General features: G+C 43.1%; 4 protein-coding genes across 5 annotated transcripts in view; 2 read left to right on the plus strand and 2 right to left on the minus strand.

Annotated features, from left to right (window-relative positions):
• The window catches only part of FAM161A (FAM161 centrosomal protein A), an 18,845-nt gene extending 13,422 nt beyond the window's left edge, over positions 1-5,423 (minus strand). The window contains exon 1 of the mRNA XM_065401928.1: positions 5,295-5,423. Within this exon, the coding sequence (XP_065258000.1) occupies positions 5,295-5,423 (129 nt within the window). The remainder of the gene's footprint in view (positions 1-5,294) is intronic.
• Positions 5,424-10,076: 4,653 nt separating this feature from the next.
• Positions 10,077-26,099, minus strand: CCT4 (chaperonin containing TCP1 subunit 4). The gene is made up of 14 exons (XM_065400388.1): positions 25,839-26,099; positions 23,623-23,675; positions 22,363-22,452; positions 21,488-21,596; positions 18,747-18,889; positions 16,498-16,619; positions 16,255-16,387; positions 15,115-15,254; positions 14,653-14,749; positions 14,131-14,241; positions 13,527-13,657; positions 13,161-13,395; positions 10,628-10,741; positions 10,077-10,253 (listed from the first exon to the last, which is right to left on the minus strand). The coding sequence occupies exons 1-14, from the start codon at positions 25,957-25,959 to the stop codon at positions 10,239-10,241; spliced, it is 1,614 nt and encodes a 537-aa protein (XP_065256460.1). The 5' UTR covers positions 25,960-26,099; the 3' UTR covers positions 10,077-10,238.
• Positions 26,100-30,327: 4,228 nt separating this feature from the next.
• On the plus strand, positions 30,328-52,839 carry SNRPB2 (small nuclear ribonucleoprotein polypeptide B2). 2 transcript variants are annotated; one of them, XM_065400930.1, is made up of 7 exons: positions 30,328-30,402; positions 31,150-31,237; positions 37,096-37,268; positions 41,456-41,596; positions 48,774-48,827; positions 50,416-50,504; positions 52,456-52,839. In XM_065400930.1, the coding sequence occupies exons 2-7, from the start codon at positions 31,174-31,176 to the stop codon at positions 52,613-52,615; spliced, it is 681 nt and encodes a 226-aa protein (XP_065257002.1). In that variant the 5' UTR covers positions 30,328-30,402; positions 31,150-31,173; the 3' UTR covers positions 52,616-52,839. The 2 variants fall into 2 exon arrangements, with proteins under 2 accessions (XP_065257002.1, XP_065257003.1); XM_065400931.1 differs by having other exon boundaries at positions 30,400-30,481.
• Positions 52,840-56,577: 3,738 nt separating this feature from the next.
• Positions 56,578-60,620, plus strand: OTOR (otoraplin). Its single transcript, XM_065400351.1, has 4 exons — positions 56,578-56,701; positions 57,148-57,287; positions 57,983-58,093; positions 60,597-60,620. The coding sequence occupies exons 1-4, from the start codon at positions 56,578-56,580 to the stop codon at positions 60,618-60,620; spliced, it is 399 nt and encodes a 132-aa protein (XP_065256423.1).
• The last annotated feature ends 10,514 nt before the right edge of the window (positions 60,621-71,134 follow it).

The following is a 71,134-nucleotide window of genomic DNA, read 5'->3' on the forward strand; positions in this document are numbered from 1 at the left end:
TATTCATAACACTTTTAAGGTTGCAGGAAGTTGGAGAAAGATGTACAGTAAAAACAAGTTAGTGTATATATTTTTAAAATGTTTCCTGCAATTATTTTCAATGATCCATTTTAAAGTTACAGGACCCATTTGTTTCTTCATCTATGAAATGGGGATCACATTTACTCTGCTTTGTAAAGCACTTTAGAGTTCTATCCACAAGTCCTAAGTTTGGGTGGGATTTTTTTGTTTGTTTGTTTTTTTGGTTTTTATAGAATCTTAAATTCTAACTGAAAATTCTTGTTTGACTATATTTTTAGTTAAGTTTTCATCCCAACATCCTATTTCAAGTTTCATACAGTACAGACGACTTGACACAGACTAATTATCACAAGGAAGTGAAGCTGCAAAGTGTCCAGATAGAGATTGCCCATGAAAGACCAAGCATAAATACTGCTTAATATTCTACTACTTGCTGGTATCTTTGTTTCTTTTGACCTTGTGTATACAAACGATGGTGATCTCAGCTTTGGATCCATGGAAAAATACTAAATTATTTTCCACTGAGTTGCACATCAACTCCTAAATCCTCTCTTCAGACACTTCTACGTAAAAAAAAAAAAGCTCATTAAGAGATTTGTGTGGGCACAAGTGATGCAGTACTGCCATCTGGCAACTGTTATTCTAAATTAGGAGATACCACATTGTGTGCTTACTACGCTGTCAATAACAGATTTTTAGAAAACCTTGCTTCAAAGTCTGTATTTATTGTAAATATAAAGGACAAGTTAATCAGCCACTATGGCAATGCACACAACTTGGCTATTAAAATTAACTCTACATGAACCTATCCTTTTGCAAGGGAACTCTGGATGATTTTTGGCATTTGGCTTGCCTGATTTTAATCAGTGATGAATGAACCATTGTACAATGTTGCTGCCTCAACAGAGCATCTTTTGGAGCTTCGGGTACAAGGCTGTCACTTGATGGGCCTACCACTGAGGTGGTTTGTTTGTTCAAGACAGCTGGGCACAGTAGACAAGGTTTGCTAAGCTGCCTGCTATGGTAACAGCTGAGGCATTTGGGGGGGAAGGAAGGGGCTGTGAGTGGCACAGCATGTTTGTCCAAGGTTCCCTGCTGAACTACGTCTTTTTATTTTTTTTTATTTACACTTCATTTCTCCACAGTTCACATGGTTGCCTTTTTTTGTGATTCAGTGAATGTGTGCTGTTAGGGAGAGTCACAGGCACAATACACTGCTCGACCAGAAGAGTGAGCTATAAGGATTTCTTAAGAAGAAACAGCCAAATGCAAATTGTAAGAGTTCATAATCTGCATCAATACAAAAAAGGACAAACATTTTTCTTTGAATTAACAGAGAAATCACTATCAGCCTGGAAACAGCTTAGCTGTGCTCTCTTAATGCCTGCCATGAATCAACGACAACTCGTTCTACTTCCTAGCAACTTGTCCTAAAAATCTCTGTCCGAATTCCCTGTTTCTGACCACTCCAATACCACACATTCAGATGCTTCCTTGTTTTATCTTTCATGCTTTCTCTGATCTTCAGGAAACTTGTCTGACTTCTCTGTTACTCTTGGCCCTCTCTTTTCTTCTGCCTCCACACTCCCTGCAGCTCCGTCAACTCCTCTACTCTTGATTCCTTTGATCTTCTTTCACCATCCTGTTTATCTCTCTCATTCTCAAACTTGGCTGTCTATCTGCATTTACTATTTCTGCACTTGCTCCTGTAATGCCTATGCCATTGGGAAAAAAATCTGAGGAGTTGGACTACACCAGCATCCTCCACTAAGTCGATTCTCTTCCTTCTTTCTAAAGCTTTTCTCCTCCTCCATGGTCAACTCTTGTCAATTCCTTTCCATCTTCGGTCCTTGAATTTATTTCCCATTTTCCCTCCTCTTCTGCATTCTTCTCTACTAGGAACTTGCATTCTTCCTCTTTTAATCTATCCAGAACATTTCAGCTGAAGTCACTCAGTTCATCAGTCACAGAAGCATGGAAATGTAGGGCTGGAAGGGACCTCAAGAGGCCATCTAGTCCAGTCCCCTGCACTGAGGCAGGACCAAGTCAACCTAGACCATCCCTCACAAGAGTTTGTCCAACCTGTTCTTAAAAACCTCCAATGACAAGGGCTCTACAACCTCCCGTGGAGCATATTCCAGTGCCTAACTATCCTTGTAGTTAGAAAGTTTTTCTTAATATCTAACCTAAAGCTCTCTTGCTGCAATTAAGCCCTTTAATTCTTGTCCCACTTACAGCAGACATGGAAAACAATTGAACACAGTCCTCTTTATAACAGCCATTAACATATCTGAAGATTTATCAAGTCCCCCCTAGGTCTTCTTGCCTGGTGGTTTTTAATCTTTCCTCACAGGTCAGGTTTTCTAAACATTTTATCATTTTTGTGGCTCTCCCCTAGACTCGATCCAATTTAGCCACATCTTTCCTAAGGGTGGCACCCAGAACGACACAATACTCCAGATGAGGCCTCACCAGTGCTAAGTAGAGCAGGACAATGATCTCCTATTCTCCAGGGTCTTACATATGACATTCCTGTTAATACACCCCAGAATGATAGTAGCCTTCTTCGCAACTGCATCACATTGTTGACTTATATTCAATTTGTGATCCACTGTAACCCCAGATCCTTTTCAGCACTACTACTGCCTAGCCAGTTACTCCCCATTATGTATTTGTGCATTTGATTTTTCCTTCCTAAGTGTAGTACTTTGCACTTGTCTTCATTGAACTTTATGATGTTGCTTTCACACCAAGTCTCTAATTATCAAGATCATTTTGAATTCTAATCCTGTCCTCCAAAGTGCTTGCAAGCCCTCCCAGTTTGGTGTCATTCTCAGATTTCATAAACATACTCTCCATTCCATTATGCAAGTCATTAATGAAAATATTCAACAATATGGGACACAGGACAGACCCCTAGATACACTCTCTCCCAGTTTGAGAGCGAACCACTGATAACTACTCTTTGAGTATGGTCTTTCAACCAGTTATACACTCACCCTTATAGTAATTTAATCATATTTCCCTAATCTGCCTATAAGAATATCATGTTGGACAGTATAAAAAGCCTTACTAAAACCAAGATACATCACATCTACAGCTTCCCCCCTTCCAGTAACCCTGTCAAAGGAAAAAATTAGGTTGGTTTGGCATGATTTGCTTGACAAATCCATGTTTATCCATGCTATTATTTATTACCCCATTATCCTCTACATGCTTACAAATTGATGTTTAATAATTTGTTCCAGTATCTTTCCAGATATCAAAGTTAGGCTGACTGGTCTATAATTCCTCTTTGTTCCCCTTTTTTAAAGATATGGGATATGTGCCCTTCAGTCATCTGGGACTCACCAGTCCTCCATGATTTCTCAAAGATAATCATTAATGTTTTCGAGTCTGCTTCAGCTAGTTCCTTAAGCACCCTAAGATGAATTTCATCAGGCCATGCTGACTTGAATACATTTAACTTATCTAAATATTCTTTAACCTGTTCTTTCCCTATTTTTGCTTGTATTCCTTTCCCCTTGTTAATATTAATAAATTGTGTTATATATCTGGTTCATTAAGCTTTTTAGGGAAGATTGAAGCAAAATAGTCATTAAACATCTCAGCCTGCTTGCTATCATCCATTACTAGCTCTCTCCCCCGCCCCCCAAGAGCAAACCTACATTTTCCATTGTCTTTCTCTTGCTCCTAATGTATTTATAGAACCTCTTTTATGTCAATTGCTAGGTGTACCTCATTTTGTGCCTACGCCTTTCTGATTTTGTGCTACTTGTTCGTACTATTCTTTTGTACTCATCCTTAGTAATTTGTCTCCATTTTTGTAGGATTCCTTTTTACTCCATGTCCTTGAACCCCTTCCATTAGTGTCTAGTGTGTTAGTGCATCACATTCAAGGTCTTTGTTCGGACTGTCATGATGCTACATAATCTTACCCTCATCTACTCCTATTTCTACCTCTCAATATGCTAAACTCCACATCTCCTCTTGCTTTAAAGCTTTCCCTCCATTCTTGCCTTCATACAACATCCTTTCCCTAAACTTGGAACCATATCCCACTTCCTACCCATCTTTAAAACCCATTTCTTACAGGAGGAATCCTTCCTTTCCTCTTCTCATCAATAATCTCCTTATCATCTCTTACAGTTCTCATAGCATTTTGTTTTAAAAAAGTACATTGGGAACGTAGCTGTCATTATATAGAAGAAATTACTTCTCATACCAGATAGAAAAATACATTAAAACTAAGAGACAAAACTTACATTACTTTTGTTTTTAAAACCTCACTTGAATACAGTATTAAAAATACACCATTAATCCAGAGCTAATCTTCAAAAGATCATCTTGCCCTACTTAAAATATATATCCTTTCCCCTCCAGTGTTTTGTTCCTTAGTATTATTACAGTTGCCATAAGAGAATGTTAAAGCAACATATTGGGGGTCAAGTGATCAGACTGGCAGTGGCCTTGGGGAACTTTCACCTGCCTCTGCAGCGTGGGATGCAAGTTTCCTGCCAGGATCATGTGTACAGCTCTCAATCAATTTCCAGCCATTCCAGGGGCCTCGGGCATTGGTGCACCTTGGTTCCTCCTATTCTCTGCCTCGTCTGAAAGCTGAACTACCTTAGCCTAATTTTGGTTGTTGGGTTTAGCATGCAGGGTGGCATTGGTGGCCTGTGATACACTGGTGGTCAGATCAGATGATCTGGTGACCCTTTCTGGCCTTAAATTCTATGACAAAGAGCAGCCATCTCTACACTAAACTCTGGTCTTCCTAGCAGGTCTGTAGCCTCCACGGGAGTTGATGGAACATCATAAAGCACAGCATCAGAGCCATGAGTACCTGCTAGGTCTGAATGCCAGCACTTCCACGTTTCCTAATGCATCGCCTCCCTTACACAACAGATACGCCAAGATACAGGAAGTGTTAGTAGTGGCCAGATGCTCACAGGCGGTGCAGCTTTGCACCCCCAGGTTAGCTGCTGAGCCCCAGTGATATGCTCGGCGCTGTACAGAACTCATCCTACAGCGGGCCTCTGCCCTGGCGCGCTTCGCCCAGGGGCGCAGTAACTCGGGGCCCTTGTCATGCGAGAGCCCCCGACGGCCAGGAGCCCGCCAGCCCTCAGCTCAGGCAGGAGGGGGGAGGCTCCCCACACAAGGGAGAGGCGAGCGGGATCTCCCTGCCCCCACCCTAGGGACCAGCGGGAGGAGAGACAGCCAGTCCCGGCGCTGCCGAGCCGGCCCCCGGGCGGAGAGGGGCCCCGCAGTACCTGCTGCTCCACGGCGGCCGGCGGGCGCCTCTCCCGCTCGTACAGAGCCAGCGGCGCCCTGGTGCGCGGGTTCACGGGTGTCCTGAGGCAGGAGGCGGTGAGAAGCGCAGCTCGGTGCGCCGCGTCCATGGTCCCCGGGCAGGGGCAGGCTCGGCCGCCGCCGCCTCCTTCCCCCAGCGCCGAGCTTAGTTACCAGCTACACCGGTTACCGGGGACGCTACGGCGCCTCCATTGGGACAAACCTGCCCGGGTCGGAGTCCTAAACTGGAACTCCTCCCCCTGCACAGAACTCACCCGGGGCACGACGGGAAGCCCCTCCTTCCCTCCCTCCCCCCCCGAGCAGGCGGAGGGGGGAGCGGGAGCCCCGGAGAGTCCTGTCCTGCCCAGATGTTGCCAGGGGTGGCTGTCAAGTCCTGTCCCCTCTGAGAGCTGAGCATGCCTAGTAACCGCTGTTCCCAGGAAGGCTGTCTGCAGCCCCGGGAATGCCCAGGTGGTCTCCCATCCAAGTACTAGCATTCAGTGCAGTAGGGCTCCCGTAGATTCTGCTGAATCTGCATAGGTCATGCAGGCTGCAAACCCATCAGGCAGAGTGCATCTGGCCCATGGGCCACATGTTTGTCTTATGCATCCGAAGAAGTGGGCTGTAGCCCACGAAAGCTTATGCTCTAATAAATTTGTTAGTCTCTAAGGTGCCACAAGTACTCCTGTTCTTTTTATGTTTGTCTTAGAGGCCTAGTAGTACCTACTTGTGGCAGCTTTCAAACCTTTCATTCTAAGGAGCACATCTTTCTCCTTAGAACCCAATTCCAAAGCTCATATGTGTCTACATGTAATATTTTTGGAACCATAGATAACTGACCATTAAATGAAAGGAGTGATGTCAACCTGTTACAGTCAAAATAACCATCCTAAGGAAATAATATTAGTTAGGTGACTCACATGTTATTTAAAGTTGTACAAGGCCATGCAGAAATAAAGTGAATGGAAAAACCCTGCATTGTACAGGTTCTGACTCTCGCAAGGTGGGGATGATCGAAGGGTCCAGGTGAGGCTATAGAAGGTTGTGCAAAATAAATAAAGCGCACAAAAAATAGTACATTTTAAATTATTTTAACTCTTACATAAGAATGGCCATACTGGGTGAGACCAATGGTTCATCTAGCCCAGTATCCTGTCTTCTGACAGTGGCCACTGCCAGATGCTTCGAAGGGAATGAACAGAACAGGGCAGTCATCAAATGATCCATCCTGTCGCCCAGTCCCAGCACCTGGCAGTCAGAGGCTCAGGATTATCCAGATCATGGCATTGCATTTCTGACCATCTTGTCTAATAGCCATTGATGGACCAGTCCTCCATGAACTTAACTAATTCTTTTTTGGAATCCAGTTAGTTTTGGCCTTTTAAAAAACTTATTCCAAACGAGCCCCAGAATAGTATGGCCTTTTAAGGTTACCAGTGTTGTAAACCTGCAAAACACACCCAGTGCTTTAGTGCTAACTGGTATAGGATATAAGGATGTACAGCAGGCTGCTGATGCCTCTGCTAAGAAAATTATTAAATATAGACCTGTATGTAGCTGGATTTACCTTATAAAAAGTGTACAAGGCTCCTTTTGAAATTTGTATAGATCCAATGAAGTGGAAGTATGCATGCATAGAGACTGTAACAAAATGTTACTGGAGCACTAGATATCTTGAATGTAATTATTAAGGACCAAGGCAAAGGCACTGCTGAGCCTTAAAGGATGGCATGGTGGTGCAGTCCCCACTCCATATGCTTGTAATGTGATTGTGCCAGTGCTGTCAATCAAGTCTGATCAGTTGGGGAATGGGCACAGAGAAGGTGCTACCCTCTCCATTCCCACAGCTCCCTTGGTTAGAGAGCTAGCAAGAAAGTCTATTTCTGGCATCCTCCTGGCAGCTTTCATTTAATGGGAACATGGGAATGTCACTCCAGAGGAAGAGCTTGGCCCTACCCAATTGGGGAGTTAATTGGCCAAAGGCCACCTGAATAGCTCTTAAAGCTTCTTTGTGCTATATTGGCTACTATAACCATATTTGAGGAAGGGGAAATTTGTTTTAATGCACATCCATAATAGCAACAGGGCAGGAATATGCTGTGGAAGGTTCTAGTCGCACCTTTACCAGCCCCTAATTGCTGAGTTGGAATACCTCATTCTATTCTAAAAGTAGCAGCCTCTGGAGCAGTGATATTGTGAAGATTTTTTTAAAGTAAACTTTTTATACTTGATGCATGCAAGGATTTCAATTCAGCTCTGGAGGTAGAAGTGGTATACTAAAACTCCCTGCTCCTTTAAGTCCCTAGTGAACACTCACAAGGAAAAAACCTAATTAAGAATACCCTAAAAAGAACAAAAGTAGTGAATGGATTTGAATGTTGTTTAAAACTAACTGTTGGAAACACATACTCCTACGGGAATTCTGCACCACTGCACAATGCAGAATTTGGGCTGCAGAGCTTCTGGCCGCCACTAGGGGCTGCTAGACTCTGCAGAGCAGAGTGCCCAGCGTGGCAGTGATAGAGGCTGCACGCTCTGGCTACCCGACTTGATCCTCATTCTCCCGGAAACAGGAGAGGGCGCAGGAGACACCTCTGGCAAAGGGAGAGGAAGGGCAGGGCCGCACCACACCACGTCCCCCGGTGGGACAATAAAGAAGCTGGCAGGGGGTAAGTAAAGGCTCTGGGGAGTTGTGGGTGTCTGGGCTCACCCCACAGCTGGGGACTAGAGGTGCAGGTGTCTGGACTCTTGGGACCCCATGCAGCCCCCTCCCGCCCAACTGGAACTGGATTGTCATAGGGGTTTCTTTAACTCTACTCCTAGGGGAATCTTTTTTGTTGTGGTGTGTATTGTTGACAGGTATTTTGAAATAAATTATCAAAATAATTGAAACTGGAGTGATTATATTATTTTGACAAATTAAATATGCAGAATTTTAATATAGTGTGCACAGAATTTTTAATTTTTTGGCACAGAATTCCCCCAGGAGTAAACACAGCACTAGCAGTACATGAAACATTTTAGTCCATTTTTAATTAGCTACAAGAGGACACTCTCTAAGATGGTCATGCTTTTAATATCCTCCACAGCTAGGACCAGAGCCATCCCTAGGAGGGTGCAGAGCCTGGAACACAGGTACTGAGTTTCTAATCTGCCAGGGGGTGTTCCACCCCCATTCCTCCCCTCCCGCACAAGACCCCACCCCTCCCTCGAGCATGCTGTGCCCTCGCTCCTCTCCCCTCCACCCCAGCGCCTCCAGCGACCACAAAATATCCAATCCACAGCAGGCAGGAAGCACTGAGAGGGATAGAAAGACCAGTTGAATGATTAGTGAGGACTAAAATCCAGCTACATTATTGTTTTCTTAGAAGAGATGGTACACCAGTTAATACACTGCTGCTATTCCACAGGAGTCAGAAGCATCTTCCTATATCAGGGGTCGGCAACCTTTCAGAAGTGGTGTGCCGAGTCTTCATTTATTCACTCTAAATTAAGGTTTCATGTGCCAGTAATACATTTTAATGTTTGTAGAAGGTCTCTTTCTATAAGTCTATAATATATAACTAAACTATTGTTGTATGTAAAGTAAATAAGGTTTTAAAAATGTTTAAGAAGCTTTATTTAAAATTAAATTAAAATGCAGAGCCCCCCGGACCGGTGGCCAGGACCCGGGCAGTGTGAGTGCCACTGAAAATCAGCTCGTGTGCCGCCTTCGGCACGCGTGCCATAGGTTGCCTACCCCTGTCCTATATCATGCTGCACTATGATAATGTGGGTAATAGTCCATTTGTGTAACTAATTACTACCCCCGTCATTTAATAACTATCAAATATGGAAGCTGGCTTATTGATTTACATTATTTGCTGAATGGGGATATCAGAAACCAAGAATTGATGCTTGGTATATTTATCAACTGTTGAGCACCTACATCAAAAAAAGGTGTTTAATATTAAGAAGTCTAAGATTGAACAAAGTCCTGTATAGTCAGTATGGGATTGGTTTTGGCAGCATATTTCCATAAGGTCAAAACATGAAAAATTAGACAGAAAATATCTAAATTGGTATTTACAAGATTAGATCAGCTTTTCAATCCTGTATTAGGCTGTGTTTGGCAGGTTTATTACCAAGCTACCATGGCAACTAATGACCAGACACTAGAATATGGCCCTGAAATTTATTGTTAAAGAATCTCAACTAGTAAATATTTCCATTTGCAGTTAATGAAGGAAACTTTAGCAATTAAAAGCTAGAAGACATTGTCCCAGGTAGCTGAACTACAGTGAAGTTTATTGAAGGGCTGTGGACTGAAAGGAAATACACTTGTATATAGGCATTAATGGATGAAGAGACATTTGCAGAAAGAAATGTACATTTGAAATTATAGGGCACAGTACAATCCTATACTTGCCATACACCCTAGTGGCTGTAGCAACTGCCTGGGTAAGAGAGGATGGAGGTTAGTCGGGCTTTCTGGATAGGAAATACTACTCTATTTTGGACAACTTTTGGAGAAAATACATCTGAGGTAGTGCAGTTACTGCTAAGATTCCATAGTAAGAATTATTTCAAACTAGATATTACAGAAGCTAACAACTTGCACTGAAGATTTCTTACTTATCAAAACAGGATTAGTGTGAATGAATGTGCATGATTAATACAGAGCAAAAGTGGTAAAATTTTAATTTATTTTAGTACTACTCTGGTGAGAGTTTTTAATGCAAAGTTTCAGTTATAGAATACTGCACTTTCATTTACAAACAAAGTTTGCCTCTTGAAACCAGAGATTTTATTAAATTAAAGTTGATAAAAGTACATAAACTTAAGTGGGTTTTAGCAGAATGCGTGACATAGGGATTCTGTGAAGAAACCATACTCCAAACTATGCCGTGGTTCTCTCGCCGGTACTGCCATTTCCTTTAGTCACCTTATCGAGTGTTCACCTGCAAAGATAAGTTAACATGATCAGGCATGTGGATGGGAAACAATTATCAACATCCCTCACTTTAAAGATACCACTCCATATAGAATCCTTTTGTATTCTGTACTTTAAGCTGGCTGCTGTAATTACCATTACTTGGTTTTGGTTACTGTTTTCCCACAAGGATTGTTTAATTTTTCATAGTTTGTTATCAGAAGACTGCTGAATTACATGTAAATGGCATACAACTCCTAGGAATATAAGGGTATGAAATACAATAATGGTAAAATATTTACTTTAAATATAAATCCTTAACATAAGGGATAGATCTTATTCGCAGCACTGTAATATAACATTAAACAGAACATGAAAGTAACAATCAAAAATATTACTTACCACATCATCAATCTTAAGAATACTGCGGACAGTTTCTGTAGCTAGTGTCAGAGCACTGAGAGACACCAACAGAGGCTGGACCACCAACTCCTCCAGGATATTGGAAATTCCACCCTACAGAACCAGAATTGTATCCTCAGTTTGTATAAAGCAAATGCCACAAATCATCCCCAGTAGCCCCCCTGCCTACCACAGTTTAAAGAAAAAAATACTTTATTAGCAGATGGCCATATACAGTTCATTGGAACCCATTCAGTCCCCAGCAGGAATGCTGTGGTATAAAATTTATGTCGCAATACTCAGGAAATCCACTCAACACCAGATACTTGTGAAGCTATGCCCACCCAATGCATAGTTTCCAATGCTCAGGCAAGAAGCTAGACACTCCAAGCGACTAAGGAAGCAAAGGGGAGGGTGTCAAAAAATAGGCCAGCTCACAGCAGCGGACTGAGCAGATATTTTCCCTGGTGGCTACATCCTGTGCACATGCACCTAAAAATGTTTTTTTTTTTTTTTTTTTTTTTAAAGTGATACCTCTAGTTCTTATGGCCAAAACAAAACACACACACACACACACACACACAAAACCCGAACTACTGAAAGTAGCATTGCACTGGATGTCATGGCAGAATCTGGAACTCATCCTCTCTCCGAACGCACGTACACACACACACACACCAGGATTTTCTGAGTGCACCTGAGACTTTTAGCAGACAAATGCATTAATAACTAGCAAAGATGGCTAGAAAATACGATTTCTAACCCATGGAAAATTGATGTTTTTGGAACAAAATATTGTCCCATTTAGGACAAAAAGTAAAAACCTTGAAATTTCTCATGGGACAGAAATTCTGAAAAATTCCATTTCAGGAGAACACAGAATTTTTTGGCTTGTTGGCTGCCCATCTGGAAGATGACAAGAAGAGAGGCATCCAGGCTGCAGGGGAGGTGGAGAGCTGGGTTGCTTTGCCTCCCTGCAGATCCCAGGCAGCCTACTTAGAAATCATCATTTCAATTTTCCCAACAAAACTGAAAAATTTAATTTTTGCAAAAAGGGCATTTACCATCAAAAAACATTTCTGAAAAGACTTCTAACCAGTTTGTGACAGTGTACCCCATAAGGCTTTATGGGAGGAGGGGTGCTTATAAATGTATGTATGACATAACTGGAATATGTTTTGTGCTGCCTGTGCCATGTAACATATCTCTGTAAAGGTTATGGTCTACTGTATCTATTCATCCTATTTGTACATATATATCATTTTCTACTTGAGGTTAAGAATATGGGCTGTATGCTTGCTTGGTTTTTAAGTAAGCTTTGTGAGGCATTTGGTCAGCTTCTTTAGGAAGGAATTTGCACGGTTAAGTACCTGATCAGGAAACACTTGGGGAACAATGCATCTTGGAATGCTCCAATCCACATAAAAAGTCTTCCTGGAGACATACAAGATACCATGTGGACAATGGCTTCGGCCTGTAAAGACTGAGTCATGCAGCGACATGTGACTTGCCCAGGTGACTCCAGAACTCCATCTTGGAGCTGGACTTTGCATAGGAGTGGGGGGCGGGGAGAAGGGGGGGCCCCACCCACAAGAGAAAGTCTATTTAAACCCATGGGAGACCCCTCCATTTTGTCTTCAGCTGGCTAAGGAAGGAGCCTCTCCACCCCCCAAGGATACTGTTCTTTGTTCCAGTTTCCTTCAAGTAACTACAGGGGGTGTGAGTGATTGCTGGACCCAGGCTAAAAGATTAGCCTGTAAAAAGGGAGCATTCTGGAACTGGTGAGGAACTTATCTGTATTTAGTTTGATTAGACATAGATTTGTGCATTTTATTTTATTTTGCTTGGTGACTTACTTTGTTCTGTCTGTTACTACTTGGAACCACTTAAATCCTACTTTCTGTATTTAATAAAATCACTGTTTATTCATTAACAGAGTATGTATTAATACCTGGGGGAGCAAACAACTGTGCATCTCTATCAGTGTTAGAGGGCGAACAATTTATGAGTTTGCCCTGCATAAGCTTTATGCAGGGTAAAACGGATTTATTTGGGTTTAGACCCCATTGGGAGTTGGGCATCTGAGTGCTTAAGACGAGCACACTTTTGTGAGCTGTTTTCAGGTAAACTTGCAGCTTTGGGACAAGTGATTCACACCCTGGGTCTCTGTTGGAGCAGATGGGAGTGTCTGGCTCAGCAAGACAGGGTGCTGGAGTCCTGAGCTGGCAGGGAAAACAGGAATAAAAGTAGTCTTGGTACATTAGGTGGCAGCTGCCAAGGGGGTTTCTGTGATCCAACCCGTCACACATTAGTTCTTCTAATTAGTCAATTTTTAAAAGCACTGGTTATTTGGCGTCTCAGACCATGAAAATGCTCAATTGTTATGTTGCAATGATATGGGAGGTTGACGGAGGACAGTTTTGGGCTACAACTTGGGCAACCTTTAGCTGTCTTTATTCTCAAGTATTTTTCCTCAAAAAGAACTGAACATTTTAATTTACCATCACAGATGTATAATCCTTTTGTATATTACCTTTCTGATATTAATGCCTGCTGTTTTCTCTCCTTGTGCATGTCTGTTTCTCAGCTCTGTTACAGTAGAAATAGGGTTAAGCCCTGCATTTTCAGCCAGTGTAGATGGGATGACTTCCATTGCATCTCCATATGCACGGACACAGTATGAGTCCATACCACTCAAAGTGCGAGCATACTCATTCAAGCGCAGTGCTAATTCGATCTCTGGTGCTCCACCTCCCGCAATTAGAGCTCTGGGGAAAAAAAAAAAAGAAAGTAAAATTCAATTAAAAAAATACAAGCTGTGGCCTTTGACAAATGTTTAAGTGGTTACAGTTTACTATATTATTGGTATATGAAGCCACTACATAATAGAAAGCATTACCTTTTTTTTACTAAACAACGTATGACACACAGAGCATCATGAATTGAACGCTCAGCTTCTTCCATCACTAGTTTGTTGGATCCACGTACCACAATTGTAACAGTTTTTCCAGGGCTTGCACAGCCTGTAATCTAGAACATAAAAACATAGTTGGACCACACACAAAAAAAACAAAAACAAAAACAAAAAAAAACCTTAAGGAAACTTAAAATCTGGGACATTACCCATTAGCAGGGAATGAAAGTTATACTGGATTAAGGCCCGAGACTTGACATATTCAATTACCTAACAGAGATTGAGCTCTGGTAAACCACACTAAGTTTTCAAAGTCAATACCATCAAGTAAGCCTACTTGGCCAGGGACTGTCTTTTTGTTTTGCATTTGCGCAGCATCTAGCACAATGAGGGGTCCATGACTAGGGGGTCCTCTGTGCTACAGTAATACAAATGATAATAGAAGCAAATACTGTTGCATACTACAGAAAAAAATCTAAAAGTTACAGCTCATTCATTTCTAGAACAGGCAAGTTTTGAGGTACCACCCCTTAAAATTATATTATTATCTTATAATCAGCAAGGAACGATGTTTATTTCTGTTCCTTACCTTTATTAGCTTCCCAGAACCATTTAGGTTGACCTCCTCTGCCAATTCAGCAGATCCCAACGTATCAGCAATGAATTGATCAATGTGAGCAACTGGCTTGGTTCCAATTGTCTACAGGAACAAGTTAAACCACAAATTAAACAGGCAAAACATACAGCTTAGTGTACTTTTCTATACATTATAGTTGGTTCATAACTGCTTTAATATAGACGGCCTACCTCCCCCCACAGAGCCTGACCATTTGCTAATTTTCTTGGAGATAAAATGGAATGAGAGTATAGTTAAGTCAGTTAAGTCTTTTGGAGATATTTATCCTGTTTATTCATACGTCTTGAGAACACTTCCCCTCCTCCCCCCAACACACACACACACACACACAGGAAGAGGATGTGCATGTGTGTGTGTGGGGGGGAAGTGTTCACAAAACAATAAAACAAGGTGTTATGGTCCATTTAAGTTATATAGTAGTGACAGGGTATAGATATCCTTCAGCACAGCTATTTAAACAAAACACTTCCTTACCTTACATATAAATTCAATGTCTTCTCTTTCAATATCTTTAATCACCATGATCTTCATTTTGTTCAAGAAATGTAGCGCTAGATCACTAAGAGCATCCCTAAAATCAAAGACAGTTTAAAAAGTGAATGCACAACACTATAAAACCAATATTGCTAGCATGTGATTATTAGTTATAATTAGGATTTGTGTCATAGTAATAAAAATCCTCTGAAGAATTTCAGTATTGGCTTATAAAAAACGACATAAAAATTGTGAAGTGGGAGATATGTTAATTGTTCAGAGGGTGTGTGACAGAACTTGCATGCTCACTGAAAGTACAGGGGCTTCGGAAGCAACCAGTTTTTGACATTTCCCTTTGATGTTAGTGTTACAATTCAGCTTCAGCTTATGAAGAGTACTGATGCTTTACTCTAATAGTTACTTAGTAATCAGAAGTGTTATTTTTTCAGGCAGTTGGCATACCGTAGAATAGACTTCTGAATGAGCAGCACATTGCATCCAGCCTTTTTAATTTGTTTAACTAAGTTTAGAATGTAGGCTCTCTCTTCACGCAATACTCTGTCCATTTGAGCATAGTCAGAAACAACGATCTGGTTGTCCATCTATTAAAAGAGAAAAATATTTAATGTCTTCAAAAATTACTGAATTTAAGCTCAAATTTAAGTACATTTCTTGTTGTTCATGCTGTTTCTATAATTCAATGCAGTTGTGATATAAGGCAAACAAGACTGAATACACCATTGCATCTACACACATTTTAATGTTCCAATACAAGGACTTGTGGTTTTAAGTTACAACCTTTTACTACTACATGATAAGTTTAAGACTAATGGGGTTCTGATATAATTTGTGGAACAGGAAAGTTGTGTATGACCGATAACAGACTTAGGCTTGGTCTACACTAGAGTTAAGTTGACATAAGGCAGTTTACATTGACGTAATTATGTCAGCGTCTACACTAGAATGCTGCTTCCGCCAAAGTAAATGGCCTGCTAACTGACATCATAACTCCACCTCCACAAGAGACATAGCACTTATGTTCCTGTAGTTAGGGCAACGCAACTTACTTGGGCTGTGGCTGTCATTCTTGTCAGTTTCAGGGCTGCTGAGCTCACACGAAACTGACAAGAATGTTAATTTCACTGCTGGCAGGCTCAATGCTGGACTAAGCTGGCCCTCCCGCAGCTGTCAGCCGGGTGCCAGGCTCACAGCTGGAGCCCCCACACTGGGGTGACAGCCTGAGCTGTGAGCCCAGTGCGGGGCTGAGCCCTGACCTGCTGCTCTGAGCCAGACAGCGCCATGAAACTGATGCCAGGCTCACAGCTCAGACTGTCATCCTGCCGGTAGGTGGGGGGCTCCTGCTGTGAGCCCCACACGGCTGTCAGTGCCCCACTTCAGTCAGTGCAAGTGCTCCTGATGAGGATGCGCACCACCAGCAGAAAGAGGGTAGCGTGGACACCAAAAGCCGACTGAATTACTGCGATGGCTTCTTCAGTGATGACAAGCCCTTAAGGAGTATTTTTTTCCCTTCATTGTCTGAATTACATGTAAATCCCCATGCACAAAGATGATATTAAATCCAGCAGGATCAGGCTAACTCACATCAGTCTTTGGAGCAGACAAGCAAAACTGAATGAGACCAATCTTGGCTTTTTCCACTCTAGTTACACCAGTATTCGCCAGCTTCTGAGTGAGGACTAGTCCTTCAACCAGTTCACAATCATCAATTGTTCCACTGGAAACAAGAGTAGTAAAACATGAAATTAATGTTTTAGGGAAGCAATTTTTAAAAGTTGGACAAGTTACTTTAATTAACAGAATTGCTAGATATGGATTGCTACTTACCCAAGCTTTTTAACAATTTTAATGTCTCTCAGATCTACACCGCTAGCTGTAGTTGGATCAATCACCTTCATCACTGCATCCACACTCATTGGAGAAAGGAGACTAGAGTACTGAGATACAACCTAAAGGGATTTAATTAAGATAAATAAACTTAGTGTGAGGAAGAACACTTACAAAATTTTACCCAACTTTGAAAAATAATGCAACTTAGTGGCATAATCAAAATTAAGATAATACCAATTTCAAAATTACACTAGCAAGGCATTCATAATCTCATTGCTTTTCTTTTGTGTTTATAACCCTATACAGTTTGAAAATGAAATCTGATTTCTTCATTTTTTCCCTTCCAATAAGTAATTTATTACTGTAGTATTACTCGTACATGCTGGGTTACCAACAAAAGGTAGGACAATTGCTTCTGTGGTAAAAACTATGCTCAGGCCTAGCACAGTGGTTCTCAATTGGGGGGTAGGCACATCAAACTTTATAGAGGGTACAGCAAGCCTTCCCACTTACTCATGGGGTCGCAACACTGCTTGAATTTGGCTTGTCCACCCCACATCATGGTGGGGGTGGCAGGACCAAATTTGAGTGAGTGGTATTGCGACCTGGCATACAGACAGAACATTGAAGGGAACCTCAGAGCTCTGCCCCACATTTTTCTGTTGGAGGAAGACCCCTTCTTGTCTTCAGTCATCCCGAGGAGATGCCTTTAAAATGAATTCCCCAATGCACAGTGACTTGTAGAGAAAAGAAAGTACAGCCTGGGTCCGTATTATTCTTTTTTGCATAGACTCTACAGGACCCATGGGGGAAGTGACCCATGTATACATCTCCTCTGCTGCCCGATGTGGACCCTCCCAACCCCTTCCCCCTGTATAGATTCTGGTGTCAGAAAGCTCTCTGCAGGGTCCCAGGAAGGAGACGGATTGTGCCACAAAGGCAACCAACATCACTTCCACAATAGAAGGGTGAGATCTGTGCACACAGGCCCCTTCTCTGTGCTGATCAGGGGATGTCATGACCTCTGGCTCTCGCCTCCCCCATTAAAAAAGCAAATAAGAAAACATTTAACTTGACATAAAAGAATGGCCTGGATTTTGCAAACAGGATCAGAGAGCAGGTATGGTAGGTAAAGCTTGTAATCAACTGCAATATTATTCAGATATGGAGGAAACATTTTTAAAGTAAACTTTTGATTCAAAAGTGTAATAGAACTACATGAAAATTGTGTCTTCATAGTCTTTGCATTTAAAGGCATAGTAAACTTGAAATCTCATCTTTTTAGGGAATAGAAGTAAGCTGCTTTTGGGAGCTTTCCCTGACAATTTGGGGAGTTAGGCGCTTAAAATGACGGTTTAAAAAAAGTTTCTCCCCACTGCAGTGTGAAAAACCCACACGAACAGAGGAAATAGTGTAATGGACTACACACAAGATGACATTAAATGCCCAAAGTAAGCCAGCTGAAAGAGAGGACAATTTTTTTCACTCTTCTTTCAGTTTTAGTAATCTTAGGAGTTACCTAAATATAGTAGATAAAAATTTCAGACTGAAATGATTAAATTCAGTTAAATTTTTAGGTTGCAAGTTAATGCGAATCATAGAATATCAGGGTTGGAAGGGACCTCAGGAGGTCATCTGGTCCAACCCCCCGCTCAAAGCAGGACCAATTCCCAACTAAATCATCCCAGCCAGGGCTTTGTCAAGCCTGACCTTAAAAACCTCTAAGGAAGGAGAGTCCACCACCTCCCTAGGTAACCCATTCCAGTGCTTCACCACCCTCGTAGTGAAAAAGGTTTTCCTAATATCCAACCTAAACCTCCCCCACTGCAACTTGAGACTTTGTTCTGTCACCATCAATCAATTGCAGCATCATGAAAAGTCAGCATGCTCTAGACGACCAGGAACAATTACTGAAATTATCTATTGTCCCAATTAATCTGGTACATGAAACAATAATATAACCACACCAAAAAATTCAGTACAAAGAAAACAGTCTAGTTCAAAGAAGATCTGAATTCAGCGAATAAATGGATGAATTACTGGATTTAAAAGATCAGTATTTATTGTTTTTATTATGGTAGCACCTAGAGAATTCATTTTGCTAAACACTATAGAAATATAGAACAAAGGGACAAATGACATACAAAGAGTGGGAAAATGTGTAAAACAATACCCATGAACACACATTATAGTTAATTTACGTAGAATAACCCCCCATCCACCCCCACTAACTGGATAATTACTACCTTTGAATTCAGTGAAGTAGTTGCACTATTTAGCAAGGTTTCTCTGTCGCTTAGTTCAACTGGCTGTCCCATGTCGGTCAAGACTTCAGTACTCTTATCCAAAGCTTTCTGGAATGACTCCGAAATGATGGTGGGATGGATTCCTATTAGAAGTTTAAATTCAAGTTTTCAGACTAATTGTTCACTTAACTTTACCATTTGATTTTCTTAAAATTTTAGAAGCTGGTTCATTCCACTTACAATCTCATCCCAGCTTCAACTTTTGCCAGAAACTGGGAATGAGCGACAGGAGATGGATCACTTGATGATTACCTGTGCTGTTCATTCCCTCTGGGGCACCTGGCACTGGCCGCTGTCGGAAGACAGGATACTGGGCTAGATGGACCTTTGGTCTGACCCAGTAGGGCCATTCTTATGTTCGTACAATACCCTTTGATTTTTGAACGGATAGTGATAAATTATCTAAAACTAACATTTCAACAGAAACAGTTTTATTATTTGTAGTTTTCTCTACTTGAATAATGAAAGTGAACTAGTCTCAGTTTTACTTATTAATTCTCATTATCTCCCTGAAGTGTTTGAAGCCCAAATACTTACATCCCACAAAACTGTATTCATCAGCTTTAAGAGTGTCATGAAAACAAATATATTCACATTATGTTTGTAAAATTTTTACAAACAAAACGGGGTTCAGACCTAAGTAACCTTAACAGTTGTTCTTTATGGTGCCCCATCACCCCCAAAGGGGTTTTCCAGACGACTTTAGGACGCACCCAATATCCCTTTGCCTTGTCACAAAGAGCTGCTTTGGCTGCCAATACCAGCTGCACATCCCCTACTTCTGCTCTTGGTGTTACACACACGCTTTCTGTAAACCATACTTCTTGCTTCTATAGCAACAGACGGGCTGCAGATAGTATTGCTGGCTAGCACCAGCAGCGGGAGAAGGTTTAGAGAGAATGGGCAGCTGGCAGCAGCAAAGGGGGAAGAAGAGAGAGCAGAGCCTTTGGGAGGTGGGACAAGAAATGAGGCAGGATGAACAAAAATGAGAATGGAAAAATAGGAAGAGAAGAAGGGGGGGGGGGGGGAGAAGAGGATAGAAACTGGCAAGATAAGGCAATAACTGCAGGGGATGGTGTAAGTGTATATTGGTAATAAGTCCAGATGTCAAGCACAAAGGGGGAGTGGGTGGGTGTAAGACAAGGTTGGAAATCGCTGCTATAATTGCCCACTAACATGCAAACTCAATATTACCGAGCTTGAAAACAGATTTTGATTGGGATCCTTTTTACTGTTCTATGGTAATTTCTCCCCCGTTTCAAAGGTTTCAAGGTGATAACTATCTGGGTATTGCACACAAATTTATGTCAAAATTTTACAAAGAGAGATATCCAAGTATTACCTAGAGATACTACATTAATAAGGACCATTCTAGGCTAGGTTATATTTAATAGATTTATACAGAGTCATGTACTTTTGGTATATTTGATCTATTCAGATATTTATATGGCCTTCCCGTCAACACAGTATCCCCGTGCTTCATAGTCATTAGCGAATTTACCACTGAGGTAAGGAAGTACCAACATTCCCCAATTTATACATGTGGAACTGGTGCACAAAGAGATTCAAGTGACTTGCCCATGGTCACACAAAGTCATGGCAAAAACTGGGAACTGAACCCAGATCTCTCAAGTCCCAGTCCAATGTTTTAACTACATCCTTCCTCTCAGACGGTAATGCAGTTCGCTTCAGGTCTGACAGTTAGTTCTGCCTTAATATAGGTGACTACTTATAAGTATCCCCCTTTGATAATTCCAATGTGCTTATTTAATAAAGTGACTTGCCTTGCAGACCATTCCACTGTTCAGCACCAGTATAAGTGGACTACTTCTCATGTGCCTACTATACTTTTATGATAGTAGGGTTAAGAGCTGCCCTGTGAGTTGACCAGCATGAGCACTGTTGTGGCAAAGAGGCACTGCATGACTGCCTTGTATACAGAGGGAGAGATCAATCCCTACTTGAGGCAAGCTTTTTTCGATTTAAGTTTTTTTTGTTTGAAAAGCAAGCCTTTAAAAAAAAAAATAGGGAAATTTAAAATAAAAACAATCCGTTGAAGCAAGGAATATAAACTGTTCTGTTCAGCCCCTTCTGGCTTCTTCACACAGCATCTGGTTGCTGCTGGCATGCTGTTAGCCTCACTGATTGGTACAGCAAAACTGCTAGTGCTCACAAGAATTTATACTGCTTTACACATTCCAAGCCTTTTACAAACATCAATCCTCTCAATAGTCCTGTGAAATAAATATCCCTATTTTACAAAAAATAAAGACCAGGTGATCTGCTCAAAGCCCAGCAAGAGTTCCTAGCTCCAAATTGTGGGTTAATTTCTTCATACCACATTATTTCACCCAGTACGAACTATGAAATTTTTTTATAGATAATAACGTATCTCAGCATTTCAATAGCTATACTTGATCCTTAATACTGGAAGCAGATTCAATCTCAAAAACATGAAGCTAAATGATTTGAGATTGCCACCAGAAATAAGACATTAACAAGTACAGAAACAAAGCTCTTTTGAGTTAGTGGTAAAACACTGATTTGAAAAGTAAGAAGTTATACAATTAATGGACTTTCATTAACCAAAAACCAATCTTATTAAAATTCAGTTATATATAATTAACTCTTCCGGGCATCTTCCCTTTTCCCTTTTTATTAAAGCCACCAGTAAAACGTACCCTTCTGAAGAAGTCTGGAACAGGCATCCAAGAGAGCACCAGCAATGACAACGACAGATGTGGTGCCATCACCAGCCTCAATATCTTGTGCCTTGGACAGCTCTACCAACTAAATGAAGACAGTTTGAGAACGTGTGACATGATTTATTGGAACCAGTTACTTTTATGCACCACTGGTACTTAATTAAGAAGGAAAAATATTTAATATTCCAGTGGGGATTGCTTAAAGAGTGGTTTTACTTATTAACTTTAAATATACAGATTGGTTCTCCTTAATTTTGTGCATATATATATTTTCCCATGATTATAAAAGGTACAAATACATATTTTATCCCACTTATGTCCTGTATTGCTTATACACAGGTATAAACTGTCCTGTGAGGTCCATACAGCAGGAAATTCCTTGCTTCTTGACTGACCAGCAACACTGCTCATTTATACAGGCAATGTTACCAACATCTCCTTGTCCCAAGGTATAACTTTAACCCATGACATTATGACAGGGATTAGAGTAAAGATGCCCAGTTTACTGTCAGTTAATCAGAATCTAAGAATCCTCCCATAAACCACTGTTGTGCAGAGTACATAAAGCTTAATTATTGCATTACACCCAAATCATCATTTGAAGTTTGGATTTTTAGGCTGTCCCCACCCCCAACATCCATGTAAAGAGCATCAAGGCCAGAACTTCAGTGCATTGCAGACTTGCTGTGCTGCAACACCAGTGTTCTTTAGTGCCCTGCAGCTTTCTAGAACCACATTTATCCTCTCCTCAGCTCCATGAACACCCTGAATTAATCTGGTACCTCCTTAGATTTTTCTGCCAACCAGGTTGGGATATACTGGTTTACAGGCTGAAATTAAAAGTTATTTACCATTTTGGCTGCAGGATGTAGAACCTGCATTTGTTTCAGAATAGTTGCACCGTCATTTGTAATTGTCACATCTCCTTTACCATCTTGAATCTGAAAAAAAACCCACAACATATTTATAACTAAGGCTGACAGTTTGTCAAGGAGGTCACGGATTCCATGACTTCTGCAGTGGCCGGTGCACCTGGACAGGGAACTGCCTGAGCAGCTCGGGCAGCCCCTGGGCCAGTCGCACCAGACGCTGCTGGGGCAGTATCGGCCACCCTGCCCCCATCCCCCAGCAGAAGCAGGAGTTTGGGTGTGGGAGGGGTCAGGGGGTTGGGGCATGGGACAGGACGAGGCGGGCTCTGGGCAATGCTTACCTGGGGGGCTCCCCAGAAGCTGCGACATTCCCCTCCCTCAGCCCCTAGGCGGAAGCGTTGCCACAGGGCCGGCTCCAGGCACCAGCGCAGCAAGCAGGTGCTTGGGGCGGCCAATGGGAACGGGCGGCACGTCCGGCTCTTCGGCGGCGGGTCCCTCACTCCCTCTTGGAGGGAAGAACCTGCTGCCGAATTACCGCCGAAGAATGAAGCGGTGGTGGTAGAGCTGCCGCCGATTGCAGGTTTTGTTGTTTTGTTTTTTTTCTGCTTGGGGCGGCAAAAACGCTGGAGCCGGCCCTGCGTCGCCAGACAGCTCTGTGCACTGCTGCCACCGCCCCTACTGGCCGCAGTTCCCAGCCAATGGGATCTGCAGAGCCATTGCTTGGGGCAGAGGCAGCGTGCAGAGCTGCCTGGTCACCCCTCCACCTAGGAGCTGAGTGAAGCGGATGTTACCGCTTCTGGGGAGGCATGGAGCCGGGTAGGGAGCTTGCCCCAGCCCCCCAAGATTTAGTCAGGGGTATATAGTAGAAATCATGGACGGGTCACAGGCCATGAATTTTTGTTTACTGCCTGTGACCTGTCCATGACTTTTACTAAAAATACCCATGACTAAAACGTAGCCTTACTTATGACCTTAGATGCAGAAGACATTTTTTAACATTAAGATCCATAAAATATTTGATGTTCCCTTTAAACCAAAGGACTTCTTACTACTATTAAAGTTTCAATGTATTGCCTTTTCCAACAACAATCATCAATACATATTCATGTAACTAGAAGTTATCTTGATGATTAGCAAATACAAAAAACCAAAAGGAAACTATTCTTGTAAAAAAACTTTGAAGTTTGCTAAAGTATTTATAATTGGTTTTAAAAATAATTAGTCACTTGTCTCAAAGCTTACCATTTTATCCATTCCTTTTGGTCCAAGGCTTGTTCTAATAGCATCAGCAACCGCTGAAGAGGGAGTGAAAATGAGATGCTTTTATGCAACAGTCACTGACATTCAGCTTTAAATTAAAACTGGTAAATGCTAAGGAAATTTACAAAAACTATAACAGTCTGAATATAATCAGTTCTTCTGTCCAGAAAAGGACAAACTCTCACACGGAGCCATTTAGTTCCACTTTATTAAAAGTCTTACTGGTTTATTAAAAGTCTGAAAAACTTACTCATATAGCATAAATACACTTAGGAAAAAATAAAGTGTATGGCATTCATGGTTGATTCTAACACCTGGGCCTTGTCTACACTACAAAGTTTTGTCATCAAAAGCTGCCTTTTGCCTATAAAACAGGGGTGTACACACTACAAAGCTATTTTGGCGGCAAAACTCTGCTGTCTTGCCGACAAATTAAAGCCACCTCAACGAGAAGCATAAAGTTTTTTGCAGCAAAGTTAAAGCGACAAAGCATTAGTGTAGACACTGCTGTTTGTTTTGTCCACATAACTGGCTTCTGCCAGTATCCCAGGACAGCCTGCCCTGACCCCTCTGCTCATTGTTTTGATCTTTGCTGCCCTGCAGGCATGCACTCCTCCCCTTTCAAAGCTCTGGGAAGTATCTGACAGCTGAGCATGCTGCTGCATTTGGGGAACAAAGAGCAAATCATTAGCATGGAATGCTCCTGTTCTGCCCTGTACTAGGAACACAGAGTAGGCAGACTGCTGCTGCAGGGAGCAAGGGGGGGTGGGAATGGGGGGGGGGAGATGGGGCAGACTGCTGTGCTGCTTTGACATTCCTCAGCAGGGAGAGCTCACAGAGCTGCTCCTAGCAGCTGAGGAGGCTGTGGAAGAGCTCAGAGGGAATCAGAACGATAGGCGGGCAGAAGGAGCTGCTTCGGACAGCTGTGCAGAGCAGAGGTGGGGCTGATGCAGGGGGTCCCCGTCCCCCAGGGTAGGTCGGCCAGCCTGCTGTCTCCCCTGCCCCAGACACACCACTCTCCTCTCCCTACACACTTCCATTGAAAAAGCAGCTGACAATCCACTAGGACGCCCCTGGAACCATGGGATTGAGAAACAGGGATCATGTGAAGCTGTACCTGCCCCCAGAGGCATTGCAAACCCTTCCCAAAGCACCCTGCGACCAGTTGCACAGTGGGATAGCTACCACAGTGCACTGCTCTCTGTGTCGATGCCACAGCTGTTAGTATGACGCTCTGCCGACACAAGCAGCTAGTGTGGACATGCCACAGTGCTTTTAATTAAAGCAGCATAACTTTTGCTGACAGAACTTTGTAGCGTAGACCAGACCCTGGGATGTAATAAACACAATCAACAGCTGATGATTTGAATGAAGTATTTTAAAATCCAATGGGGGTACTAATGACATTACATGCCACACAGGCTTAAAAACGCTGAATGGTTTCACTGGTCTGATAGTGGGTTACGATGCCTTTTCTCCAGGTATTTTGACCAGGGCTTGTATCAATTGCCACCTACAGGCTTTTCCCCCCCACCAGCTTCTGGTCCAGGCACCATAACAGTTACATTTAAATAAAACAACACCACACTAGCAGAAAAAAAAAAAGGAACAAGTATAGCGGGGTGGGGAGAAGACTCTTCCCAACAGAAACGGCCCATGCTGTGTTCACTAAAGGGAAGAACTGGCCCAGCGGCTGTGCCTGAAGCGCTCAGGCCCACATGAACGGGAAAACCGTACCCAATGATAGAGCAAAACTGAACTGCGTTCAAACGCCTGGGGAGCGCTGAGCCAGCCTGACAGCGGAGGGCCCCGACTGCTCCAGAATTCGCTCGCAATGAAGGCGCCAGGCCCCGCCAGCGGGGGAGGGGCAGGGTCCGTGTGATGGAGCCCCCGCCCATGGGGCTGGGGGGGGGGATCAGCGACTTTCGGAAGAAGCTGCCGCGTCCTCCTATTCCCCGCACAGAGGCAGGAGAAGGAAAAGGACAGCGAGCGAGTCTGAGCGAGCCGCTGCCCAGAGACCCTCCCCCCCTCCGCCGTGAGCGGGGGGGGGGGAGATTTCCTCAGTCCCCTTCCTTCGCCTCGCCCCCCCTCCCCCGCAGGCCGAGCCGCTCCCTCCCCAGCTCCGGTACTGCCTCCCCCGACCCAGGCCGCTCTTCCCCTACCCCAGCCCCGCTACAGCCTCCCCGGGCGGGCCGCACCTTTGCCTGCGGAGATGTTGCTGAAGCGGATCTGCGCGGGCTTGTCCCGGTCCTGATAGGCGCTTCTTTTGCGGCCCCCGTTGCCGCCCGTGAAAGCTCTGGATCCCGCGTTCTCCGGCATGGTGACTCCTCCGCGCCCCGCTGCTTCTAAGCGCTGGATGGAGACGGATCGGCCTGGTCCACCCGCACTAACGATCCCCGCCGCGAAGCTTCCAGAACGCGCCGCCTCAGCCTCCCCGCACTTCAGGGCCGACAAGAGAAAGGGGGGAGGGGCCGGGCTGGAGCGGCGCGTGACGTCATTGGGAACCGCCTCTCCCGCGCGCGCTTGTCGGCCGGGGCCGAAGGCAATGTCTGCGCGAGGTGATGGGTGGGGCTGGCGCAGCCATCTTGCGAGGCGGGGCTTTCGCTGCTAGCAACGGAAACTCCAAGTCCGCTACGTTACAGCGAGCACAGTCAGCCGCCTGCCGGCCCTGCCCTCAGAAGGAGCGGCTCGTGCGGAGTGGGCGGGGCTGGAGGGGGATCTCTCAGGAGCGGCCCGAGACTGGTCCGTGCGGAGCGGGACTGGGAGGGAAGGTCTGTCAGGAGTCAGAAGCGGCCGAGCCTGGTCGGTGCTGGGCGGATCGGTCCGTTCCGAGGCTATCCCGGGGGGCGGGGCATGGACCCACGGGCACGGGGCAGCGCCTCTCCCGGAAGCTGCAGCTTGGGGTCCTCCTGCCCCCTCGGGTCGCCGAGCGGAGTGCTGCTCTCGCACTTGCCGTTGCAATGCTGAGCCCGCACCCTTCCCTGGCTGTGGCAGCCTCGCTCGGGCCGCAGAACTGGCGCTGCTTGCTGGCGGTGACCGTTAGTACTGGCGGGAACAAAGACCCGCTGCAGACCCCTGCCTCGAGGAGGTTACAGTCTTAGGCCCCAGTTCTGCACACACTCAACCACCGCAGTAAATTTTCCCAAACCCCACTGAATTCCCATACGCAATAGGTGGAGTGCAGCAACTGAGATTTATTTTTGTAGCACATCTACAGCAAAGACTGTGCATCACGGGTTCCCAGACTCTGGGCACCCTAGATGCCCTGTCTAAAATATACATTTAAGTAAAAATGTACCCTCAATTATCCACAGAGCACAATATCTCACTATATGCGGGGGATTATAACCAATCCACCAGCCAGGAAAGGTGGAATCCCCTTCCATACAACAATGCAGCTCCACTCAGGACTTCCCTTAACGAAGATGCAAAGCAACCCATAACAGTATCACCATCCCATGGAGGCATCATCGCTCTCCCCAGCTGACGCTTCCCTCACAACCAGCTCCTGGTCCCTGCAGATATCTCTCTCAGGCTTTTCCACCTAACAAGTGCAGAAAGCCAAGTCCTTTCCTGATCCTGGGGCTCCCTTGTCTGTTGCCATGAAGCCATATGTGCAATTTGCGATAGGGCACATGACTAGGAGCGGGCATGTGACCTAAGAACATATAAGAACATAAGGATGGCCATACTGGGTCAGACCAAAGGTCCATCTAGCCCAGTATCCTGTCTACCGACAGTGGCCAATGCCAGGTGCCCCAGACGGAATGGACCTAACAGGCAATGATCAAGTGATCTCTCTCCTGCCATCCATCTCCATCCTCTGACAAACAGAGGCTAGGGACACCATTCCTTACCCATCCTGGCTAATAGCCATTAATGGACTTAACCACCATGAATTTATCCAGTTCTATTTTAAACGCTGTTATAGTCCTAGCCTTCACAACCTCCTCAGGTAAGGAGTTCCACAAGTTGACGGTGCGCTGCGTGAAGAACTTCCTTGTATTTGTTTTAAACCTGCTGCCTATTAATTTCATTTGGTGACCGCTAGTTCTTGTATTATGGGAATAAGTAAATAACTTTTCCTTATCCACTTTCTCCACATCACTCATGATTTTATATCTCTATCATATCCCCCCTTAGTCTCCTCTTTTCCAAGCTGAAGAGTCCTAGCCTCTTTAATCTCTCCTCATATGGGACCTGTTCCAAACCCCTAATCATTTTAGTTGCCCTTTTCTGAACCTTTTCTAGTGCCAGTATATCTTTTTTGAGATGAGGAGACCACATCTGTACGCAGGATTCGAGATGTGGGCGTACCATCGATTTATATAAGGGCAATAATATATTCTCAGTCTTATTCTCTATCCCCTTTTTAATGATTCCTAACATCCTGTTTGCTTTTTTGACCGCCTTTGCACACTGCGTGGACATCTTCAGAGAACTATCCACGATGACTCCAAGATCTTTTTCCTGACTTGTAGCTAAATTAGCCCCCATCATATTGTATGTATAGTTGGGGTTATTTTTTCCAATGTGCATTACTTTACATTTATCCACATTAAATTTCATTTGCCATTTTGTTGCCCAATCACTTAGTTTTGTGAGATCTTTTTGAAGTTCTTCACAGTCTGCTTTGGTCTTAACTATCTTGAGCAGTTTAGTATCATGTGCAAACTTTGCCATCTCACTTTTTAACCCCTTTCTCCAGATCATTTATGAATAAGTTGAATAGGATTGGTCCGAGGACTGACCCTTGGGGAACACCACTAGTTACCCCTCTCCATTCTGAGAATTTACCATTAATTCCTACCCTTTGTTCCCTGTCTTTTAACCAGTTCTCAATCCATGAAAGGACCTTTCCTTTTATCCCATGACAGCTTAATTTACATAAGAGCCTTTGGTGAGGGACCTTGTCAAAGGCTTTCTGGAAATCTAAGTACCCTATGTCCACTGGATCCCCCTTGTCCACATGTTTGTTGACCCCTTCAAAGAACTCTAATAGATTAGTAAGACACGATTTCCCTTTACAGAAACCATGTTGACTATTGCTCAACAGTTTATGTTTTCCTATGTATCTGACAATTTTATTTTTTACTATTGTTTTGACTAATTTGCCCGATAGACGTTAGACTTATCAGTCTGTAATTGCCGGGATCACCTCTAGAGCCCTTTTTAAATATTGGTGTTACATTAGCTAACTTCCAGTCATTGGGTACAGAAGCCGATTTAAAGGACAGGTTACAAACCTTAGTTAATAGTTCCACAACTTCACATATGAGTTCTTTCAGAACTCTTGGGTAAATGCCATCTGGTCCTGGTGACTTGTTAATGTTAAGTTTATCAATTAATTCCAAAACCTCCTCTAGTGACACTTCAATCTGGGACAGTTCCTCAGATTTGTCACCTACAAAAGCCGGTCAGGTTTGGGAATCTCCCTAACATCCTCAGCTGCGAAGAAAGAAGCAAAGAATCCATTTAGTTTCTCTGCAATGACTTTATCGTCTTTAAGCGCTCCTTTTGTATCTCGATCATCAAGGGGCCCCACTGGTTGTTTAGCAGGCTTCCTGCTTCTGATGTACTTAAAAAACATTTTGTTATTACCTTTGGAGTTTTTGGCTAGCTGTTCTTCAAACTCCTCTTTGGCTTTTCTTATTAAATTTTTACACTTAATTTGGCAGTGTTTATGCTCCTTTCTATTTGCCTCACTAGGATTTGACTTCCGCTTTTTAAAGGAAGTCTTTTTATCTTCTCTTCTTTTACATGGTTGTTAAGCCACAGTGGCTCTTTTTTAGACCTAAAACTAAATATCTGAATTTTAAATGACCAAAGGGGGACAATAGACACACTGGGCCTATTTGAAACTCCATGAAGCTGTTGGAGCATCGAAACTCCATAAAGCTGTGGAGCAAGGACTAAACATGTCCAGTTTTTTAACCTTTTCTCATAGGTCAGGTTTTCTAAACCTTTTATCATTTTTGTTGCTCTCCTCTGGACTCTCCAATTTATCCACATCTGTCCTACAGTGTGGCACACAGAATCAGACATAGTACTGCAGCTGGCTGCCAATAGAGCAGGACATGTCCTACATTCAACACGCCTGCTAAAACAGGAGTGATACCAGCCCTTTTCATAGCAGCACCACGTGGCAGGCTGGCTCCTGTTCACCCTGGCCTGTTCCAGCAGCACTATCCCAGCCTGTTCTTCCACACCTAGCAGCTGTGCATGTCTAAATCGGCTTCTCTAGGGAACTGCCCCACCAACCTCCGTGACAGCCCTAGCAGCGAGGCTGTGCCCCGATGAGGTTGGAGGGCAGGTGATGGGGGAAGCACAACAGGGTCTGGGCAGGCAGGGAGCAACTCAACCCATAGGACCCACCCGGAGGCAGAACCTGGGCCGGCAGCAGGCCCCCTACTGGCCCTGATGGGGGGGGGTCGGGGTCTTGCTGCACCCAAGCCTTGCCCGCGTGAGCCCCACTTGCTATGCGGTGAGTGATCCCCACAGGCACGTGTGGAGACACGGGAACCGCCACTGCGCTCAGGCCTCCGCCGCCTCCTCCTCCTCTCCCGCCCCGCCCCTGTTAAGACGCACACGTGCGATGGGGGAGGAAGGAAGAGGGAGAAGAGCGCATCGATGATTGGGTGCGCGATATGTCGATTGTGCATGAGCTCGACTCTTCTGCCTGATTACGTGAGGTCACGCGTCAGGGCGCGGAGTGCGGCGCTGGGAACGGTGGGAAGGCGCGCGGGCTGCGAGTGGAGCCGGGTGAGGAAAGGGTTTGTCCCCCGTCTGCTCCTCTACTGGGAGATGCGGCGCGGGGGACCCGGTGCCTGTGTCCGGGGAGGTATCTGGGGCTCTTCCCTCTGGGGACAGGAGCACTGCGCCTGCTTCTGCGGGCGGGCTCACCTAGCCGCGGTTGGGATTGGCCCAAAATAGCCACGAGCTGTGAATTCCCCAGAACCGGGTTTGGGGCAGCTGGGGCGAAGGCGGCTGGGCGCGTGAGGGAGGGGGGCAGGAGGGGCGGGCTGCACTTGGAGGGTCTGGCTGTGGTCGGTGTATGAGGGGGGCTGCGGTTGGAGGGGCTGGCTATATGGTGCAGTGCGGGGTATCGATGTTTATATACGAGGCGATAGGGACCATAAACACTTCAAAGCGTTATTGATTAAAAGGGCAGTGAAAGAGCTCTGTGGGGATGATCATGGTACAACTCCTGACCACACAGAGTTTAGTGCTTTTTCAGTGACTTGGGCCCCTATAGTAGGCTATATCTTTCTGTACCTTCAGAGGTGGTGGACCTTTGTTAGTATATGAAAAGTGTATAGTTTTAAAACCTGTGTGATAGAAAGTGCTTCCTTTTCACTGTTGAGTGAGACAGTTTTGATCCTGTTCTATATAGCCTGATCCAGGCATCACCTGTTTGACCTAAACAAACAAAAACTCAATTATTATTATGAATTCATCTTCATAAATGTAAGCATTTTTAACACATTGTGCTTGTTTCTCTTTTTCTAGGCTGTTGTATAAGCAAGATAGAAGATGGATATCAGACCAAACCATACCATTTACATCAATAATATAAATGACAACATTAAAAAAGACGGTATGAATAATTTAACGTTCATATTTTTCATCAGTGTGTTGGGAAAACTATCTCAGTAAAAATATACTATTCTATTTTCTAGAAGTATAATCTAGACATAAAATGTCATTAGCAATCTTGTAACGTCAGCACGTTTGTGCTATGCCTAGCCCAATGGAATCCCAATCTGTTTTGATCTCTAGGTACTACGGTAATACAAATAAATAATTACAACCAAAGCAGTCAGAAAATATAAATTAAGATCTCTATGCTTAACTACTGCCAATGGGGAAGGAGTTAAAATTGGTAACTTCAGAACGAAGTGTAAGTCTTAATGCATATTTGGGTGATTTGGTTTTGTTTTTTTAAACTTTCTGGCTTTCTTCTGTTTATCATCTTAGGGTCCAATTCTCCAAACCCTTATGAATGAGTAATTTAGTTGTTGTGGGTAGTCCCACTGAATCTTACGTTTATCTTCAGATTGAGCCTCATGGCTCCAGTCTTGCAAACCCATACTTATATGAATAGTCCTTCATAATACAAGTGATTCTACTGACTTTATTGATACTGCAGTACTTCTGAGTAGTGGGTTATCGGATCAGCCTCTGGTGGTGGTCTGGATGTGGTTTTCCAAAAGTGGTGGTAATTCTTTTTTCATATGCACACTCCCTGCTGGGATGTAAACAATGTGGAATTATTGTGTAACTAAACCCAGTGAAATAACAGTGGTAATTGGATACCACCTGGGTTTCTATCTAATGGAACCTGGCAGCCAGGTGATGTGTTTTGGGATCCTCCATATGGAGATGTGTATTGGTATAAAAATGTAAATGAAACTAAAAGTATTTTAGAGTTGATAGCAAGCAGTGTAACTAGTTACCAGTATACATTCAAATTTAATACTGCTGTAAAGTGGTGCTCTAAATGTCTGTGAAAATTGAGTCCCAAAGTTTGCCCCACAGTAATGCGAGGATCAGAGAGTGGATTTAAAAAAACAAAAACCCTCAAACAAACACTATATAGTAAGGTACATTGCACTATATAGTAAGGTACATTGTTTCCAAGTCTCCATGATTCTTAAATCTCCCAATGGGATATTGAACATATTGATGTATGTCAGGAAAGCCAAGTAGGAAAAACTAGAGAAACAGGACAATGGGGACAGTTAGAGAAACAATCCTTAATATCAAGTAAAGGGTAAAAGTGGTCTGGTCAAGCATGCATGATCAGCAGAGAGCTTAGAAATCTGCTTGCCACTGAAAACCACATAATTTGTGTTTTTACAGAGAATTTTTAGTTTTTACATTTTGTAAAAAAATAAAATAAAAACATACTCAGTGGAACCCTGATTATTGGATCTTGCCCCAGTACCAATTCGATCGGACAATAGGTAGGGCTTTGGCTGTCAGCCCCGGGCAGCGGGCCTCTGGCTGTCAGCTTAAAAATTGTAAATATATCAATAAAACATTGTGTTCAACTGATACCTGTATATATTGTGGCTATGAAAACTAAAGTTCAGTGTTTCATTTTATCTATGGAAAAACACAGATTACTCTTTTTTTTTTTTTTTTTTAATTGGAGAACTTTTTTTAATCACTGGAAAACTAGGATCCCTGGTCACCAGTGTGTGAGAAGTGGTAATTAACTAATTAGAAAAGAGAAATAACATGAAAATAGCAAGGACGGCAAAAGTTATGCCAGTTTACACATGCATATTGTATGAGTTGCATAAGATATGTGATAGTCATAACACTTTATGATGATTGGAAGAGAACTAATGAATATGTAATTTGGATATGTATAATATGTTGGAGATTGTAAGCGATAGACAGAGCTTCATAGGAGAAATCCATTGTGATTGCCTGTGCCCCAGAAGGAAACTGGCCATTTCGTTTTTCTGTATGTGTCTGTTTTTTCTTTAATAGTAATTGTAATCAAAAGGCATACTTTAGGTTCAAATAAAGGTTTGAATTAATAAACCTGAGTGTCTCAGACCTGAGCATGTAGCATTCTCGCGCAAGAAATACCCCGGGTTGTGAGGCACCTAACCATTACCTGCCCTTAGCGTGAAGCAGTCTTGTTTGGGCTTGCTGTGGCTCAGCTCCCTGAAACCAACTGCTTCTGGCAGCACAAGCACTAACTTCTAGTGCCTCCGCCAACCCCCCTGCCCACCGTGAAGGCCTTGCTCTCTCTGTATGTGTAGCTATAGGCACACACCAACCCCCAAGTCTTTGGAGTGTTCCCTGCAGTGTCTAGCCTGGGGTAGTCAGTAGATAGACTGTGGGCCAAATCCAGACCACCAGATGCTTTTGAACGGACTCAAAAATCTTTTTATTTACTTATTGTTGTGTGTTGGTTTTTTTTTTTTTTTTTTTTTAAATTCTGGAGTCTAGACTTGACTATATCTTGACCAAGAAATTTGCACCTTGACAAAAAATAGACTACCCCGGTCTAGCCTCTTATCCATTGAACACTCACAAAATGACCAGGCCTGCTATTCCCCAGGGAACAGTACATCCCAGCTTGTAAAATTCAACAGAAAACCATCACTTTGCTTAACACCTTAGATCAGTGGGTCTCAAACTTTTTTGCACTGGTGACCCCTTTCACACAGCAAGCCTCTGAGTGTGACCCCCCTCATAAATTAAAAACACTTAAAAAAAAAAAATTTAACACTATTATAAATGCTGGAGACATAGCAGGGTTTGGGGGGTGGAGGCTGATCGCTCGCAAACCCCCACTTCATAACCCCCAGTTTGAGAACCTCTGCCTTAGATAAACATTCTTTTTTTCCACTAGAAGTATATTATCAAAGAACAAATTTGAGTAGTAGTAAGAATATTGGAAACAAATGGTTACTTATAAAACAAAATCATGACATGCTTTCTAGAGACTAACAAGTTACTCTCGTATCTAAAGAAGCTGATCTCACGCAGGATTCTCTCCAGCATTTTTAGCCAACTCTACTTGAGACCCCTTTTTCATAGAGCAAGAGTGCTGTTCTTTTTCTTTCTCAATGAAGGCTGCATGGGCGTCTTTTCTGCCCCAAATATAAAGCAAACACCTTTGACGTGTTCCTCCAGATAAGGTTCTGTGCCCCTACTGTGTTTCTCTTCCTTTTAGTTTTCTGAAATTCTTTCTTACAATCCTTCATTTGTATTCAGTGATGATGTAGCTGTGTCGGTCCCTGGATATATTCGAGAAACAAAGAGAGTGAGTAATATGTTTTATTAGAGCTGTTGGTGAGAGAGACAAGCTTTCAAGCCCTGCCAGAGCTCTTGTACATTTCCCAGACCTGAACTAAGGCCCGGTCCTTACTACAGACCTACTATATTGGTATAACTATGTTGCTCAAGGGTGTGAAAAATCAAGAGCGTCTCCCGTTGACATAGCTATCCACCAGTGAGGTGGATTAACTACGCTGACGGGAGAAACTCTTACGTCAGTGTAGTTGAATCTTCACTAAAGCTCTGTAGCACCGTACATGAAGACAAGCCATCAGAGTGGCACAGCTAAATACAAGGTGGAACAGATGGTTTAGTGTAAACAGTTAACATATATCAAGAGACTGTTCAACGTGAAATAACTCTTTAGCACCTCTCCAATCATAGGGGGAAAAGGAAGAGAAGGGGAGGCAGGTAGGGGAGTTGATAGTGGATTATAGATTGTTGGAATAAGCCATAAATCCAGTGTCTCTATTCAGTCCATGATTTTTAGTGTCTAGCAAAGTTGTGAATTTAAGCTCTCGGGCTTGTCTTTTGAAAGTGTGCAGGTTTCTTTTGAGGATAAGGTCAGAGTTTTCACAAAGTGTTCACCCACAGGCGACATGGTGTTTCTGTCTTTTATCATTTTCCTGTGTGAGTTCATTCAAGAGCCTAGTGATTGTCTAGCTTCACCCACATAGTCGCTATTGAGGCAATTAGTGCACCAGAGAAGGTACACCACATGTTGTGATAGGTACATGTAGGACGTATGGATCTTGAAAGGTATGTAGTGGGGGGTGTTGATCACTCTAGTAGTGGAGGTACATCTGAAGGTTTTGCATCTGTTGCTCTGACAGGGTCTGGTACCGCTTTGAGTTGGTGTGTCCTTGTTTGTGGGGAGCTTGTTTCTGATGATAAGCTTGAAGAGGAGGGTTCAGAAAAGTTTTTTTCAGGATGTGGTTCCCATAAAGTATGGGTTGTAGTTGTTTGATACCCTGTATGGGTTCAAGTGTGAGGTGGTAGGTGGCAAGTAGGGGTGTACAGTCAGAGGGGGTTTTATTCTGTATTGAAGCAGATTCTCTTGGGGTGTTTGGGTGGTCCATTATATGATGCTATCTGCTTCTCTGGTGGAGCATCCTTGTTTGGTGAAGGCGGTTCTGAGAGTGTTCAGATGTATGTCCTGGACTTTTCTTGGAGCATATTCTGTGGTATCTGAGTGCCTGGCTGTAGATAACAGATTTTTTGGGTGTATTTGGGGTGGAGACACACACAGTGTCTGTCTGTGTCTCTCTCTCTCTCCCCTCCTCCCCCCCCACATGGTATCTATATTTTCACAATGATATCGATGACCAGCATGACACTGGCTTTCATTTGAGACCCCACGTGACATTCTTAAGTGAATCAGAATATACATACCAGAATCAGGAGATTCTTGTAATCCTTTGTACCTCCTTGCCAGTTGACATTGAGGTTCTTGGGTTACCTTGCAATATTATACAGTGCACATTACATGATGGTGTGTCTGAATGTTCCAGTGAGCAAATTAAGCATAGCTTTCATTTATAGCACACATTATATTCCCAATAAATCAGAAGGTTGGCATTGTGGAAAATACTTGGTTATAGTCTTTGAAGGGTAAAACTTCAAATTGCATTTAGAATACAGCTTTTATACCTACATCTTTCCATTACCATAGTGTACAGGAGAGCATTCCTTTTAAAGGGAGACTTTCATGACGTAACTTTAAGAGAATCTTCACATAAAAAGCAATTTATATGGCCATATGTATCTGATTTCTTGGTCTGTGCTTACAGATATTGTCTCTAATAGTATGTTTTCTCCCAGCTTCTCTTGCATGACTTGTTATGGTCCCTAAAGTAATATGATTGATGTCAGATAATTTTTGTTTACCTTAGTTGAAAAGAAAAACATAAAAAAAGAATCATGATGAACTGATATTGTCAGACTTCAGCAATGACAAGAACATACTTCAGTTGCTGAAGTTTCAAGTATCAGGGGGTAACCATGTTAGTCTGTATCCACAAAAAACAACAAGGAATCTGGTGTCACCTTAAAGACTAACAGAGTTATTTGGGCATAAGCTTTCGTGGGTAAAAAAACCCCTCACTTCTTCAGATGTATGGAGTGAAAATACTGAAGTATGTGTCTTAAATACAAGAACAGTGAGGTAATAGAATAAGTGTTCAGTGCAAGGGGATGAACGTAGGTTAATTGGATATGTTTAAGGCCAGACTTTGCACCTACTTTTAAGACTGTCTTAAGATAATGAAAATGACTGTCACAATTCAGTGGGATGGGCTGATGATCCAGAAAGCCTATTCCAATTCACATTTAATTCTTGAAAGAACTGGTTAAGCAAGACAGACATGGAAAAAATCTCTTAATGCTATCAGCTGCCTGATTTTAATTAATAATGTGCTTGAATCATGAATAATAATAATAAAAAAACCCCACATCACTTATTACCCTAATATGAGTGTTATGGTTTTGGTTTATGGCTTTGGCTCTGACTTTATATGAGTAAAGTAGAATAGCATGTTATATGTATTTTTCAGAGTTGTAACTTCATGTTATTTGAGGATAGGATAACTTTTATAAAAGCACAGTGACATATCCAACCTATATGCAGTAATGGCTTTTCTATGCTCTCAACAGAACTGAAGAGATCCTTGTATGCGCTGTTCTCACAGTTTGGTCATGTAGTAGACATTGTGGCTTTAAAGACGATGAAAATGAGAGGACAGGCCTTTGTCATATTTAAAGAACTTGGATCATCCACCAATGCTTTGAGACAGTTACAAGGTTTTCCATTTTACGGCAAACCCATGGTAAGTCTCTCTCTCTCTCTCTTTTTTTTTAATGGCACTAGGACAGTACAGTATTTTGCAACTGGGAATCAGACTTTTGTATTTTTCTATCTAGGGTGTGTCTGCTATTTATTTTTCATTGATGTCATTTTTTTCTCTGTGTGAACATATACATTCATGCATATTTGAGGGGCAATGTGCGTAGCTTTCAGATAAGACTGCTTTACTCCAACATCATACTACTTTACATTTTTAAATTAGAAGTCTAAATTTTGTATGTTTTCTAAATGAAGGCTTTCAATAATTTTTCTGTGGTGGAGTAAAATTGTATGGCATTTAAATGCCTCCAGTTTGCCTTTTGTTTTTTGTCTTGTATAAGTCAAGTTTGTGTAGTGATGCCATAACATTTGGCTGCATTCACTTATGTTGAAGTTAAGCATTCTTAATTGTTCAATGTTATGTCATAATATTTCTACTTCATAATAAATATTGCTAATCCTGAAGAGCGTAACATTTTCAGTATTACAAAATAAAGTTCAGAACAATTTGTATAAGATGATGATGCTGGATACAAGTATTTGCACATTGTATAACTATGCACATGAGTCCTTCAGTGGTTTTGTGTGTGTGAGAGAGCGCTTTTTTTCTATGTTGGTGAGCCTAGAAATCTTGATTTGCATGTGTCTTCCACCCATTTTTTGTAGTGTGGAGGAACACACAAACAAAGAAACTCTCTGTACAAAGAAATTTTTAATATAGTACACACAAACAGTTGTCTTTGCTGTGTGTGGAACACTTTGCAATAGCTTGCCACTCTGACTGCATCCACCTTGTCCATATGGGGGAGAGAACCAGTAGAATTCATCTGTGCATGGTGTGGGAATAGCCAGATATTTATGAAATTTTATAGTCTAGCAGAAAAACAGATGCTTAGACACCTGTGGTACATCTCTGAATTCTCCAAACTAAAAAGATAAAAGATCTAAAAGAGATACTTCATCCATCCTGTTCAGCTGAACACTTCAAAAATTCATGTGTTGAGAAATGCTTCAATGCTGATGACGGGTTCCACTCAATAACTATCCAAAGCCGTGTGGACCAACGCATGTTCATTTTAATCATCTGAGTCAGATGCCAGCAGAAGGTTGATTTTCTTTTTCTTTTTTGGTGGTTCGGATTCTGTATTTCTTCATCAGAGTGTTGCTCTTTTAAGACTTTGGACCGTATTTTCCACACCTCATCCCTCTCAAATTTTGGAAGGCACTTCAGATTCTTAAACTTTGGGTTGAATGCTCTTGCTATCTTTAGAAATCTCCTATTGGTTCCTTCTCTCACTGCAGATTTGACAAAACGCAAAGTGTTCTTAAATTGAACAACACATGCTGGGTCATCCTCTGAGACCACCCATAACATGAAATATATGGCAGAATGTGGGTAAAACCACGGAGCGGGAGACATACAATTATTCCCCATGGAGTTCAGTCACAAATGTAATTAACACATTATTTTTAACGCGTGCCATCAGCATGGAAGCATGTCCTGTGGAATGGTGGTCGAAGCATGAAGGGGCATACGGATGTTGAGCATATTTGGCATGTAAATACCTTGCAACTCTGGCTACAACAGTGTAGTGCGAATGCCTGTACTCACTTTCAGATGACATTGTAAATAAGAATTGGGCAGCATTATCTCCTGTAAATGTAAGCAAACTTGTTTGTCTTAGCGATTGGCTGAACAAGAAGTAGGACTGAGTGGACTTGTAGGTGCTAAAGTTTTACATTGTTTTGTTTTTTGAGTGTAGTTTTAAAAAAACAAATTCTACATATGAAAGAGCAACTTACAAGATAGAAATTGCACTCCAGTACTTGTATGAGGTATTTTTCAATTCTCTATTTCTTCTGTCTTTCTTGCTGTGAAAGTATTTGTAATAAAAAATAATATAAAGTGAGCACTGTACACTTTGTATTCTGTGTTGTAATTGAAATAAATATTTGAAAATGTAGAAAAATCCCAAAATATTTATGATAAATGTAAATTGGTATTCGATTATTGTTTAACAGTGCGATTAAAACTGTAATCATGACTAATTTTTTGAATCTAATTAATTTGTTTTGTGTTACTCTCTTGAGTTATCTACCCTCTTCTTATTTACAATGTCACCAGAAAGTGAGAACAGGCATTTTGCATGTACTTTTGTAGCCAGCATTACAAGGTATTTACGTGCCAGATATGCTAAACATTTGTATGCCCCTTCATGCTTTGGCCACCATTCCAGAGGACATGCTTCCATGCTGATGACACGCGTTAAAAATGTGTTAATTAAATTTGTGACTGAACTCCTTGGGGAGAATTATGTCCCCTGCTCTGTTTTACCCGCATTTTGCCATATATTTCGTGTTATAGCAGTCTCGGATGATGACCCAGCACATGTTGTTTATTTTAAGAACACTTGCACTGCAGATTTCACAAAATGCAAAGAAGATACCAGTGTGAGATTTCTAAAGATAGCTATAGCACTCGACCCAGGTTTAAGAATCTGAAGTGCCTTCCAGAATCTGAGAGGGACAAGGTGTGGCGCATGCTTTCAGAAGTTTTAAAAGAGCAACACTCGGATGCGGAAACTACAGAACCCGAACCACCGCTAAGAAAAATCAACCTTCTGCTGGTGGTATCTGACTGAGATAATGAAAATGAACATGCATCGGTCCGCACTGCTTTGGATTGTTATCAAGCAGAACCCATCATCAGCATGGACGCATGTCCCCTGGAATGGTGGTTGAAGCATGAAGGGACATATGAATCTTTAGCGCATTTGGCATGTAAATAGCTTGCGACGCCGGCTACAACAGTGCCATGAGAATGCATATTCTCACTTTCAGGTGACATTGTAAACGAGAAGCGGGCAGCATTATTTCCTGTAAATGTAAACAAACTTGTTCAGCCAGTCGCTCAGACAAACAAGAAGTAGGGCTGAGTGGACTTGTAGGCTCTGAAGTTTTACATTTTGTTTTTGAGTGCAGTTATGTAACAAAAAAATTCTACCTTTGTAAGTTGCACTCTCATGACAAAGATTGCACTACAGTACTTGTATGAGGTGAATTGAAAAATACTATTTCTTTTGTTTATCATTTTTACATTGCAAATATTTGTAATAAAAAATAATATACACTTTGATTTAAATTAGAACACAGAATACAATATATATGAAAAGGTAGAAAAAATAAAACATCCAAAATATTTAATACATTTCAATTGGTATTCTATTGTTTAACAGTGCAATTAAAACTGCGATTAATCGCAATTAATTTTTTGAGTTAATCGTGTGAGTTAACAGCAATTAATTGACAGCCCCAGTATTTTTTATAATTACTTTTCCAAGTACTTGCTTTAATTGCCATAGGGATGTTCAGTAATTAGGAATGGGATGGGAACTGGTCTACATAACTTCCTCTCTTCTATGCAGTCATCACATGAACCATCTCTCTACTAAAATGCTATTGACGCCCCCTTTCTCTTGCACCTTTTCAATGTCTTGCATCCTTAGTGGTGGTTTTGCCTCCCTTTTACTGTCTCTACTGCTAGTTTCCTGCCTCAAGAGTTTCCTCTCCTTTATTACTGGCAGTAAAGAAAGTTATGTCATAGTGACCATCTCCTTCCAGTTGCTCTAATCCAGTGGTTCTCAGCCTGCAGCCTAGTCAGCATACAGCTGCGGCCCCTGTGACATCCTCAGGGCCATATAGGTAGTATTGGATGTGGCCCACAATGGTAAATAGGTTGAGAACCACTGCTCTAATCCATGCCTGGGGATATGAATTTGAACTGATTGTAGTATAGTAGGTTTCATATAAAAGAGAATTGTCCTGTATTTCATTCTTATTCTTTTTTTTCCCTTAAAGTTCCGCTGTGACTAGTTTATAAACGTTCTTGGATACTCTTTAAGTGTTTATTTAAAAACATGTCATTTAACCATCCTCCATCAACCTCTTCTGTCTTTTGCATGTTTTAAACAAAAGACGCTTTCGTAGTGAGTGCTCAGAATTAATTGGTGAATTCAGCATATTCTGTGGGTAGTTTCTATTACAGTTTTTAATGTAAGAAATTCTTGTAGGAATTCCAGTGTTCTGCTAGATATTTGGGGCTTTAATGAGGCTAGTGCAAGCTGTTCAACATAATGAACTATAAAATGTTCTGTCTTCTTGTTTAAACAGCGCATTCAGTATGCAAAAACAGATTCTGATGTGATTTCCAAAATGCGCGGTACATTTGCTGATAAGGAAAAGAGGAAAGAAAAGAAAAAGGCTAAATCTCTGGAGCAGTCAGCTAATGCAGCAAATAAAAAGCTTGGTCAGGTAAGTGGACTGTGTAAACCAAAACAAGATTCCTGACTTCTAGGACAAGTTTGAAGGGTTTTTTCTGCATGGAACAAACTCCTTTAATGGGATATTTATCTATAGTTTTAACAAGGAGGATTGTATTTTGGGGGAATGTACGTAAGAGACTAATGTGCTTCCTGTAAACTGTGCCAGATTTGTTTTAATGGACTCATATTAATCATTAGACAAAGTTGCAAGGAATCTTGAGTGCAAAGGCCCCCAAACTGTGTTAAGAATCTGGTTCAATTTATTCATTACTAAAATGACAAACTTTTGGAATCTGTTCATTTTGCCTATCCACATAGTGGACGAAGTCTCAATTTGTCACTGTCTGTTGTTCTTTCTTCAGCAAAGAATATTAGCTGTTACTGTGTGTGTTTTTTTTTTTTTTCCACCCTAACACAATGTTAAGGTATTCAAACTGTGAAAACTTTCAGTGAACTTCCCTTTTTGGAAAGTATCAACTCCCTCTGTTTTGGTGAATATCCATTGGTTATTCACTATAAATCCCAGAGAGAATCTTAAATTGCAAATATTTTTGTAAAAATATTAAAACTAGAAAACTGATCAGTTTAAAAGTGAAACAATTTAAGGGTAACCATTCATAATTTTTTTTTTTTTTTTTTTTTTTTTTTTGGATGAGCAGCCTAGACCTTTTATGCCAACGCAAATTCTAGAGTGTCCTTTCTAACGCAACAGTTCTTTGAGTGCTTGCTCATGTCCATTCCATGTTAAGTGTGTGTGTGTGTGTGTGGTTGCTGCAGATTTTCCCCTTGATGGTATCCATCGGGCCAGCTCTAGTGCCATCTGAGGCCACGCATTCATGCGTCCGTATAAGGGGCCTAGCTGGCCCCGCACCCTCTCAGTTCCTTTTTACCACCCATGACGGTCGCTCGAACATCTCCTCTTGCCTCGGCAAAGAGTTCATCTAGTGGTGCTGTTATACCCTCCTTTCTTCGCAAGTTTAGTTACCTTCAATTTATTTCGTTTAGTAGTAGTGTATAAAGTTAGGTCCCATAGCTGTTTACAGGGGCATCCTCTTCCCCTGGGACCGGGCATGCTCCTGTCTCTGGGCTTTAAACCCTGTGCCTCCTGTGGCAAGCACATGCTGGTGACTGACCTGCACTCCAGATGTCTGAAGCCTCTATGAGAGGCTCATGTGCGAGAGCATTGCCATGTCTGCTGCCAGTTCAAGCCTCGTACAAAAAGGGACACTGAGGCCAGACTAAGGTCCATCCTGATGGAAATCACACTTAGACAGGGGTAGGAGTCGAGCCAGTTGGACTCGGCACCGAGTACCTCGGCATCGGTGCGGAATGCTCTTCCCACAGCCTGTTTCTCGGCACCATTCCCCTTCACTGGTGCCGAGGAAGAAGTACAAGAAACAGTAGTCCGAGAGGGGATGCTCCTTGGAGCTGAGGAGGGACAAAAGTGGAGTGCAGTCTGCATCAGGCTACTCCTCTGTCCCTGCTCTGCAAGTGGCACCATCAACTCCGCCCTTCTCGCAGGTTCCGTTGAGTCTGATGCAGGGCCATCCACCAACACCGGGGGAGGGGAGGGGGAGACATTGTGGCACCAGCAGGACTGTGGTGCTGTCCACCCCAGAGGTCTTTCCAGTGGCTAGGGACCTGATGACTATTGCACCACCAATCCCAGCGGGGCAAGTTCTGACACCGGTGAGATCATCTTGCAGAAAGGAGCCTGTTTCCCTAGGCCCCTGCCTGGCAGCGGGTCCTCTGGTACTGACCCAGAGGGAAACTGCTGTTTGTTGGTGAAGACTTCCCCTCTCTGGCACTGATCCCTGAACCATGGGCGCTGGCTGGAGGAAGCAAGGGGTACTCCCACCCCATGGTCTCCCCAAGCTGACTCATCGTCAGAGTCATGCACCCAACCAAGGAACTGTTACCAGTATTTGACCTACATCCTGTTGGATCTCAGTGCGCGTGCCCCCTATAGCCGCCTGGCTCAGAGGTCAGTGGTGTATGCGGGTCCAGTAGAATCCATGGGCTTCCCCCAGATACTGGGACTGCCTTTCAGCTGTTTGTACTCGGTAGCGTCTGAGAGAAGGGCCCCTTCTTTGTACACTCTGGTACGAAGCCCAATACCGATGCTCAGGACTTAAGCCTGCATGAGTGGTTAGTGCAGAAGAAGAGGAAGGCCAAAGGACTCAAAGAAGCTGGACCTATTTGGTAGAAAGGTTTATTCTGCTGGTGAATTACTGCTCCACATCTCCAATCAGCAGGCCTTGCTTGGCAGGTATGACTATAACATCTGGGATTGCAAGTCAGAATTCAAGGAGTTGCTGCCCCAAGAGTCCAGGTAAGAGTTCCCCACCCTGGTGGAGGAAGGGAAGACTATAGCCAGGGCCTCTCTCCAGGCTGCCCTAGATGCAACTGATATGGCGGCCAAAACAATGGCATCAGTGGTGGCCATGAGGAGATGCTCTTGGCTCCAATCTTTGGGGCTGCCACCGGAGGTTCAGCAGTCCATTCAGGACCTTCTATTTGAGGGAACTTCCCTCTTCTCCGAACAGATGCAAAACTCCATGGCCTGAAAGATTCCAGGGCTACCCTCAGATTCCTGGGCCTCTAATCCCCACACCTTCAGTGAAGCATTTCAGACCTCAGCCACTGGTCTGCTTCTTGGCTCTGCCACCTCACCAAGACCCGTTTAAGAAAAACAGCAGGGCTTATAAGCGTAGGCAAGCGCCCCCCTTTCACCTCGGCTTCATTGCGCAGATATCTATGAAGTCCCAAGCAGAACTTTTGAAGGGGTGCCCAAGTGCATTATATCAGTTCCCATACCAGATCCTGTTCTCTCCCCCCCCCCCCCCCCCTTTGTTTTCAGTCCGAATTTCCTATTTCAGTCCAGCATGGTCCCTCATCTTGGACTGTTCGGTGCTGAGTAGGATGGAGGAAATTTTATTACACACACACACACACCGCCCCTCCCATACCCATCCCTCTTCAGGGACACTTCTCACGAGCAACTTCTAGTCCAGGAGGTGCAAGCCCTCCTGTGGGAAGCGGCTGTAGAGGAGGTGCCTCAGAACTTGAGAGGGAAAGGATTTTACTCCTGCTGTTTCCTAATCCCAAAGGCCAAAGGTGGTCTTCGACCCATCCTAGACCTGCGTTGCCTCAACAGTTATCTCAAGTAGCTGAGATTCTGCATGGTTTCCCTGACCTTCTTTATCTCTCTTTTTCTCCCCGCCCTCTCCCCCCCCCCCCCCCCCGGATCCAGGGGACTGGTACACTGCCCTCAATTTGAAAAACACTTATTTCCACATCTTCATTTTCCGGGGCCACAGAAGGTTCCTCAGATTCATTGTAAACCAGACCCACTACCAATTCACTGGCCTTTCCTTTGGCCTGTTGGCAGTCCCTTGGGTTTTCAGAAAATGCATGGTGGTGATGGCAGCCTTCCTCGCAAGGCAAGGCATTTGAGTCTACCCTTGCCTCAATGACTGGTTGGTCCAAGGCCCAGATGAAAGCCAGCATCAATTTGGTCCAACCTATCTTCAGAGTCCTGGGCCTATTGATAAATGAGCAAAAGTAAACTCGTCATCCCCATCCAGAGGATAGAGTTTGTCGGTGCAGTGCTCGATTCTGCCTAGGCCAGAGTCTGCCTCCCAGAGGCTAGTTTCTAGACAATGTCGGCTCTGATATCAAAGTTCAAGGCCAACCCTGTCATGACAGCCCATTTTTGCCTCAAACTTTTAGGTCACATGCCACGTGCATTTATGTGGTACAGCACGCAAGACTTTGCATCAGACCCCTTCAGGTTTGGCTGGCCTCAGTGTACTTGGCTGGACTCAGTGCTTACCGTTCCTGCCCCAGCCCTTGCCTCTCTCGACTGGTCGAGGGATCCCCGATCAGGGGGTGTGGGTGTTCAAACCTTTGTCACTCCCCAAACAGCAGTATCCCTAATTTTGGACATGTCCAGTCTAGTTTGGGGGCTTACCTCAAGCACTTTAAGGCCTGTGGTCCCAGGAGGAGCTCTCCTTGCATATAAACGTCAGAGCTCAGAGAGGCCCGCCTAGTGTGCCAGGTGTTCTTACCCCAGAACGCAGGCAGAGTTATGAGTGCTCATGGACAACATGGCAGCCACGTTTTACATCAACAGAGAGGAGTGCATTGCGCCACCCTGTCAAGAGGCCATTCGTCTGTGGGACTTCTGCGTGAAACGCTCCATCCACCTTGAAGCTTCCTACCTTCCGGGAGCCTGGAACTCTCTGGGAGATCATCTTAGCAGGTCTTTCTCCTCTCACCATGAGTGGTCTCTTCACCCTGGTGTAACCAGATCCATCTTCCAGCTGGGATGTTTCCTCATGTAGACCTGTTCACAACCAAGCAGAACAGGAAATGTCAGCAGTTTTGCTCTCTGCGTGGTCACAGCCCAGGTGCTCTCTCAGATGCCTTCCTACTCCTGTAGACAAAGCTTCTGTTCTACGCATTTCCCTCTCATTCCTCTGGTACACAAGGTCCTTCTGAAAGTCAAGCGAGATAAAGCAAGGGTTATTCTTATTAGCCCCTGCATGGCCGCACCAACACTGGTTCGGCACACTACTGGATCTGTAAGTAGCAACCCTATTGTTGCTCCTGCCCCTCCCAGACCTGATCTTGCAAGATCATGGCTGTTGGCTCCACCTGAACCTCAAGGCCCTCCACCTGACTGCATGGATGATCCATGGTTGAATCCAGCAGTGATGGCCTGTTCAGAACAAGTCCACCAGGTCTTGCTAGGTAGTAGGAAACCATCTACTACAGTGACTTACCTAGCCAAGTGGAATCGTTTCTCAGTGTGGTCTTCCCAATGAGGCCTCTCACCAACTCAGTCACTCCTCCCGTCAGTACTAGAATACCTGCTTTATCTGAAATAGGGCCTAGCTATTTCATCGGTCAAGGCGCATCTAGTAGCAATCTTAGCCTTCCATCCTCTCATGGACGGTAGGTTGGTCTTCTCACATGAGATGTCCATTCACATATTCAGGGGATTAGGGAGACTTTACCCTCAAATTCGTGAACCTATCCCACCCTAAACCTGGTCCTGTCAAGACTCCTGGGCCTGCCCTTTGAGCCGCTGGCATCGTGCCCTCTGTCTTATCTCTCCTGGAAGGTCACCTTCCTGGTAGCAGTTACTCGGCCAGGAGGATCTCAGAAATCAGGACCCTTATGTCAGAACCCCTGTATATCGTGTCCTTTAAGGACAAGGTTCAACTGTGCCCCCACCCAGCGTTCCTCCCAAAGGTGGTCTCGCAGTTTCATAGTAACCAGGCTATTTTCCTGCCTGTTTTCTTCCCAAAACTGCACAAGAATATGGAGGAGTGGTGTCTCCTGGCCTTTTAAATTGAGAGACGCACCGTGGCCTTCTACATTGAGAGAACCAAACTGTTCCATAAATCTATGCAGCTCTTGTTGGCAGTAGCAGACAGGATGAAAGGCCTAATGGTTTTGGTCCACACAGTTTTTCATACTGGATCCCTTCCTGCATTCATATGTGCTATGAGCAGGCAGGTGTCCTACCTCCTGCCGTCTTGACAACCCATTCATGAGAGCTCAGGCTTCATGAGTGGTGTTTCTGGCTCAGATCCCAATCCAAGACATCTGCAGAGCAGAGACCTGGTCATCGGTACATACTTTCTCCTCCTTCCAACTACACCATCACCCAGCAGGCTAGGGCTGACGCCAAGTTTTGTAGAGCAGTGTTGCAATCTGCATGTTCATGAACTCCAAGCCCACATCTGCAGGTAACGCTTGGGAGTCACCTAATGGGGAATGGAAATGAGCAAACACCCAAGGGGGGGAGTGGGGTGAAATTACTAACCTTTCTGTAACTTTTTTCTCTGAGATATGTTGTTCATGTCCATTCCATGATCCACCCTTTTGCCTCTCTGTCGGAGTTAGCTAGTAAGAAGGAACAGAGAAGGTGCAGGACAAGTCGGACCCCTCATACCAGTGCATAGTCAAATCAACAATGTAACAATCAAAATTCTTCTCTATCTTCTGATATAGAAAACAAATAACAAGTAATTTCTCCCCAACTACCCCAAAATTGGGTCCAACTCCAATTACATAAATATGTCTAGATGATCATGATGGTCCCTTCTGGGTTTATAAACTCAGACTTTAAGCAGTAGTAGTACTAGCAGTACCCAAAACATAGTCTGCGGACTGCTAGTGATCCCTAGACCACTTGCTAATGGTCTGTGGAGAAGTGGCTGGTCACATGGTGCTGCTTGTCTTACTTTCCAGCTGAGAGAAACAGAAGGTATCTGAGGGAAGACAAAATGAACAAAAGTAGGAAGTGTGATTAACTTTTTTCAGAGATTACTTGCTGATCTTTAATGTTAAGTTAAAATACACAAATAGTTTCACAATATTACTCTGCAGTGTGTAATAATTGCTGTAGTTGCACCTAAGCATTATGCAATAACAAATGGGAGAGGAGCTGGTCCATGCAATCGCAGATGGGAATGGAGTTGGCCCCTAAGACAGAATCTCCATTAAGAGGTGGTCTGCACTGGAGAAGTTTACTAATGCCTGTATAATAGAAAACACCAAAATTAAGAATAAACAGTAAATTCTGTAGATAGGAGTTTTGGTAGGTGTTGTAGAGCTTTTGTTGCCTTAACTTCGCCACCATTTTGAAATCATTTAAAGAACTCAAATATTGATTTTGAATTTGTGCTGGAGGAGTTTATGGATTTATCTGTACCTCAGTCAGAAAGCATGTAGTTCTGTCTTCAACAGAGCCATGTTTAGAAACACTGGAAAAAATACCTTTCCCTGTCTGTGGAATCCACCTTTTCAGGAGGCCGATGGAATACAATAGTTTGCCATATCTACTGATTCACCTTTAGAATCTATTCCGACCTAATGGCTGTGTCTTCTCCAGCAGTCTGGTGGGGGTTTAAAACCCAGTGGCTTCATGTTTCCCACCAGCAACTATTCTGCAAACTATAAACCGTCCATGGACCACAGTTTAGGAAACAGTGCCTTAAGATTGAAGGGTTGGTTAGGATTAAGATGCTCTCTCAGGCTCCTTGAAAACTAAACTGGTATGGATATATGCTTTCAAATTGAAAATTATAGAAAACTTTTCATTGCTGATTTTTGGTAAAATCATGTTTTTCTAACTGTGTTTAATCTCCCAGGGAACAACACAGAATTCTTTGAATGTCCAAGGGACTTCGTCACAGAATCAACAGGTAATTCTTATTCGTTTATTTATTCCTGCCATTACTTTCTCTGTTTTGAGAATTAGCAGGAAGAGAAAGCACTAAACAAACATCATTTAATATCTGTGTTATACAATAGAACTCCAGTATTTAAAAAAGCGCATTTGACTAGTTTAGAATTTTTAAATTGGACTTTGGTGGGGAATTTCTGCAGTACATAGAATGAGTTCTTGGTACATGCTCTGAATTTTGTTATATCCCCCCCTTAACTGGCATGTATGGAGAGACAGCTGCTATTACAAACTTCAGGCCTGATTTTTAGTTTTTCCCCAGTTCCTTTATTTCACAATTCCAGTGGGATAAAGGGGGCAGAAACAGCCTCTGGAGAATACCCCTAGTATATGGGATTTTATTGGATGCTATAGAACTGTCCGAACACCTATATGTTGTCCTCTGAATAGTCCCCTAATGTAGAGGGTATATTGGAGAATAGAGGAGGTGTGGCCAGAGCACCCCCAGATGACCTCAGGCAGCTGTATGTGTTTGAGCTGCCTCAAGGCTGCTCTCACATAGATTGGGAGTTGAGTAGGCCCCTTAACATGGCCAAGAATTCAGAGGCCAAAAAATTGCAGAAAGCTATTTTTGTGCTCTTTCTCTCTCTTCCCCCCCCCCCGCCCCCCAAGTTCTTGTGCCAATTGCAAGGATCGAGAATTGGACCCAGTGTCTTTGTGGGAACAAACACAGACAGCTGCCTGAGTTCATCTAAGGGTGATCTGGCAGTTGAGACTAGCTGGAGCACAGCATGCTCCGGACCCAGCGTCTGTGTGGGAATTGTTGTCCCCTCTCTGCAGTTGAGGAATTTAATATATATCTTCATAAGAAGCATGGCCAGAAAAGTGTAACTGACAATGCTGAATGTTCAGGTCTCTGTACAGCCTTCTCCCTTCAAAGTTGATGACTTTGTAACTAGTTGTAACAACTGGCTTATTCTTCTCAGCTGAAGGGAATTACCTAATTATACTAAAGCCAAATAAAGTAGAGATACTTTGCTGATCCCTGCCATTGAGACACCTCCCTGTTCACTTGAGAAGGTACTGAACTGCTATATGCAAAGTATCAGCAAATCTGTCTATAGCACTGAATATTCAGTGGACCACTGAAGCAACATTAGGAAGTATACATATCTTCAAATAGAATGGTTACTCCCTCGACTTTACTACAGCACGCTGTTCAAAGCTGGTAATTCTATGGAAGTGACAACTGACATGGTCAACTATCTTTTTAGATATTTATGCCTTTTTAAAATTAGCAGTTCTACATGCTTACAGTGAATGAATTTGAAATACCTCTGTCCCCCAACTTACTGCATCTCTTGATATTCTACTAATAACATACTAACATTGATAGCAGAGAAAATGGACAAATTTAAAAATGTACTAAAGGGATTATGAAAGATACAGTTTAGCCAATAAGTGACTGAAGTCTAAACCAGTCTTATGAGGAACATTAACAGTATGTTAGTTTCTTTCCAGTAGTTTCAGTGGAAGTATAAAGAAAGTAGATGAGTGCTACTTATATTTTGCATGACTTATTGAATTATGTTCTTCTGTTATTGTAGGTGCCTGATAATCCACCAAACTATATACTCTTCCTTAATAACTTGCCAGAAGAGACAAATGAGATGATGCTGTCTATGCTATTTAATCAGTAAGTTGTGTATATAACATTTTTTTTCTCCTTTCATTCTCCATTATATGCACACACACACACATTTTCCTGAGCCCTGACCTGTAGGGGATACTTAACAATATGAGAGTTCAGTCTTGGGTCCAGTTAATCCTTGGCCTTACTGCTGAAAATACAGCCATGTAAATTGTGGTAGCTCTTTAATATGGACACCTGCCCATTAGGAACTAGAGAGACAAGGTGGGTGAAGTAATATCTTTTATTGGACCAACTTCTCCTGGTGAGAGGGACAAGTTTCAGGTCAGACCTGAAGAAGAGCTCTGTGTAAGCTCGAAAGCTTGTGTCTCTCACCAGTAGCAGTTGGTCTAATAAAAGATATTACCTCACGTACCTTGTCTCTCTAGTATCCTGTGACCCACACAGTTACAACAGCACTGCATACAACATTAGGAACTAGCTCAATTCACGTAGACCACCTATACCCATCAGATGGTTATGACTCGCAACCAATCTGGGTTAGAGTTCAAGCTAGTGACCTTTGAGGTGAAAGACTGCACAGTCACAGAAATGACTATAGACTTTATATGATTTAAGTCCATCTCAAACTTTTGGAAGCTCAGCTCCCCCTTTGGGAAGATGAAACCCACTTTCATTCTCCTTGCAACCATCATTTGGTTTTTAAGGTCCACTTATCTTACCAAATGCATCTTTCTCATCCTGGCTAGTCGTTCATGTGGCCCCAGGAATATACAACCCACTGTCTTGGGCATGTTATAGAGCTTCATAATATGATCCTCCTCCGTCTTATACAATAAATATTAACATTTTAAACTGTCATTGGTATCTGAGTTAGCATTCAGTGAAATTAATGGGGAATTTCACATCTTGGTGCTCTTATTTCAGGCTCTCTGCAAACGCAGGCAGATGTCGCTGCATCATTTTAATTTGCTTCTTGTTTTGAAGGCTTTCTTTGCAACCATAACAGCTAAACACTTCATTTTTAAAAAAATGAAAGCTGAGACTGAGGCAATTGAAAGTATTGTACATGCTTTCTGAGACTTGGGGTGTGCTTCAAACTTTGATTTGCTCATGAATAATTTGTCTGTTTTCCATTCTCATTTGTCTTACAGTAACACTGTTTGTTCCTCCCCTGCATTTCCTCACTTTCTAAATAACTTAAATGGCTACATGAATTTACTCCATCTGTTCAGAAAACTCACTACTGGGTTGAGATTGACTTTGGAAAGTTCAGCAATTAAGGGACAATTTACAGTTATAAGCACTTGCACATGGTGATATAATTGATATGAAATTGTAATGATAGTCTTTGCTGTACTGTGGTCCAGGAATAGGAAATGTTACTTAAATAACTTGAAAGTATTAATCTTCTATAGCAATGATACTCCACATATGCTGCTTTGGGTCTGGATATGTAGTTCTTGGGGAATCTTTGAATTTCAGTGGAGCTATTCTTGGTCTCATCCAATGCAGCATAAGGATTGAAGAGAATGGAAGTACCACGTTCGCTCAGGTGAAGCAGGAAAGTGTGGAGAGTGGGGAGGAGATGGAAAACATCCCTCCTAGGATCCCTGTGTCATGGGAAGAAAGCTCCATATGATGGTCTATCAGAATAGTATGACATCCTGACTTTGCTTGCTTGATGTTTTTGCCCTAATGCCCCACACATAATGGAGCAATGACCATGTAACCTCATGCTGCTGCAGATATGACAACTGCAGTGTAGAGAATGCCTTGCTGTGATTGAGTTTCTCTGCCACTTCATTACTAGTCAAGTAGTTTCACGTTTCCTTACAGATGAGAACTACTGCGCTACTTTTAAATGTGTTACTAGTAGTGATGGAATGTTATAGTATTGGGTGCTTATGATAAGGCTTAGCAGTTGCTTGAGAGATTTACCATCTGATATAAATCAATGTCATCTTATCTGACTGACTTCTCCTTTGTTTTAAAGGTTCCCTGGCTTCAAAGAAGTACGTTTAGTGCCTGGGAGACATGACATTGCTTTTGTGGAGTTTGAAAATGAGGGACAGGCGGGAGCTGCTCGTGATGCTCTCCAAGGGTTCAAGATTACTCCATCCCATGCAATGAAAATCACTTATGCTAAGAAATAACCATGGATGTTATCTTAAAAGGACTGTTTTGTATAATATGATACCACCTTTTTGGCCAACTAAAATTGTATCTTCTTTTGAAGAAGAGTAAGGAGACATTTGTGTAAAACTGTAAGGGTTACTCAAGTAGGACAACTGTAGATTTCCACATCTAGTGGATAGTAACTTGCTGTGCTGAAATCCTAACTTAGTAAAAATAAATGCTATTTTTATTTTGTTGAAGCTATGATTTTGCATCATCTGTTTTATTGGCTAACGATTTTCCTACTGATGCTTCACTGTCTCAGAAGAGACTGTTTTTTTTTTTTTTTAAAAAGCGTAACTTTGGAACAAGAATGATGGAGACAGGAATACCAATATATTTGGATTAAATACAGTATCATATTTACACTGTTCTCAGTTTGATTGAAAAACAAAGCTGTTTCTTTGATAAGGAGGTCAGGCTCTTGTCGCCAAAGGAAGCAAGAGGGGAGTGGTGATTCTCCAGTTCCTGATAGCAGGTGGAGAGTAGGGAGCGAAGCATGTCACTGGTGGCTTCATCCCCTGAAACTGTGATACACATAGAAAAGGAATTTGTGGGCTGGGTGGGGCAGGGGAAGATGTGCAGGTGATAGTTTAGGTCTCTTGCTTACTTTCCTATTCTTGTCTGTCTGATCTCTAGTTTGTTTCTAATGATCCTGGAGTCTTTAATGGCAAGGTGGTTTAGGGGACCTTTCTGGTACTCTATAAAGCTGCTGCAGGATAGCCTGATGGTGCATGCAGCCTCGTCTCTTGTTAGGTAGGATTTCCTGAATCCTATTTTATTTCAAACCATTGTGACTAAAATAGGAACTTGGATTCAATTTTTTTTAATACATGACATTAAGGGCTTGTCTTCACTACCAGGGTAAATTGACCTAAGTTACGCTACTCCAGCTATGTAAATAATGTAGCTGGAGTCGATGTAGCTTAGGTCGACTTACCACGGTGTCTTCACTGCGCTGCGTCAACAAGAGACACTCTCCGGTTGACTTACCTTACTCTTCTCGGGGAGCTGGAGTACCAGAGTTGATCGGAGAGCACTCTGCCATCGATTTAGCGGGTCTTCAGTAGACCCGCTAAATCGACACCCACTGCATCGATCGCAGCAGTGTGACTACAAGCCTCTATACACCATCACTGTAAGGTCCTAAATGAACTGCATGTTAAAGTGCCAGCCTGGGACTTGGGAGACCCAGGTTCAATAAGTTGATTTGTCGCAGACTTTGTGACCCTTGGGCAAGTCACTTAGCCTCTTTATGCCTCAGTTCCCCATCTGTAAATTGGGGATAATAGCACTTCTGTATCTCATGGGAATGTTGTGAGGGTAAATACATTAAAGACTGTGAGGTGTTTAGATAGTATGAATGGGGATCATACAGGGGTACAGCATTTATTTTGTACAAGAAAAGCTAAAGCATTTTTCTAGACCAAGTTAATAAAGAAACCCAGTTAAAATACACATTTATATTCTGGATGAAACCTGCACAGGAACTATTGGGAATTTGTACTGCAGACTTTCCTGGACATTCAGACCCTAGTCAATGTAGACCTGGACAAACAGGTGTCAGACTTGCCTTCAGCTCTCCCCACACCTTTAACTTCTGGACCTGTTAGGCCACTAAAATACTTTGGATAAGGGTGAGTGAGTCTGGCGTGGGTTTTTGGTAGGATATTTTGTGGGGAGGAAGGGGCAGCCCAGGTCTGTGCTATTGTTTCTGATCCAGGCACCAGCTACTCTGAGGACTACGCCCTTAACAACCAAAATTAACATGGTACCTTTTCTGAATAGACTGAACCTACCTGCTCCCAAAGCAAATCTGTACCATAATTGCTATTTTGACCAAAACTTAGTATCTTCAGGAGAGCATGAAGCCACTTTAGAACAAGACACATTCACTCTTTGTATGCTTCTTGATTTGATATTGGTATATAAAAATTGCTGTGGAATAGGAGACTGTGCTATATTTCAGTAGGACCTATAGTGATCTGTATATAAAATCTCATTTTGTTAAAGGAGACTCCAATGGGAGGATTTTTCACTTTCCACCCCAAAGTAAATTGCAAAATTCCTCTTCTAATAGTATATTCATACTTCCCATATCTTTTGCAGTAATTTTTCTTGAGCATACACAATTGAAAGTTCCACTTAGCAATTACTGACCTAAGACAACTGGTAGGCTGCATATTTGCCATGAATGTACAAGTAACTTTTGCGGTTTTTTTTTTTCTGGTGTAGTTTTTTTAAAAGGGCGGGAGGACATTTTTGTAGGTGCCCTAATTCTGAACTAGGGATTCCACCACCTTTTTGATGTGCATGTAATGGAGTCTCCCATATGGTTTAGCATTTAGACCAATCCATGGTACATAATTTGGGAAGGAGTGTGCTGAGGTACAACAAAGAGCAGCTAGATGTCAACTTCATGTTGAGATGGAGAGCAAGGCAACAGCCGGAAGATCAGTGGGAATGTAATTAACATAATCAGAATATGACAAGGACATAATGTTAGAGAGACAAAGTGGGTGAGGTTATATTGTTTATTGGATCAACCTCTATTGGTGTGAGAGAGAAGCTTTTGTGTGTGGCTCGAAAGCTTGTCTCTCATCAACAGAAGCTGATCCAATAAAAGATATTAACTCACCCACCTTGTCTCTAATACTGACACAGCTACAATCACACTGCAAGGAGACAGTATTAACATTCCTACTTTATGAAGAATCCCATAGGATTTGTAATAACTAGCTGACAGTCACTGCTGTTTTGTTCCTTACCTGAAAAACGGCACGTTTATCAGCATGGGGGGGCCCCCCTTAGGCATTGATTCAGTACTGACTCTCCCAAGAGTGCCACGTAATCACTTGCCAAACTATCAGGTGTACCTAGGTCAGTGATCTCCCCTGCAAGTACTGAGCTGGCTTAGCCTTCCATTACTTGTGAGAACGGTGGGGATCATGGAAGTAGGTGGTATGACTGAAGGCCACTGTTCTCTTTATTATCACCTTTTTCTTCCTATGTATCATACTGAATTTTAAACGTGCTGACCTTTAAAATGCTGTCTTCAAGGAGTAGAGATCAATCTGTTACAACATACGCAGTTCAGTGCCTCAAGTGCACAACTTCTCCAGTGTGAGTCCAGTTATGCAACAGCGTGCTGTGAGATTTTCAGGGAGGAATGTGATTCTACGCTCGCATGCAAGACATGACCTCACACATACGGTGGGTGCAAGGTCATACTGTGGTGAGGATACTGCAGTTATGTAAATTAGGATGGAAAAGGGTTGTTCTGGCATAAGCTGTTAAATATGTTTGCTTTTTAACTAGAGCACCCAATGAAATTAAAGCTTTGTCCACGCTATGAATATGCAGTGCCTAAATTTCAAATGTAATTTGCTGATGCACAGAGCCTTTCACTGAGATTCAACTACCTGTGCCACTGACTAGGTTTATTTATATTTGCAGTAGTGCCTAAGGGCCCTGTAGAAACAAGACACAGAGACAGTCTGCCCCAGAAAGCTCTGACTTTGTCTTTGTACATTTCATGAGAATCAAGGATTTATGGACTTTAAGGGATGTTATTTCATTTGCTGCTTAACGAGGACTGATTTATTTTTTTCATCTTCAGACAAATTTTGCCTGAGGTGGTGATAAGAATATTACAGTTAACTAAGGCCTACAGGAAAGTATAGAATGTCTCTGTAATACAGCAGTTTATTGAAGCAATGGTACAAAAAAGCTTTGGAAAGGGATTGTATTTGGTAAATAAAACCTGAGGGTCCCCTGGGGCCCTATGGTTCCTCTTAAAGTAGTGGAATGTTAACCTAATCTCTTCCCATTGGTCAGGGAAATGTTTGTCCAGATGTCTAGCTTTTCCATAAAAGATAAGTGTTACCAGACTTGGCATGCATTTGAGAGAGAAGTGCTAGCAAAGAACATTGATAGAAAAATGACACTAACTATTGATTTGGTTATACTATTTTTATGCCTTGGAGTTGCATATCCTGGCGTGACTGGAATTTTTATGGACAAACTTGCCAGCAAAAAGCTCTGTGCTGATGAGGAGTGTGCTTGTAAGTATTTTTGTTTAAACTTTAGTAAAGCATATGATCAAAACTAAATGTGTTTTTTATACAAAGCAGTGTCTGGTTTTGAAATGTAAGAACGAGCTGCTTGTTAGCTTTGCTGTATTAAATCGGTGTCTTTGTACCTTTAAAAAATTTTTTAATGTGGCAAAACCACATGTGAAATTAATTTATATTCCACATGCTGCTTTTTCAAGGATTTTGTTTCAAAATCCATTATAATCAAAGGTAGGTGTAGTTAAAAACATTTTTCTGAGAACACTGTTGTAGTGTTGTAATGTTGTGATAAAGTGAGTATCTCTGGCTTTACTTTACTTTGCTTAGTACAGACTGAAAATTGTGTAAGATGAAATCTGGCAGCCTTTTCTCTGATTACTTGCTTCAGAGAGAGTCTAATATATACGCGTTATCCACCTCCTTTTTTTCCTTTGCAGACACCATTTCCCTTGCCAGAGCAGAAGATGATTACAACGCACCAGACTGCAGGTTCATTAATATTAAAAAAGGGCAGTTGATTTATGTTTATTCAAAACTAGTGAAAGAGAGAGAAGCTGGAGAGTTCTGGGCTGGAAGTGTAAGATGAAATTCTTCTTTATACAAGCATTAATCTACCTCTAGTTGGCTAGTAATGTTTCTTTGTCAACATCCACTTTTTAAAAAGCAGAGTTTAGCAGCGAAAATAAATCCTGTGGCGTTTTTAAAGACTGCATCTGAGATTTTAAAAAAGTGAATATACAAAACTTTCCAATCCAAACTTCACAAGCATTGATAAGAATCTCTCTCCTATTGAGAGACCATATAACCTATTAAAATATAGATAATAGTATAATGGAAATAAATGCACTGAAGCAATCAAAATAAAATCCAATGCTCTTCTGCTGCTGCCATTTATTCAAAGAATCAGGTGCAAACGTTTTACAGCAACCTAAATTTGGGAAGAGACACTGATGACAATGGATCATTAAATCTTAACTCCACCCTTTCATTTAAAGGAAAATAAAACTGCCACTCCACTTTTATCTGGAAAATCTTACAAATAATGCATCCTAAATATAACTTATTTGGAGTCCTGTGTGTCCATGTTCTGGCTTATATTCATGCCTCCTTTTGAAAAAAATCTTGTCCTAGTTAATCAAGTAGCATGAAAACCAAAAGACCACAAGACAAGAGGGAGAGAGTTTGATTGCTGCTTTTGACAAAAACTTGAACTAGTTTAATTTGGATGTGGGCTGCTTTATTGTTTCTAATTATAGCTTTTCTTGCTCTAAGGTGTATGGTGAGCAGTATGAAGACCAGATGGGAACAGTTGGCTACTTCCCTAGCAGTTTAGTCTCTGAGCAGTATGTTTATCAAGAAGCTAATAAGACAATCCCTACAACAGTAAGGAATCTGCAAAAGGCCAGGGGGTTACATAAATATACTCAACTGTGTAATGCTAATTTGCTATAAAAACAAATCATCGCTATGCACTACACCATCCCACTGTTGACTGTAATAGTGCTGAGCCACACACAATGCCTGGGGCCTGATCCTGTTTCCAATACTTTGTTGAGGAGCACCACTGAACTCATAATTTAGGGTTTGATCCTGCTCCCATTTGAGTCAATTGAAAAACTCTCTTATTGACTTGAATGGTGTAGCTTTAAGCCCATTATGCATTGGGCACAAGATTCCATTTGCAGCGTATAGCAAGTTTTATTGGTCCTACAGAGCCGGAGAATCATGCTGCATATTCGTGAGCACCCTATCCTGTCGCAGTCTCCGTTAATTATTTACACGAATAGAGATCTGTCTCTTTTATAGAGAATTCTTGTAATGAGCACATGCTTCACTTTCCTTATGTGATAGGAGCCTGACTGAGTTCTGCTATCTACTCCTGTGGGAACGGGAAGAAGCTTCAACTACATGTGAAAATTCACTCATTCTCAATTCAGTTCAATATTAGACGAAGCATTCCCGGCTATTTTTTAACACCAAAAGGGCTTTTTTTCTAAAACCACCCAGTATTTTTTTGTTTTAAAATATAAGTGCTTCTCAATTTACTAAACCAAAACAATGAAAAGGAAAGTTTTAGCAAATTTTAAAGGCACTTTGTATAATCTATGGGCTGTATAAGTAGGGGCATTGCCAGCAGATCAAGGAACGTGATTGTTCCCCTTTATTCGACGTTGGTGAGGCCTCATTTGGAGTACTGTGTCCAGTTTTGGGCCCCACACTACAAGAAGGATGTGGAAAAATTGGAAAGAGTCCAGCGGAGGGCAACAAAAATGATTAGGGGTCTGGAGCACATGACTTATGAGGAGAGGCTGAGGGAACTGGGATTGTTTAGTCTCCAGAAGAGAAGAATGAGGGGGGATTTGATAGCTGCTTTCAACTACCTGAAGGGGGGTTCCAAAGAGGATGGAGCTCGGCTGTTCTCAGTGGTGGCAGATGACAGAACAAGGAGCAATGGTCTCAGGTTGCAGTGTGGGAGGTCTAGGTTGGATATTAGGAAACACTATTTCACTAGGAGGGTGGTGAAGCACTGGAATGCGTTACCTAGGGAGGTGGTGGAATCTCCTTCCTTGGAGGTTTTTAAGGCCCGGCTTGACAAAGCCCTGGCTGGGATGATTTAGTTGGGAATTGGTCCTGCTTTGAGCAGGGGGTTGGACTAGATGACCTCCTGAGGTCCCTTCCAACCCTGATATTCTATGATTCTATGTGCCCTCCACCCCGTGTGTGTGAAAAGCTTGCTTACTCATATAAGGAGAAAGCGTTAATACACAAAATTAAAATGATTGGAAACATTCAAATGTTTATTTTGAAACAACCAGGCTGCTTTATTTTAAAACACATCCTTCTGTTGCACTGTATCAGATTTCTGTAGTTTCTCAAGCTTTCCACTGCCCCATGGAATTTTTAACTTTACTGAAGACTTGTAATATATTCACATAAAAAACCCCTCAATTACACTGTGAAGCAGATGTTTGGTTTCTCAGAAGCTAGTGTGTTGGCACAGAGACTCAGATTGCTTGGTAGCTTGTCTCTTTAAAACCACTTTCATGAAAACCTTAAAACATTTTTCATTGAATAGGTTTCTGGTAATTACCTTCATTAATATTGAATAGTAAGCTATGTTCTGTTCAAATGTATGACTCCATTCAAACAGGAAAGCATTTGAAAAATCCTCTTCGAGCTATATATGTGTTTCATCATTGTTTTTATGTTCAAAAGTATTTTATTAGCAGTTGTGGTCCAGGGGAAATTCACAGAACATATTTCTATGGATAAATTAACTGAACAGTTACTTGGTAGGACTTGTACTTTATCAAGCAAGTTTTATTTACAGGAATTTAAAGGGCCAGATTTAGTCAGAGCTGCCCAGAGGATTCAGGGGGCCTGGGGCAAAGCAATTTTGGGGGCCCCTTCCATAAAAAAATGTTGCAATACTATCTTCTCGTGGGGGCCCCTGCGGTGCCTGGGGCAAATTGCCCCACTCCCCCCCCCCCCCCCCCGGCAGCCCTGGATTTAGTTCTACTATAAAGTGGCCACATCTCCTCTGAAGTCCATGGCAGGCCACTATATTACACCAGGACTGAATGTGGCTCAGTGTGTAGCAACCATTGATTAGCCATAATAAATGAAAGAACAAAAGAGAAACAAAACCAGAAAGGCTTAGTAAAAAGCATTATCCAGTCAATATGGAACTCTTCTCTAGTATTCTGAGACAAGTTCCATGATTTATACAATAGAATTTTAAGGTGGTAATTATTTAACATTTGCTTCTCCTTGCTTACCTTTTCAAAATGTATTTTGTATCTTGATTCAGTTTGTACCCAGTTCTTATTTGGTATAACAATGCCTAAGACCCTCTGCTCATTTTTCTAATGACTGTGTCTTTCAGGCCATTGACTTCTTCTGTGAATAGTACCGGTATGTGGCTGGGTCATCACCAGGCGGATACCAAGAGACTCTGATGGATATAAACCTGAAAACCCATGGCTGACTACTCCGAATTCTTTTTCTTTCTTGTTTGTAAAATAATACGTTTATTTCTAAATAAGAATTTGTTGAAAGGGAGTGATTGCTGGGGAAAAAAGTTTAAAACCTTAGATATAAACCACATGGCATATGCTTCGAAAGTCTTTCTACCTGAAATTACTTTGTTATATTCATTGGTAAGTTAGCACCCTTTAAACTACTGCATTGTCTTAGTCAAAGTTATCTAATATTTGAGGTAAGACTTTAAATATCTTATGTTGCATTTATTTTCTCACTATACAAGCACATTTTATGTTATTAAATAAAATTACATTACAAGTGCACAAAGCTGTGTGTGAGACACAAACAAAAGTAAGGAAATTTACGGTGTATGGGGAAAATCATGTCTACGCCAATACTAAGTATTAAAAAAGAGCATCACCTTAACTGCTTGCTGAGGGCAGCTAGTGTGTCTAGCTTTACACAATGGGTAAAGAGAAGGGTACATGGACCCTTACACACATTTCTAAACAAAGGCTCCCTGAATTTCAGTGCTTGTGCTCCTGGGGCCTGATTCAGCACTGCACAACCTGAGTTTTCTGATGGTGTAAACTGAGATTAGCTTTAGCATTTATATTCCCAAACTTCAGGGATGAAGGCAGTACCCGTCTGGACCCTATTCACCACTCTGCCTGTGCATGGGGCTATAGAGGAACAACCACCATCTGGGGGAGAATTCCTGCTGTGCAGCTGCTGGATAGGGCCAGTGGATATGGCCCTACGTTGTCCCTCTTTGCAGCTTCTACTGGGGGCAGGACAGGGAGTGTCCATACAGCGGTGAGCGGCAAAGTAGCCCACCAAAAATGTAGGGAATCTAGAGGAATCTGGGCAACCTGGTTCCCCCATGCCAGAGGTATGCTATCAGTGGTGTGCCTTTTAGCACAGAATCTAGCCAGGGGCCTCAAAGACCGACTCTGATACTAGAAAATCTAATTCTGAAGAAAAATCAAGTTGGGATTTCACCCTGTAGTTAAATTTGGCATTTGCATAGAACATCTGGTTGCGTGGAACAATGACTACATCAGGCAGTGGAGAAGCAGTATGTGTCTGCTGGAGCTGAATTCAGTGTCTGTTCACCAGCTGTGCCATTTGTTGAATGGCTCTCGCCCAACCCATCTTTAGAAATGTCACCAAAAAATTCCAGATGTCTATTTTACTTGCTGGCACTGCAAGCACTCCTGATCTCACGATCACTAGTGACCCACGCAGGATCTGAATTAAGGTGAGACAGACTGGGTGCATTTATAGCTGCTTCCCTTTTCTAATCTAGATGATCCACTTTTAAGTTGTCCATAGGGGAACTGTAACTGCATTACCTACTATATTTTCAGCTGAATGTTAACTAAGAGATAAAGCAAGCAGAGGCACAGGATGCAATTGATGCAGTGATTCTTGATCTTGATGGCCAGGCTTTCTAGAAAGCAGGCCTTTACTGCTCAAATACAGTGCTGTAAAAACTTAATGGGGCAGATCAACTTTGCCTTGGATAGGAAGGGACAGTTCCTGCATCAGTGAGGGCCTGGGTGCTGAAGTGGGGGTTCATGCCAGAGGAAATGCATGTAGTATTTCTATCACCATCATGGTAGGGCAGGTGGTTAACTGAATCAGTTGAGCACTGAGCCCTAATTCACTGTTGCCAACTCTCATAATTGTATCATGAATCTTGTGATAATTGGTCTTTTTCTTAATGTTCCAGCTGCTGGAATCAGGTTAGTCCTAGAGAATCTCATCTTTCATTATAAAAGAGAGTTTCTAGCCCTCCTGGTTGCAGAGAAAAGCTTGAAAACATGAATCCTAAATGTGCCAGCATTAAAGACAAATAAAAAGAACCTAGTTTTTAAATCTCATGATATTCTGGGGCCTGGTTCATGGTTCTTGAACACTTGAGGCTGGCAGTACTGCTAATTTAATAGTCAGTTGAAAATATATCAATAGTTTTGACATTAAATAGAGCTCAACCAAATGTGTAGAAACTGTCTCCTTGATGTCCTTGGGTGCAACTCATTTCATAACCACACAGCCTGGCATTCAGACTCCTGAGCCTGTAGGGCAACCCTAGAGAACTGGTTGAATAAAACAAGAAAGGACCCACACCACAGGGAGAGAAGAATTGACAACATCCCAGTGGTAGACTATAGCCCCTCCACACCTTCCTCACAGACAGTCTACAGCCAGACTGGTGGAAAAGCTATGTGCAAATCCAGGTCTCCCACTGTACACAGACATTTTCAGTCACCCTGCTTACGTTGATGCAGCCGTGGATACTGAATTAAATCTGTCAGTGCCTTACTTACTATAATATACAGTCAGTACATTTGCATGTATGGCATTATGGACAGGCAGTATATGCCTGTTTAATTCACAGGGTATATCTGCAGCTGGGAGGTGTAATTTCTAGCATGCTGCTGTGGCAGCTTGGGCTAGCCGCCTGAGTATGTAACTAAGATCTCAAATGGCAAGTCCAAGCTGTGGTCCTTGCTACCCCAGCCAGGCAGCTATTTTTAGCACCCTAGCTTGTGCAGAGCTACCACCTGTATGTTTACCTGAGCTGGTTTCAGCACGAAGGATCTAGTCGGAAGGCATAGCCAGAATCCCAGGCAGAACAATTTGCATTTAAGCTTTGTTATTAAAAAAAAAAGCTGCTGCTAATTTCTCTGTCCACCAAGACCATATGGCTCTGTCTACTATGTCCTCCAACTAGATTCTGATTTTGAAACCATGGCACCTATCTGAACTAACTGAGCACTCTTCATTACCTCTCTCCCTGTCCCCAAACACTTGTGATGAAGGGAAGCCTTCATTACTTCCTACTTGGTGTTTGTCTTTGCTGATCATACACCAGTGTGCAGTGGGGTTGTGGTGCCCTCCAGTGGTTGTTTCATGCTCCAGGTTTGAAATGAAATGATTGATTACACAGAAGTATTCCAGTTCCTGAGCATAGTTGTTAACACTATGGATGATTGGTTTTATAAAAGCTTTACAAATGCTTACCTAATTTTACCCCGTACTCCCAAGCAAATACTTTATGAAAGAAGCATTTCTTACTAGCAGTGCATGACGCTGTATATGGTTTATTATTCTATGTGAGCTAAACAAGATGTGTTAAGGATTACTAAAGATGGCTTGGACTTCAATGTTAGGGCAGGTCTACACTTACCTCCGGAGTGATCGATCCAGCAGGGGTTGATTTATCGCGTCTAGTGAAGACGCGATAAATCGACGGCCGAGCACTCTCCCATCGACTCCGGTACTCCACCGGAGCGAGAGGCGCAGGCGGAGTCGACGGGGGAGCGTCAGCAGTCAACTTACCGCAGTGAAGACACCGCACTAAGTAGATCTAAGTACGTCGACTTCAGCTACATTATTCATGTAGCTGAAATTGTGTAACTTAGATTGATCTCCCCCTCCCCCAGTGTAGACCACGCCTTAGGCTTCTGCTTAATGTTTTTACAAATGCAGTCTTGTCTAGTTTGTAAATTGCTTGCCTTAGTTTCTCCAAAGGATTAAGACCATATATCTGCTGTAGTGAGGGGGCGTGACCTCCCTTAAAGATTGATGGGGAGGAACCCCCGCCCATCCCCTGGTGGGTGGAACCAGGACACCCGTGCCCACCCCGCCAGAAGCAGGGGGGTGGGACAGACAGGGCCGGTGCAAGGAAGTTTCACGCCCTAGGTGAAACTTGCGCCACCCAGCTAACCACGGCCGCCCACCCCGCGGCAGCTAACCCAGTCCGCCACCCGGGGAGCCCGCCGCTCCCCCTGCCCAGGGAGCCCCCCTCTCAGCAGCTACTCCCCCCCCCCCGCAGCTAACCCCGCCCGGGGAGCTCCCCCCTGCGGAAGCTAAACCCCCCCCTCCGTGGCAGCTAACACCGCCCCCCCCCTGCCCGGGGAGCCCCCTCTGCGGCAGCTAACCCCGCCCGGGAAGCCCGCCCCAGCTCACCTCCGCTCCGCCTCCTCCGCTGAGCACGCCGGCACCGCTCTAATTCTCCTCCCCTCCCAGGCTTGCGGCGCCGATTGGAGGAGAATTAGAGCAGGGGGCTGTGTGCTCAGCGGAGGAGGCAGAGTGGAGGTGATCTGGGGCGGGGAGCGGTTCCCCTGTGTGCCCCCCCCCCGTTACTGCGGGCGGCCCTCCCCACCCCAGCTCACCTCCACTCCACCTCCTCACCTGAGCGGGCTTTTAGGCGCCCTCAACCACTAGGTGCCCTAGCCAGCCGCCTAGTTCGCCTAGTGGTTGCACCGGCCCTGGGGACAGAAAGTATAAAAGGGGGCCCTGCAGCTCAATTGGACTGGATCTGCCAGAGGAGTCAGATGCTTAGATTAAAAATGCTGAGTGCTGCAGGCAAAGGGTGTTGGCAGTTCAATATGTGAACTTTTGATGCAGAATCAAGTTCTTAACCATTTGTGGTCATTAATGATCCCATGGTGCTTCTAATCACAGTCTGGATGGTGGTACTAAGTGTGTTAACCCAATTAATATAGTAAATCTGCCTACCTAGTATTTCTCCTGCAGTTTGAATTGCATCCAGTTCTGTTCTCCCTTCCATCCTGTCCTAAACGCCTGTGCAGTGTAACTGTGCTCTGTTAGCTAGCACAATGATGGGGTGTTTGTGCCCCTTCCCAGGCAGAATGGAGGAAGCTGACTTTTCTAAGCTGCTTGAGTTGTCAGCTGTGGCTTGTGTGGTTGCTGTGGGAGGAATTGGCAGCTGAGCCATATGAGTGGAGGAGCTAACAGAAGAGTGATGATTTGCTTTCTTCTAGTCTCTTCCTAGCCTAGGGAGCTCCTGGTATAGAGTCAGGCTAGGAAAAGAGTAACTAAGGGGGATTATGCTTCTTCCGGAGATGGCACTCACAGTTAGACTTTTGGCTGTTTTTGTTGATTAGGCTACAAGAATCTGTCTGCCTTTGTTTTATTTCCTTGGGACCTGTGGCCAAGCAGAGTTGTGTTGCCTTCCAGTGGCTGAAATTGAAATGTTCAGGGGGCTTTAAGGGGTCTCCCCCTTTTGTTTCTGCTGTGACCCCCAAATCCCAGGGCTGACTGGTGGTCTGGTTTGAAAGCTGCTTCAGAAATGGCTGCATTTCAGTGGTGGGTAAAAGGACTTCTTGAAGTGCTTTGGGATGAGCAGCGCTCTGTAAATGCAGATTATTGTGAGCTAATGTGATGCTTGTTGCTCCTCTGCTCAGATGGAAGTCATGTTGCTATTCCATTAAAATGGGGGAACTAAAACATATGGCATTGAGTAGCATTACATGGACCTCTCTTTAAAAGAGGTACCAAATCCAAGTAATACAGAAATCCACACCACAGCTATAAAAGTGTGTTATTTGTTCCACCCCTGCCTCTGGGAATCCCCAATTTGTCATAACTCTGGAACTGGAAAAATGTAGCTCCGATCCTCCAGGCTGCCTAAGCAGTGATCTCCGCAAGAGCGGGGCAAACTAAACAGACTCAGTAGGATTTTGTCCAGTTCCCAGCTCTCTCTCTCAGTAAGTCTGTGGGGATGTTTTGACTGTAGAGTTAATTCAGGCTCTTACTTGGATGTTATCTTCTTACTCCTCCTCCCACACAACCCTCCCTTCAGAATTTAATCCTTCAAATCCTGGGGGCGTGGGTTAGAGCCTGATTCTGCTTTCAGTGACTCAGGCTGGTAACCCACCCATTTTGCAGTGAGGACACAGGCTTAAACTACTCAAGGGCTGACAGTCCACCGGTACCTTCCCACAATTCCCCCTGTGTGCCCAGAACAGACAGGTTCTCCTACCGGGAAGGAATCATAGAGAAACTCAACATGCTGTAGCCCAAAGTACCATGGGATGTGCACCCAGCCGTTTTAGGCTACGTCTATGCTACAAACCAGTATGGGTGGCATGAAGCGTACATGTAGCATACCTCCTTTTCACTGCGGGCTGCGTCCACACTGCAGTGTGTAGCTACATGTGTCAGTGAAAGGCTCTGGCAGTGGGGAAAGGCTCTGGCTCAGCCTTACCCTGCTGCCTCCCTGCTGTTGGTGTCTGTCATCGTGGCAAGGAGGTGCTCCAGCAATGGGGACCTGGAAGAGCCTTTTCTCACTGCTCCTCCTGCCTGCCAGGGCCTTTCCCTGCAGTGGGGAAAGGGTCCACAGGGGGAAGCTGCCCAAACCGTTCCCTGCTACCTCCCCACTGCCAGAACCTGTCTATGCTGGGGGAGTCTTTTCCTGTGGTGGGGAAAGGCTCCAGCAGCAGGGAGGCAGCGTGACACTAACTGCTAAAAATTGCAGTGTAGACGGGGAGGCAAGGCCTGGGCATGTATAGAACATGTAGTGTACTCGCATACATACCCACACCCGGCAGGCCTGTCTTTACTCTACTTGCCTAAGCTATGTTGCACCAGCTACACTGCTATTTATACCAGTGCTGGGAGGGGGCTATGTGGGTGTGTACTCTGCACACCACTGAAAGAAGCAGGCCGTGTAGACACATCCTTAGAGAGACACATGGGTAAGTGCAGCACCAGTGAGGCACAGTAACTTGGGTATGGCTTTGTAGTGTGACTGCTCATATAGGTATCACCCACGAGGGTGTCAATCACCTGAGTTAGCACCAGCATAGGTGGTGGGACTGGAGGGAACTGTCTGTCTGTCAGGTCTCCCTTTTCCATGGTAGTGATATACAGCCTTCTCTGTGTGTTAAGTTATGCCTGTCTAATGAAAGTGACAAGGTGGATGAGGTAATATCTTTTATTGGACCAACTTCTGTTGGTGGAAGAGACAAAATTTTGAGCTCCACAGAGGAGTTCTTCAGGAAAAACTTGTGACTTTTTAAATTGATTTAATTAAATTGGTGCAATTCTGATGGGGAAACCTGTAAATTTACAGAGGTTAGCTAAACCAATCTAGATTACATGTGCTTAGATTAAATGTGTCCAAACTTTGGTGCAGTCAAATTGGTGCAAGTTCTTTTACTCTCTGTCTGCAGGTAGGGACTGAGTTAAAAGGGGATAATACCAGCCTAGGGCAGGGAGGGTGGAGAAGATACATTTTATATTTGTGAGGTGCTCAGATTCTATGGTGATAATTAATATCTTATTGAATCCCTGCTAAATTCTCCAAATCTGCACTGAGCATGCTGCACTCCAGGTTTGCAGCTGAACCACTTTTGCACATTCAATTTAGGGCAGACACCCAACATGACTGAATGGTTAACGTTTGGCAAAGCTGTAAGCAATTGAAAACAGTGTCTTGTAATGGGATGACAAGGGCAATACAATGTGCTGTATAGCATCTCGACAAATACTGGGCAGTAGAGTTGCTTGGAAGCTATTGAATTTTCAAAACTTTGATGTATAACTTTCACAAAAAACATGAAGTGTTTTTTGGGGAGGAATATTGTCACCATTTTTGACCCACTCCGGTAAGCAGCATTTTCATAGATCAATGATCTGAGGCAGCAGAAACACAGAGCGGAAAACACAGGTTCCCCAAGGATGACAGAATGGCAAATAGGTTTTTTTTAGGGGGGAGTCTGCCATTAGAACTTTTTAAAGGGAAAAATTCTGTTTTTTGGATTGGATTGGCTCAGCCAGCACAGTTGAGTGGGAACAGGTGAGAAGTAAGCAGTATAAGGAAAAGGCCTAGTATAGTTTATTTTCCTCTTTGAGCTAAGGGCTACTCATGGTCCCATACTCGGGCAGGATTCCAAGGTGGGATTGGACCTCAGAGTGCTAGTCTAATGAGCGATAGGGAGGTTCTCCCACTCATCCCTAGACGTGGGAAAGGGAGAAGAGTATAAACTTGTTTACTGCTTTAGGTCTAACAGATGACGGTTACATAAAGCCATTACAGATGAAAGGTGTCTCAAAATAACAGCACTTCGTGTTCAGATAGTGCTTTTTATGGATTTGGATCTCTCCATCACCAGCAATGAAAATTATTACAAGGCATGTTTCTCCTCCAGTTACTTTACAACATTTTTACTCTCCAGATGCTAAATATTTCTCCCTAAAAATGTAAACATTTGTTGGAAGAGTGTGCAGGTTGACCAAGAAAGGCAGACTTATTTTTTAGTTCCAGCAATAACTTGTGGATAAAACACAGTAAGTTAAACATTTTCAAATATTTGTGCCTAATTATTGCACACCGAAATAATTGGCCTAATTTTCAGAGCTTAGCACCGACGACACCCATTTTTTCTTTCAAAATTTGGCATAAAACTTGAAACTGTTTCCATGTGTTCCTTCTTTCAGTTAATCTCTTTTCATCTTTCTTGCTTGAGATGTGTGCAAAAGGAATCTCCCTTTAAGAATATATTGTGGAATTAGCTTTAAACAGTCATTTAACAACCTCTAAGTTGCACAAGCACATCAGGTGTCTGTGAACAGAAGGCCTGATTTTTCCCATGCTGGAGTGACAAGATTATTATCAATAAAACAAGAAAATGAGCACACTGGGGCAGGAGGCACTTTTAAGACAAATATATATTTTCCTAATTTTTTTTGTCCTAATTCCAAATGTTTTTACTGTGCCAGTCTATGGATTTCAGCCTCAAGTTGCTGCTGTGGCAGATGGCTGCGAACTCTGCTCCAGTTTAAAAAAAATCTCTTGTTTTTATGTTTATATGGGAGTCAATTGTTTAAGCAGCAAGGATGACAAATTTGGGACTCTTGCCTTTGCTGAACAGTAAAAATGAGAGGTTAAAAATGAGAGATAAACATGGGAATGTCCTGGGATTTTCAGTGACTTATTTAATGTGTCTTGTGACTACAATTACAGTGATAACAGCACGTTCTAGGGAGAGGCCCATGGCAAACTGCCTGCAAGTTACTCTCTGCAATGTGCAGTTACATAGAAAGATGGTATCCATTTTGGATATGAAAACTCTCACTAGGATCAGATTTATGTAGTACTTTCGTACACCTCTAGATGTCCTCCTTGTTTAAGCTAGGAGGCTACCCAAATAAACACTGCAGTTCTCATTGCTACTAGAGAGGGATGAACCTCAGAGGGTTCCTGGGCCTGTTTGGATAAAAACTCAGTAATTTGGTTGTGTTGGGAATCTTCTAACATTTTCCAATCTTAATTTGGTAGATCCAAGAGGAGGCTTTTGGTGCCCTCCTATTTCGAAATGGGTTGGAAATAGCATGAGATCAGGCTCTCTTACCAGCATCCGGCTTTTTTAGGGTATTGCTTTTAACTGCCTCTTTGGTCACAGGCTTACAGCAGTGTTGCAAAATATACAGTCTGGGCAGGATAAGCCAGACCCTTATTAGACAGAAGGAACAAGGAGAGGGATAGGAAAGAGACGAAAGGTGGGGAAGAGAAAGGACACACGAGGTCAGGGGACAATAGTATCCCATCCCAAGTGGTAGCTGGGATTTAGCCAGCATCAGAGGAAGTGATGATGCCATCTGGTCCCTCTCTTGCCTGCTCTGGTCAGGACATATCTCAGGAGTACAATGAAATAGGTGCAATGTTCTTATGCTGGACCCTAGGGTCAAAGGAGACAGTTGGGGGTGGCAGCCATGATGGTGAAACTTGTTCCTTCCTGTTTTTCTGTCTTTCAGTCAGCCAGTGTCCACTAACTTCCCCCCAAAAGTCTCTCTTTGAGGACCCCAAAAGGGAGGGATGGGTGGAATAGCCCATTTCCTCGTTGTTTTGTTCAACAATTAGACTTTCTTGCACACCAAATTTTGTCCATTGATTTCCAGCCCCACACGTCTTTTATTTCCCAGGAATGATCTTGTGATGCTCTGCAGGGTTAGAAGGCACCTCACCACCAGCTGTCCTTACAATGAGGCAGTCTTGTTTGTACCAGCTGTGGATCAGCTCCCTGAAACCACCAGCCCCTGGCAGCACAACCCACTACCTTTCAGGACTTCACAGGCCTTGCTCTCTCTGTACAGGTAGGAATAGACACACACCAAAACTTGAATACACAGAGCATTCCTTGCAGAGTACAGCCCCTTATCCACTGAACGGAATTACCAGGTCTGCTATTCCCAAAGGAACAGTGCACATCAGCTACTCAGAACCATCACTTTGATTAACACCACATCACTTAAATATATTTATAGTGAAAACAAGAATAAGTTTATTATCAAAGAACAGAGATTTAGGTGATAGTGAGTAAGAATATTGGCAGGAGTTTGGACAGAGGCACTAGCTTTGTGGAAAGAGATAAGAAGAGAGAAAAGTTGGCTGGGCCTGATACCCAGTTCTTTGTTAAGTTCCCCATGGCTGGAAACAAATGCTTACACATAAAACTAAGGGCTAGACTACACTTACCGGGTAGTTCGACGGCTGCGGATCGAAGTTCCGAGTTCGATTTATCGCGTCTGGTGTGGACGCGATAAATCGAACCAGGAAGTGATCCCCGTCGACTGCGGTACTCCAGCTCGGCGAGAGGAGTACCGCGAAGTCGACCGGGGAGC

This window comes from Emys orbicularis, chromosome 3, assembly GCF_028017835.1.
Source record: "Emys orbicularis isolate rEmyOrb1 chromosome 3, rEmyOrb1.hap1, whole genome shotgun sequence".
Classification (NCBI taxonomy): Eukaryota; Metazoa; Chordata; order Testudines; family Emydidae; genus Emys; species Emys orbicularis.

What these genes read in the sequence shown, in the direction of transcription:
- CCT4 (XM_065400388.1), bottom strand. Translation starts at nt 25,959, where the DNA reads ATGCCGGAGAACGCGGGATCCAGAGCTTTCACGGGCGGCAACGGGGGC. An exon ending in AAAATTGTTAAAAAGCTTGG is followed by an intron (nt 16,388 to 16,497) that starts GTAAGTAGCAAT and finishes TCTTGTTTCCAG; the next exon opens with TGGAACAATTGATGATTGTG. An exon ending in ACATTGAATTTATATGTAAG is followed by an intron (nt 14,242 to 14,652) that starts GTAAGGAAGTGT and finishes TTGTTCCTGTAG; the next exon opens with ACAATTGGAACCAAGCCAGT.
- SNRPB2 (XM_065400930.1), top strand. Translation starts at nt 31,174, where the DNA reads ATGGATATCAGACCAAACCATACCATTTACATCAATAATATAAATGAC. An exon ending in TGACAACATTAAAAAAGACG is followed by an intron (nt 31,238 to 37,095) that starts GTATGAATAATT and finishes TGCTCTCAACAG; the next exon opens with AACTGAAGAGATCCTTGTAT. An exon ending in CATTTTACGGCAAACCCATG is followed by an intron (nt 37,269 to 41,455) that starts GTAAGTCTCTCT and finishes TTGTTTAAACAG; the next exon opens with CGCATTCAGTATGCAAAAAC.
- OTOR (XM_065400351.1), top strand. Translation starts at nt 56,578, where the DNA reads ATGACACTAACTATTGATTTGGTTATACTATTTTTATGCCTTGGAGTT. An exon ending in TGCTGATGAGGAGTGTGCTT is followed by an intron (nt 56,702 to 57,147) that starts GTAAGTATTTTT and finishes TTTCCTTTGCAG; the next exon opens with ACACCATTTCCCTTGCCAGA. An exon ending in ATAAGACAATCCCTACAACA is followed by an intron (nt 58,094 to 60,596) that starts GTAAGGAATCTG and finishes TGTGTCTTTCAG; the next exon opens with GCCATTGACTTCTTCTGTGA.